Here is a 72,089-nt window from a genome sequence, read left to right on the forward strand (position 1 = left end):
ATTTTGGACTGAATCGGTTGCTCCGTTCGAGAGTTATCGTGCGCTCCAGGCAGACAGACGGACGGACATGGCTAAATCAACCCCAAATTGTCTGAAACATATTTGGTCCAAACAAACTTGGGGTCTAAAACCATTATTTCGATGAGACACATTTTGCCCGTATGAAAGTGTATATGAAGAAAAGACAAATTTTTTTTAGTTTTCCATAAAAAAAATTAAAAATTTTTTTTAAGCTACATGAATGATTTTTGATACATACATCGGGAAAAAACTCCCATTCTTCAATCTGTTCGAGATACTAATTTTGGTTGTTGCGCGCAAAAGTTATGGCGGTTTCAATTCTGATAAAAAGAAAAAAATCTTTAAAAGACTCTAATCATTATATTGAGAAACTCTCTTAATTAGGGGCTCCCTACATACTATATGGTTACTGAGGTCCCATAACTTTAGTGAAAAAGTTGTAAATTTTCGCGGAAATTAGGAAAGCATTCAAAACAATTGGTAGTTTACAACTTGTTCTAATAAAATTCAAGCTGTTTATGCATCTGAAAAATATATAAAAAATATGTACGTAATCTAAACATCGCGAAGATTCAAATGAAACCAAAACTATACAAATCCGCTTAGCGGTTTGCATATTATAGCAAAAAACAAAAAATATATTGAAGAAATTTATAAAATGTTTGTAAGAGAAAATATTTATTAAAATTTATTTTGTGAGTTAGTTGAACAAAATGTAAGAAAAATAGGTCGGAGTTTTTCTTCTATTTTAGTTAAATTCCACGCAATAAATCACATTTTTTATTCTAATCACTTCTCGAAAACACGCTAACATCTAGCAGAAGATATGGATATCTTTCAAATAAATGTTGGGTTCCTTTAAATGGGGTATAATCTTGAAATAAAATTGTATCGGGTAATGTTCATTTTGAAATGCGTGTAAATCGCGAAATCCTCAAAAACACTTGATGCGCATGCGGTTTACCGATACAGCGAATTCTTCTCTTTTAATTTGTACACATTTGCCAGGATTTACTTTGGCCGCTAAGATGTAGCATCGTCTGCAGTTTAGTGTGCAACAAACTGTATTGCGCTTAAATTTTGCACAAAGTGCATACACTTTTTATGCGCATCCGACTTCACTATCAACCGTGAAAAAATACATCGATCTAAACATATTTCAATAAAATCCATCAAGAACCGTGGATGTAGCATCACACAGTATTTTTTGGATAAATCGGATACAGCTCCCATGCCACTAAATTTTTCAAACCGCTGTTTTCGCACAAACGCGAGTGATGATTCACTTTCTTCATTGAAATGGAAACGATCCACATAAAACGCGAATTAGTCAGCGATATTTTGAAAAACATTTTTCGCAAATTTTTCAATTTTTGCAGTAGCCATTTCCGCAGTTCTAGTAGATCGATTTTTACGATCTGTGATTCATATGATCCGGATCGTCGAAAAACTAAAATATCGCGGGGTACCAGCACACTCAAAACGATATTGTAAATACTGTACCCAAAAAATAGGTTTTTTAGAAAAAATATCGCACTAAATTTTGGTCTTTGGCAGTAGATTACTCTGCTGCTGTGTGGGCTACATACTTAATATACATATCAGATTATGCGAAATCGCGAGTTCTTTAGTCCTATAATTGGTTTTTCGAAATATCCGAATGCGCGTCCCAGTTACATAAAAAATACAAAAAACACCTGAAATCCGGCTTCAAAATGTCAGCATCCATAAAAGGTTGATGCAGTGGAAATTTTGGAAAGTGATACATTAGAAGTGTAATTTTCATTTTGTATTCTCCAACTTTTACTTTGGACAGATGTCCGTCATTTGAATGGTTTAATCAGAAATCGAATAGCAATGTAAAAAACCTGTTTAGATTCAACGTGTTTTTACCTATGGTTTTTCCTTTACGCGGTCGTAACTACCACGTAAATTAAATTTTTTTGCTAAATTTTTGAGCTTTGTACAAAAACATCTAAGTTACTGGTAAACTACAATAGTTCGCGTATTATAATAGTGCAAACCTTGGCTTCATGGAAACTAAAAAATTTTGACTTTTCCTCATATACCCTCTTTAGCATAAATGCTGAGGGTATAAAAATCAACATCGTTTTAGGACAACCATTTTCTAGAGGACATAATTCTTAAGTATATTATTGTTAAATGACTTGCTTTTGAAAGGTTGGATTATTAACATTATAGTTATTTTATATATAAGCGGATTTAACAAACCCACTGGGTTTCAAACGTCAATTCCATTGAGTATATGTCAAGTAAGTCCTCGTAAAGAAGGTTAACCCCGCAAAAAGCTATAATATAAACAGACTATTACATTCATGTGTAACTTACCTTATTTCCGACAAAAAATTCCAGAAAAAATCACTCGGTGATGGTGTCACTAATATCGATATGAAAAGTGGCATCGTTTAAAGAGGAGATCTTTTGCTTTAAGAGAATTAGTAGGGGTAAATTCTGCATCGAAATTACTAAACTCTTCCAAGATATTAGAAACCGACTACGATATTTTTATTTGCGTTTTTGTCGCGCGTGGGCGCGAGAGGGTGATTTGTCTTTAAAATTATATCAGATTAAAAATATGTTAGTGGTGCATATCAGTGATACGTACTTTGTACATACCAATAATAAATTGCATAAGCGCAGTGATGCGTAAGATACATTCGATTATTTTTAAAAATAAAAAACAATTTATTTAAAGAATTTGGTAGTAATATAACAGATACGATGAGTTGGTTTGTAAAAGTGTATAATAATGAAATGCATTTATTATAAATAAAAATATGTATGTAATACTTAAAAATCATATGAATTATCATCATCATCTCCCTTGCGTACTTGGAAAAATATTCTGTATATAAATGCTGCAACCAAGCTTCCAATTATCGGTCCTACCCAGTACACCCAGTGATCAGTCCACAAGCCATGAACAACAGCAGGGCCAAATGAACGCGCTGGATTCATGCTGGCTCCAGTTAATTTTATCTAAAACAATATTATAAAAAGTAGTTAGCAATATTTTATGATTTATAGAGTTGTAATCTGTGTATATGCAATAGAGTGGTTTTAAAAAATCGATGTAGGAGTTTTTTATGCGGCACCCTCCTAAAATGTTTAGTTTTGTTAAAAAGTAAGATTGCCAAAGTTTGAGCTCAATCGGAATAGGTTAACACGTGCCACTGGGGCCTCAATGTTTCCACGGGCACTTTATATAGCTAATACTAAAATATGACCCGATTTCCAAAAATTTTTGCAGGATTACTTGTTTAGCCACTACAAAGAACTGGTAAACTGTTTTCATCGATTGGACTATAAATGTGATTTGTAGAGCGAGTTCTTTAAAATTTGTATGGGGCCAAGGTGAATTTTCACAAAATCACTCTGATTCCCCAAAAGGACAGGAGAAGAGACATGTCTATATCGATGTAGAATTTCACAATGATAAAAATATGCTGGGGATACCGTCATATAGAGAATCTCCAAAGCCACACGTTAAAACTTTCATACGAAACTTAAAGATGAAGGAACTTCAACTCTTCCGCTCTCACCCAAAACCTGTGAAGGTTTTCTATGAAAGTTTCAACGTGTGGCTTTAGAGAATATGTTTTGTTAGTTGGGCCCGACCTACTCTGAAGCCCAAATACTAATTGATTTTTTTTATCAACTTACCGCACATAAATGTCCTGCAGCAATAGACAGGCCCACAGCCAATGGAGCTGAACCTTTAATATCTTTTCGTTTTGGATCTGACACTGCCTTGACGACCAAAACTAATATCGATGTTATTATTGCCTCTATAAGTACACATTGCATGACATTGAGTGCGGGTGAACCAGCAGAAACGCCCAAGCCAACACCAGCTATCGACTGAGGAATTGCAATCTGTAATTAGTTTAAAATTATGAAATAAATTAATGATTATAATAGAAAGTTAAGCTTAACATACACTTAAAACTGCGGAACCAGCAATAGCTCCAATACATTGTACAACAATGTAAAAAGATCCCTTTAATAAACTCATTTCACCAACAACCATGAATCCAATTGTAACAGCAGGATTTATATGACATCCACTAATGTGCCCAAATGTCTGAAATTTAAAGAAACAATACATTTTTCAAGACAATAAAAATACAATTTTATAAGAACAGCCAAACCTGAGCTAGTGTTGCAACAGTCAATCCAAAGGTAAGAGCAATTTGAAGTACTGACGGCGACCAGTCATCGAATCCTACACAACTTCCAACGCCAATAACTATCAACAGGAATGTTCCAATCATTTCGCCAAATAGTATACGCCATATTTTCTTGTTGTCCGTAATATCAGAAATTCCGACAAATTTTGCCATTTCTGTAATAAACGCAAAATTTTTGGGATTATATCATTTTGTAGAAAAGAAGAAAAATTTATGTTATATAAAATCGCTTATTTCTTCATACTGCTATCTTGATTTTTATTTGAAGCTGGAGGTTCCATCATTCAAAACGAATTTATTTATTTTTTTTTTTTTTGATATTTTCTATTTATTGTGTTTATGAATTTTATTTAGAATTTTTGAAATTTAACTGAAGGCATGGAGTTGTCGTATTTAAGGTCATTCCTAAAGGTAACGCCTAAATTAGTGTGTGTTGCGTGTGCGTTATTCAAAACAAAATACAAGTATTTCACATACACTAATTTGGGTTTTGCCATAATAAACAAAAAAATATCACGTCACGTAACAGAGTGCTACATTTTTATATTTTTCTATCAGGTTTGTCATTCCGTTTGTAACTACTCGAAATAATAATTTTAGACCCTACAAACTATATATATTCTTGATCAGCGTGCAATTCTATATCGATATAGTCATGTCCGTCCGTCTGTCCCTCTATGGAAATCACTCTAGCATCCGATCGGTTTGAAGAAGGTGGATGAAATTTTGGTAAAATCTATTGTATGTACGTAAGACTTTGTGGTATTAAAAACGGGCTATGTAGGTCCACGTTTTGGTATAGCACCCATACAAAGCGACGTCGTTTTAAGGAATTTTTAAGATATTTGTACCATTTGACCACCGAATTAGTTGGAATTAAGAATTTTGTGTTTACTGAGGCTAAGAAACATTTCTAGCAAAAAATTTTTATATATCGCTCATTTACTCAAAGAGTGACACATCTCAAAAAATCGAGTTTCGAGAAAAACGCGTTTTAAGTTGGCGATTGAAATTTGACTTCCCAACTCAAAAAGATTATTACACAAAAACTAAAATAACTACTTCGACCATATTTTGTAAACAGGTAGCCAGATATCAGTGCTAAATTTCTATGCTTTATCAAGCATGAATTGAAGTGTTTTAGTGCTTCATAAACTCAAAAAACTTTTGTATTGAATTATGCGAAACTCGTAGTAAATGAGCTGTAACTCGTCGAGTTTTAGAGATATCAGCATAAAAATTTGACACAAGATAAAGTAGAAGTCGTAGAAAATATAGAAATTGATAACTCAGAAAACGCATTTTTTGAGTTATGCCACTCTTTGATTAAATGAGCGATATGTCCACATATTGGTATAGCCCGCATAGGTATCTCCCGAACTTCGGATTTTGAAAGTTTTAGCTATATTATCCTACCAAAAGCGGGTGACGTAGGGGATGGAAGATACCAAGCAACGGTCCTGACCGGTTTTAACATGGCCCAGGATTTATCTTGGTCCCTTCTTTCATCCCAAGTGGACACTGACCTCCCCGTGGTGTCACCTGGGGAACTGCCTTTAACACCCGTTAAAGGCAGTGAGCTAACATGTGCCGCGCGTTCACCCATAAGAACGTTAAAAACTTGGGTTTGGGCGTCGGGTTAGTAACCCTCCCCTAGAAAAAACAGCCTACTATGAAAAAACGAAAGAAAAGAAAAACAAACCCCTCTAAAGTTGACGAACCCCGCAAACGTTTTAAGGACCATGATCTGCGAATCTGCAACTGGAATGTTCGCACACTTTATAGAGAAGGTGCAGTCTTCGCATTGGCAGACGTACTTGAAAAGTACAAGACCGATATTACTGCCATACAGGAAATACGATGGATTGGGAAAGGCGTCACAACAACACCTAAAGGTGACGCACTGTATTATAGCTGACATGACATAAAGCATGAGTTTGGTTGTGGATTCGTAGTTAGTCGGAGACTAAAACATCTGGTATCCAGCTTCACCCCAGTGAATGAAAGCTAAATTCTTCAACATCAGCTTTATTTGCGTTCATGCCCCCACTGAAGAAAAGGACGAACAGACCAAAGATATATTTTACGAGCGCTTAGAAGAAACATATGACCGTTGCCCTGCCCATGACATTAAAATCATTCTGGGCGATTTTAATTCCAAAATTGGAAAGGAGAATATCTTTGTCCCAACAGTCGGGAAATTCAGTCTCCACAGTGAAACATCTGACAATGGTATGATGCTGATAGACTTTGCAGCTGCAAAAAACATGGTAGTTAGCAGTACCAGATTTAATCATCTCGATATTCATAAGGGCACCTGGCTGTCTCCAGATCAGAAAACAAGAAACCAAATTGATCATGTTGTGATAGATGGAAGACATTCGTACAGCGTGTTGGATGTACGATCGTTCCGAGGCGCAAACATTGATTCGGACCACTACCTTGTTGCAGCAAAGGTACGCACCCGCTTAAACGTAGCAAACAAAGTACGAACAGACACAACACGAAAGTTAGACATCGATAAGCTGCAATCACAACAGATAGCCACAGCATATTCCACTCAACTAGCCCAATTGCTTAATCAAAGCACTCCTCATCCCGATAACATATCAGCGCAATGGCAAAGCATTGTCCACTCCATGCAAACAGCCGCAAAATCCATACTTGGATACCAGAGACCTCCACCAAGAAATCCATGGTATGATCAGGAGTGTCGTGCTGCCACCGAAGAGAAAAATGCGACATATAGGGCTACTTTACAATCCGTAGCAACGCGTAGCGCACGAGAGAGATACAGGGAGAAAAGGAGAGAGGAGAAACGTCTTTTCCGCAGGAAAAAGAGAGAGATGGAAAAGCGGGAGTGTGAAAAAATCGAGATGTACAGGAGCCAGAATGAAGTCCGAAAATTCTACCAAAGAGTCAAGCATCAAACTGATGGCTTTGGTACAGGCACATCCTCCTGTAGAGACCAGCAAGGTAATTTGGTAACTGATACAGATAGTGTACTCAGGATATGGAAAGAACATTTTTCAAATCTGTTGGTATCCAATAGCAGCGAAGACGACGAAGATACCACAGTCCCAATCCCAGAAGATGGTATTGAATGTATACCGCCCAGCCAAGATGAGGTAAAGACAGCAATAAATCGGCTGAAGAATAATAAGGCAGCAGTGGCCGATGGCTTACCAGCCGAGCTGTTCAAAACCGGAGGCGACACGCTGATAAGGTGTATTCATCAGCTAGTTAGCACCATCTGGCAGGAAGAACGAATACCCGACGATTGGAACCTGAGTATCCTGTGCCCCGTCCACAAGAAGGGAGATAAGACTGTATGCTCTAACTATAGTGGCATAAGTCTACTCCCTATTGCCTACAAGATCGTGTCAGGGATATTGTGCGAACGACTAAAGCCTATGGTCAACGAGATAATTGGACCATACCAATGCGGCTTTAGACCTGGCAAGTCACCATTGACCAGATATTTGTCCTGCGGAAAATCCTGGAGAAGACCCAAGAGATGCAGATCGACACCTACCACCTTTTTGTCGATTATAAAGCAGCCTTCGACAGCCCGCTGCGTTCAAAGGTATTCCAAGCCATGTCTGAATTTGGTATCCCCGCAAAGCTCATCCGGCTTTGTAAAATGACTTTAACTGACACGAGGTCCTCAGTTAAAATAGGATAGAACCTCTCCGAAGAGTTTGGTACCAAAAGAGGTTTCATACAAGGAGACAGCCTTTCGTGTGACCTCTTCAACATCCTGCTAGAAAAGGTTATACGAGAAGCAAACGTCAAAAGAAGTGGCACAATCTACACCAATAGTCACATGTTACTTGCTTACCCTGCGTTTACAAATGCCAGTATTGGCAAGACAATAGCAAAAATACAAACCTTTTTCACAAATACATTTATAAATTTTTAAATATGTATAGAGAAAAATATGAATGTATTGGTGAAAATGGTTTGTAACTTTGCTATTGTCTTGCCAATACTGTCTGTGTGTAAACGCCTAGTTATGCTGATGATATAGACATCATGGGCCGATCAGTAAAAGAAGTAACTGATACCTTTATAAAGGTCGAAGGAGAATCTGCTAAAGTGGGTCTGGCGGTAAACGGTGAGAAGACCAAGTTGATGGTGTCGACGCGCAATGCGTCCATTGAGCTCGGACCGACTGTGGAAGTTGGTTCCTATAATATTGAGGTAGTAAAAGACTTCGTCTACCTCGGCACCTGCGTAAACACAACAAACGACATCAGTTGTGAAATAAAAAGAAGAATTGTATTGGTCAACAGATGCTACTTTGGTTTAAGTGAGCAGTTTAAAAACAAAGCCACATCTCGTCAAACAAAAATAACGCTGTACAAAACACTGATACTACCCGTGCTGATGTATGGCTCCGAAGCCTGGGTACTTGCGCAAGCAGACATGGCAGTGCTTGGTGTGTCTGAGAGAAAAATTCTTCGAAAGATCTACGGACCAATCTGCGTTGACGGTGAATATCGACGTCGCATGAACCACGAGCTGTATCTGCTATACAACGACATCAATATTGTTAAACGTATCGAGATGCAGCGATTGCGTTGGCTAGGCCATATCATAAGAATGAGCGATGATGAACCCGTACCCAACTTTAAATGGGTACGTTAAAATGTCAGATAATGTACATAAAATGCTTCATTCGGGCGGCCCTTTTGATACCCTCCACCATATGGAGGGTATAATTAAATTTGTCATTCCGTTTGTAACACATCGAAATATTCGTCGGAGACCCTATAAAGTATATATATTATTGATCAGCATAAAATTCTATGTCGATTTGACCATGTCCGTCTGTCCGTCCGTCCGTCCGTCCGTCTGTCTGTCTGTTGAAATCAAGATACAGCTCGCAATTTTAAAGATAGAGAGTCAAAAGTTGGTACAGAAGTTTTTATTACTTGCAGGATGGTTGGTATTGAAAATGGGATATATCGGTCCACGTTTTGATATAGCCCCCATAGAACGGTACCTCCCGATTTTCGGTATTTTTAAGGTTTTAGCTTCACTATCCTACCAAAATGGCTGAAATTTGGTACGTAGTCTTCTTTAGAGGTATAAAACTTTCTCCCAGAATTTTGTCGGTATCGGTCCAAACCTTCATATAGCGCCCATAGAACGGTACCTCCCGATTTTCGGTATTTTAAGGGTTTTAGCTTCATTATCCTACCAAAATGGCTGAAATTTGGTACGTAGTCTTCTTTAGGGGTATAAAACGTTCCCCCAGAATTTTGTCGGTATCGGTCCACACCTTCATATAGCCCCCATAGAACGGCACCTCCCGATTTTCGGTATTTTTAAGGTTTTAGCTTCATTATCCTACCAAAATTGCTGAAAGTTGGTACGTAGTCTTCTTTAGGGGTACAAAACTTCCCCCCAGAATTTTGTCGGTATCGGTCCACACCTTCATATAGCCCCCATAGAACGGTACCTCCCGATTTTCGGTATTTTTAAGATTTTAGCTTCATTATCCTACCAAAATGGCTGAAATTTGGTACGTAGTCTTCTTTAGGGGTATAAAACTTTTCCCCAGAATTTTGTCGGTATCGGTCCACATCTTTATATAGCCCCCATAGAACGGTACCTCCCGATTTTCGGTATTTTTAAGGTTTTAGCTTCATTATCCTACCAAAATGGCTGAAATTTGGTACGTAGTCTTCTTTAGGGGTACAAAACTTTCCACCAGAATTTTGTCGGTATCGGTCCACACCTTCATAAAGCGCCCATATAACGGTACCTCCCGATTTTCGGTATTTTGAAGGTTTTAGCTTCATTATCCTACCAAAATGGCTGAAATTTGGTACGTAGTCTTCTTTAGGGATATAAAACTTTCCCCCAGAATTTTGTCGGTATCGGTCCACACCTTCATATAGCCCCCATAGAACCGTACCTCCCGATTTTCGGTATCTTAAAGGTTTTTGCTTCATTATCACACCGAAATGGCTGAAATCGTCTTCCAAGAGTTATAAAATATTCTAGAAGAGTATTATCAGTATCGGTCCACGTCTTCCTACATCCCCATAGAAGCTTACTTCTTGATTTTCGGTATTTTTTTAGTTTTAGCCACATTCTCTTACCGAAATATAGGAAATTTGGTATTTAGTCTTCTTTGAGCCTAAAAACTATCCGCAAGAAATTTGTCGGTATAGATCGACGTTTTGAAATAGCCGCCATAGAATGGTGCATCAAATTGTTTTACCGAAATTGCTGAAATTTAGTATTAAGTCTTCTTCATACACGAAAGGAAACTTATTATTCCATTTTACTTCAATACAACTTGTGGTGGAGGGTATAACAAGTTCGGCCCGGCCGAACTTAACGCCGTTCTTACTTGTTTATGGTGCCTTTATCTAACTATGTATGTTGACAATTTTTGGTAGGCTAGAAATTGTGAGGTACCGTTATATAGGGGTTATAATAAAACATGGACCTATGTTGACAGTTTTTGATGGGAGCTTTTAATGTCAAATAACTCCTAATTCGGTTAAAAATTGTAGCTAGAATCCTCAAAATACCGAAAATCGGTACATAACGTGGAAACTTCAAATGTCATTAACAGCTAGTTCGGAGGTATGTGGGCTATACGAAAATATGAACTTAAATGAACAATTTTTGTTGGTTTTTAAATTTCAAATTATAGAAAGTTCGTCCAAAAAATAAAGCTAAGGTACGCAAAATCGGGAGGTTTGTTTTGGGGCTATACCAAAACATGGACCTGCGTTCGATTAAACATTTTAAGTAAAATCCTCAAAGTACCGAAAATCGGGAAGTATCGTTATATTGAGTCTATGTTGAAAATTGTTGATGCAGATGTGTGGTGACCACTACAACCTTCAAATGTCAAACTACAGTTAGTTCGGTTAAAAATTTTAGCTAAAATTGCCAAATTACTGAAAATTGGGAGGTACCGTTATATGGGGGCTATACCAACACGTGGACTTATGTCCACAAGTTTTGTTATATAAGTTTATTGACACTTAAGAACTCTAAATGTCAAAGTATAACTACATCGGTCTGAAAATATAGCTAAAAACGTCAAAATACCGTAAATCGGGGGTACCGTTAAATGTGGGCTATACCAAAACGTGGACCTATGTGCACAACGTTTGTTATAGAAGTTTATTGACACTTAAGAACCCTAAATGTCAAATTATAGCTAAATCGGTCTGAAAATGTAGCTAAAAACGTCAAAATACCGTAAATCGGGAGGTACCGTTATATTGGGGCTATACCAAAACGTGGACCTATGTCCACAAGTTTTGTTATATAAGTTTATTGACACCTAGGAACCCTAAATGTCAAATTATAGCTAAATCGGTCTGAAAATGTAGCTAAAAACGCCAAAATACCGTAAATCGGGGGGTACCGTTATAATGGGGCTAAACCAAAACGTGGACGTATGTCCACAACTTTTGTTATATAACTTTATTGACACTTAAGAACCCTAAATGTCAAATTATAGCTACATCGGTCTGAAAATGTAGCTAAAAACGTCAAAATACCGTAAATCGGGGGGTATCGTTATATGGGGGCTATACCAAAACGTGGACCTATGTCCACACGTTTTGTTATATAAGTTTATTGACACCTAGGAACCCTAAATGTCAAATTATAGCTAAATCGGTCTGAAAATGTAGCTAAAAACGTCAAAATACCGAAAATTGGGGGGTACCGTTATATGGGGGCTATACCAAAACGTGGACCTATGTCCACAACTTTTGTTATATATCTTTACTGACTCTTAAGAACCCTAAATGTCAAATTATAGCTACATCGGTCTGAAAATGAAGCTAAAAACGTCAAAATACCGTAAATCGGGGTGTACCGTTATATGGGGGCTATACCAAAACGTGAACCGATATAGCCCATCATCGAACTTGACCTGCCTGCAAACAAAAGACGCATTTTCCCAAAATTTCAGCATCCTATCTCCATTTTTGTGGATGCTAGAGTGATTACCACAGACGGACGGACGGACGGACGTGCTCAGATCGACTCAGAATTTTACCCTGATCAAGAATATATATACTTTATAGGGTCGCAAATGAGTATTTCAATGCGTTAGAAACGGAAAAACAAACTTAATATACCCTCCATACTATGGTGGAGGGTATAAAAATGTAAATGTAATATTAGATGTAGTCAACAATTTGTTGTGTCAGTAAGTGGTGTTTTTTGATGTAGTCTGTGGTATCGTCCTTGTGTTCTTTGGAGTAGAATTTTCGGTATCGGGGTGTATTCTCGTAAGTATATGTATCTGGTGAAAGGTGACAATGCCGGCTAACAGATTTTGAAAAGAAATTTTGCGTATACTTGCGAATAAAAAAATGATCAATTTCTAGATTTCGTAAAACTTAAAAATTTGGATATTTTTAATTTTTGGTTGGAAAATCAGCGAAAACCTAAACACGTCATAGACTGGATTTCTGCGAAATTTAATCGAGGTGTCAGGACAACTTCGTGACGGGAGTTAAAAAACAGGTTTATAACATTTGTGTACGCCTTACCCAAAGATGGATAAAAAATTGAAGGTTAAAAATTCGTGTATTACAATTTGAAAGCGTATGGTTAGCTAGCGACACAGTATTTACGCTAGAACAAGGTAAGAATAAAAAGAAGAGAGGGCGCCCTAATGTGGATTATAGTGAAGGAAGAAAACTTGTTTCGGAAGTCTGATATGAACGCGGCAACAATACCAAGCTCTTGATTCATGCCGCCTCTGTTTCGGCCAATTTGTCAAAAGACAATTTTTTAACTATGTTCTCAAGGAAGTTCGGTATCAACCAACTAAAATGAGAAAGCAATTAACTTCGACAGAGAAAATTTATGAACGATATATCCAAATCTGAACCGATTTCAATATCACGCCTCAATAATGTTTTCAAGACCAAATTCCGTCAGACACTTTAAATTTCATCACGAAATACCTAAAATCGGGTGAAAATATATGGGAGCTATATCCAAATCTGAACCGATTTTGATATAATTTGGAATACTTTTTTCTAGACCTAATTGCAAACACATTTTAAATTTCATCGAAATTGGACAGAATTTGCTTGTTTGTTGCACAAAATACATCAAATCGGGTGAAAATATATATGGGAGCCATATCCAAATCTGAACCAATTTCAATATAATTTTTTTTTTTTTATTTACTTAAGTCTATAGATTAATACAATCCTTACAGACTATAATACATACTAAGTACATGCATATATACAAAATATCAAATTTACAAAAAGTAAAAATAGAGAAAAACAGAAGCTATTCATTAAGGGATATTATAATTTTTCTTTTTACTGATTCTCGTGATTCACAAACATCTATTATACTACAAAATTTATTAAATTCCAAAAGCAGACGGCGTAAGGGATCATTATTTTCATAGTTTGACCGATAGTAATCTACATATAATAACTGATAGTTACGTGTTTGTCTGATTGGTCCGTTAAAGCAAAGTTTTTTTAGGATATAATCAGAAAATAGTTTTCCTTGCATAATGTTTAGTATGAAGGTCACATTCAACATAGTTCTTCGACTTTTCAAAGTGGGGAGTTTTATTTGGTTTAACCTGTATTTGTACGATGGTAGTGTATGTATTGTCCAACCGCGACCCCTAAGACAAAACAAAAGAAATTGCTTTTGAACAGATTCTATTGCTTTTATATGGATTAAATAAGTTGGATCCCAGATAATTGACCCATACTCTAATGTAGAACGAACAAATGATATATACAGTTGTTTTGTTACCAACGGGTCTGAAAATTCTCTACTCCATCTTTTGATAAATCCCAGATTTTTGTAGGCCTTATTTGTAATCGCAGAAATATGTTCCTTGAAATTTAAACGGTTGTCTAAAGGTAGAGTTACATTAGGCAAATATTTGCTCCAGCGACCGGCAATGTGCGCTTACTGAGAGAAAGTGAGCATAAATTCAATGTATTATTAACACTCAATTGGTCTCATTAAGCGCGCAATGCCGGTCGCTGGAGCAAATATTTGCCTAGTGTGACCTTACCTTAAGAATATTCCCAAATCGTCAATGAATACAACATTTTCAACAATCTGATCATTAAGATAATAAAACGTATCAATCTTCTTTAGTCTAAACAAGTAAGAACGGCGTTAAGTTCGGCCGGGCCGAACTTGTTATACCCTCCACCACAAGTTGTATTGAAGTAAAATGGAATAATAAGTTTCCTTTCGTGTATGAAGAAGACTTAATACTAAATTTCAGCAATTTCGGTAAAACAATTTGATGCACCATTCTATGGCGGCTATTTCAAAACGTCGATCTATACCGACAAATTTCTTGCGGATAGTTTTTAGGCTCAAAGAAGACTAAATACCAAATTTCCTATATTTCGGTAAGAGAATGTGGCTAAAACTAAAAAAATACCGATACTGGACCGATACTGATAATACTCTTCTAGAATATTTTATAACTCTTGGAAGACGATATCAGCCATTTCGGTGTGATAATGAAGCAAAAACCTTTAAGATACCGAAAATCGGGGGGTACGGTTCTATGGGGGCTATATGAAGGTGTGGACCGATACCGACAAAATTCTGGGGGAAAGTTTTATATCCCTAAAGAAGACTACGTACCAAATTTCAGCCATTTTGGTAGGATAATGAAGCTAAAACCTTCAAAATACCGAAAATCGGGAGGTACCGTTATATGGGCGCTTTATGAAGGTGTGGACCGATACCGACAAAATTCTGGTGGAAAGTTTTGTACCCCTAAAGAAGACTACGTACAAAATGTCAGCCATTTTGGTAGGATAATGAAGCTAAAACCTTAAAAATACCGAAAATCGGGAGGTACCGTTCTATGGGGGCTATATAAAGATGTGGACCGATACCGACAAAATTCTGGGGAAAAGTTTTATACCCCTAAAGAAGACTACGTACCAAATTTCAGCCATTTTGGTAGGATAATGAAGCTAAAATCTTAAAAATACCGAAAATCGGGAGGTACCGTTCTATGGGGGCTATATGAAGGTGTGGACCGATACCGACAAAATTCTGGGGGGAAGTTTTGTACCCCTAAAGAAGACTACGTACCAACTTTCAGCAATTTTGGTAGGATAATGAAGCTAAAACCTTAAAAATACCGAAAATCGGGAGGTGCCGTTCTATGGGGGCTATATGAAGGTGTGGACCGATACCGACAAAATTCTGGGGGAACGTTTTATACCCCTAAAGAAGACTACGTACCAAATTTCAGCCATTTTGGTAGGATAATGAAGCTAAAATCTTAAAAATACCGAAAATCGGGAGGTACCGTTCTATGGGGGCTATATGAAGGTGTGGACCGATACCGACAAAATTCTGGGGGGAAGTTTTATACCTCTAAAGAAGACTACGTACCAACTTTCAGCAATTTTGGTAGGATAATGAAGCTAAAACCTTAAAAATACCGAAAATCGGGAGGTGCCGTTCTATGGGGGCTATATGAAGGTGTGGACCGATACCGACAAAATTCTGGGGGAACGTTTTATACCCCTAAAGAAGACTACGTACCAAATTTCAGCCATTTTGGTAGGATAATGAAGCTAAAACCCTTAAAATACCGAAAATCGGGAGGTACCGTTCTATGGGCGCTATATGAAGGTTAGGACCGATACCGACAAAATTCTGGGAGAAAGTTTTACGGACATACGGACATGGTCAAATCGACATAGAATTTTATGCTGATCAATAATATATATACTTTATAGGGTCTCCGACGAATATTTCGATGTGTTACAAACGGAATGACAAATTTAATTATACCCTCCATATGGTGGAGGGTATAAAAATGACATGTGCTTACATTTAAGGACATTTAGCTCCAACATGTTTATATTGCACCAATGACAGAAACGGTCTAAATCGGATTGTAGAAGATGTTGGTTCGATGGGTCACTGAATGATTGGAATATTTTGACATCATCGGCAAACATGAGAATATTGGAGTTCTGTAAAACATTTGGCAGATCATTAATAAATAGTGTAAATAATACCGGTCCAAGATGGCTCCCCTGCGGAACCCCAGATGTAACATATATTTTATCGGATATAGCAGTGCCAAATTTAACTGTTTGCTCTCTATCGCTGAGATATGATTTTATCCATTTCAGTAATGAAGGCGAGAAGCCAATAGCGTTTAGTTTGAGTAATAATAGTTCATGATTTACTTTGTCAAAAGCCTTGCTGAAATCAGTGTAAATACAGTCCGTTTGGCAACGATTTCGAAAGCCCTCATTAACATTTGAAGTTAGTTCTAGTAAATTTGTAATGGTAGATCGACTTTTTCGAAACCCGTGTTGATGATTGGACAGTATAGGAGAAACATGAAAGGATACTAATTCAGTAACCATTTTCTCAAATAATTTTGGAATTGAATTCAATTTTGCAATACCTATATAATTGGTAGCCTCATTTCTACTACCTGATTTAAATAAGGGAACAATAAACGACTGTTTCCATTTTAAAGGGAAATGACCGGCACGAATAGATTCATTAAACATTATACTAAGAGGAAGTGCAAGATTTTCAGCACAGTTCTTTAATATGCAGGCAGGTATTCCATCTGGACCTGGGGATGTTATGTTTTTTAGAGATTTTAACTTTGTTAGCACATCAGAAACTGTTAATGAAGGAAGATTTATGGACGGAAATTCTGGCAAGGGATATGGATATTCGGTTGCATTGTTGTACGATTTATTTGAATAAGTTGTTTCAAAGAATGATGCAAATGTATTTGATATAGAGATGTCATCTTCCGCAACAATAGTTTTAAACTTTAAGATTTTTGGCAAAGTATGCGATTGACGCTTTGAATTTATAAAACCATAAAAGGATTTAGGATTTTTAACTAATTTTTGTTTGACTTCCGAAATATAACTTCTATACAGCCGATTATTTAGAATAGTAAATTTCGATCTGGCAACTACATAAACTGCAAAATCAGAAGGGGAACCACATTGCTTGTATTTTTTATAAAGTTTATTTTCTTGTTCTTTAACTTACTTAAAGTTGCGGTATTCCATGGTGGACCAGAACGTCTAATAGTTTTAGATATTGGCACAGTTTTCGACATGGCATTTTCAAGAGTAGTATAGAAACTTTGTAACATATCATCAAGTGTGTCAAAAGATTGGAGTATAGACCAGTTTGTTAAGCTCAAAAGAGCATTTAAGTTTGTATAATTTGTACGAGAGAAACAATATATAGGTTTAGTTAATTGCTTTATAACAGGAATAGAAATGGGAGGTAATTGAAGAATTAGTTTTATGGTTGGGTGAAATTTATCTTCCGGGTGCACCAAGGGATCACACCGAACAGGTTGAATATTAAAAGGATGGTTCACAAATATTAGGTCAAGCAATTTACCAAGGGAGTTATGAATGCCATTTATTTGTGATAAACCAAGACCAAATAATGGTTCAATAGATTGGATAATGTTATAGTTTGTGTTAGTAGGTAAAAGATCCATAGATTCGGAATTGTGGGTCCATTTAATGTTAGGTAAGTTAAAGTCTCCAAGGACTATTAAAATATCATTTGGTTTTGCGGTTTGAAAAGCTTCAGAAATGCATGAAATCCAGAGGGTATATATGAACAAGTTATATGTATAGCTAAATGGTTTAGACGAATTTTTACGGCAATTAATTCAATATCATCCTATAGGGATAATGGTATTTCATGTGATGGGTATTTAGACGATACAGCTATAAGAACCCCACCTCCTCTGCTTTTGGAACTATTAACTCGATCACGCCTAAAAATTTGGAACGTTAGACAAAGAATTTCAGCATCATATATATTTTTATTTAGCCAGGTTTCAGTAAATGCTATAATATCGTTATCAAAAGCAAAGCTATCAATAAAAAGTGATGATATTTTAGTGTTTAAACCTCTTACATTTTGATATATTATGCTGAAATCATCCACAGAAGAAGAAGAAGAATTAGAAATTAGTTTTTTGATTGAGTGTTATCTAACAGGACATTTGGTAAATAAGCTATATTAGATCTCTGAATATGTCTATAAATATATTCACGAACTATAGTGTACTCTGGCCAAAAAGATTCATGTAAAACAGTATCAAAGAATTCTGCAGGGATAGTAATTCTAAAAGAGGCCTTGCTACGTTGTTGTGTGTACTTAAATTTATAAACCATAATTTCAGCGTTAACATTAATGTTGCTCTTTATGTACGATAAGACATGTTCTTCAGAAGTTTCTGCAGCAAGACGAGCTATGAAGATTGATTTCATGGGAGTGACTGCCCTTAAATTCGGAATGGGGGGATTAGTTTTACGTAAAACGTTTGGTGGTGAAGGTGATGGCAACGGTGAATGAAATTCTGATGAACCCGATGGAGTTACATCTGCAGTTAGATTATTCTTTTCAGTTGTTTGATGTGGTGATGCTATCTTTGATGGAGAATTTTGAATAGAAATTAAGGGAATTGCAAGATTATTAGATTCGTTATTTAGTAAGTTTGTAGTGTTTTCCGATGGCTTCTTTCTTTTACGAAGGGAATCATTCGGAGATTGGATAAATTGGTCCAGTGAAGACGTATTATTAAATATTTCTTTATATTTAATAAATCTTTCCATTAAAGTATTGAATTCAATGCTCATTTGATTTAATTCCATAAAGGTGGATTTGAAGAACTTGAAAAATTCAGCATCATAGACACGACATTTTTTACAGCACCAACGTAACCCTTTATTCTCCTGTAGGTTGTCCGCTGTACGAGGCGTTAAATCAAGACATTTAATGTGATACGAATCCAGGCAAAGCCAACAAGATACCATTCTCTCCGTATCAGACTTCGCGAATGCACAATTGCGTAAAGGACAGCTCATTTTAAATAATATTTTAATTTAAACTTCAGTGGCAAAGTAAATGGTGTAAAAAAAAGTGAGGACAACGATAAGCAGCAACATAGGGTAACGTAAACAGGGTGATTTGGCAAACATATTTCTAGACCGAATCCTGTCACACGTTTTAAATTTTATGGAAATTGGACAGAAATTGCGTGTTTGTTGCACCAAATACCTCAAATCGGGCGAAAATATATATGGGAGCTAAATCCAAATCTGAACCGATTTCAAAATAACTTGGCAAACTTATTTCCAGTCCGAATTCCGTCACATATTCCAAATATCATAATTGGACAGAATTTTCGTGTTTGGTCCACCATTTACTCGAAATCGGGCGAACATATATATGAGAGCTATTTCGATATATGAACCGATATCAACCAAATTTGGCAGATTAGTTTCTAGGCCGATTATAAACATCTGCACGAAATTTGGAAGGTATATCTTTCACCTGTGATTTTTTGCCTCAAAAACCTGTCATCGGCCCCATCGTGCAACGTAGAGTTTCATTAAATAAATCAAAAGTTTCATTAAATAACAATAATGAGTTTCTTCATTATTCCAATGAAATTTCTTCAAGTATGCAATGATACTTCTTTATTATATTCAATAAACTACTAAAGGCCTGCGTACATAACCTGCCTTGCTTTCCTGCTACATTTCTGACATAATAAAAATAAAAGAATAAAGAAGGCCGAGCAAATTTCGAACTGGCTTCCCCTTTTCTTTTTTATTCTTTTATCAGAAGCAAGCAAGGTAAGCAGGCAAGGCAGTTTAGAAGTTACAATTCTATTATTGCTATGAAACTTTCACATTATTACTATGAAACAATAATGAAAGTTATTTTATGAAACTCGATGAACATCTTCATTAATACAACGAAAGTCTTACGTTGGTTCAAAATCAATGACAAATTTCATTGATACAACGTAATTTTCTTTCAGTGTAGTACACTTATTATTACACTTTAGAACTTTAGTATATAGTAGTAGAATAGAATTCCCACACGCAATATCAAAATGGTACCAAATTTAATATTTTCGTATTTTCAATCCTACTAGCAGACCCTGATCCGCGTTTCTGACCAGTCGTATGCTTTATAATTCCAAAATAGGTATTTTCTACCACATTTCTTCGGGTCTATTGTCAAGTTATTCATTGAGGATTTTAAATTTATCAAAAGCTTTTTTTCTGAAACCTTTCCTTTTTCTAACGAACTGAACATTGTCGCATTTATTCGCCCAATGATGATTTTTAGGATATATTGTTTAGCATTTATTGTTATAAATGAGCGTCCACCCTATCAAGCAACCGATTATTTGAGCAAAACGGTCAGTAAAAACTGATCGTGTGTAGCCCGCTTTACAGTGACAGTTAAAGATGGTTTCAAAGTTCGAGAGTAATTTATCATAAGCTGTTCCCAGGGTAATTTTATCGCGTTGAAAACTTAGATAAAGCATATTTATCTCTTTTATAGCCATAAATGTTTAATAAAGCTTAATTTCGTCATTTCTTATAAATCCAAGTTCGCTTCAGTAGTTGAAATGATGGAAAAATTCAACCCATTGTTCTAGTAAACTGTCAATTACCGAACCGCATGATAACACTTCAAAGCTGTTATAAATTATTACAACTGTGACCATTCAGTATATGACGCATGTTATTTGTGTGTTAAGCATGCGCTACTATCAATATATAATATATAACATATTTAAAAAAGTGGGCGTGTCGGAGACCCAACTCCATTGTCTCTTAAAAGTAATGCTGAAACCGATATGGTCATAAGTTTGGCATATACCACTGTGCAATTTTTTGAGTCATGTTTTATTAACTACATTCTAACACCGCTTCGTAGTAGAAGACCGTTTTCCCTGTCTTATCGACTTTCGCGGTTATAGGCCTCTACTTTGATGTCAAAAGGGATCACTTTGTCAGGATCATATCTTCCAAACCGTTAATAAATTTGATTTAATCTCAGAGGCAAAGTTGTAGCTCTTCCCAAAGAGAACAAAAACTGTGAAGACATAAAATCCACTAAACTTCATCTTCAAAATTGTCAAGGTAAAGTTTCTTTTACAATTTTTTCTCGAGTTTAGAACATATGAACCTCAAAGATGTCAATATTATAAGATAGGAAAAGTCAATTTTGAAAAATTAACTGTAGAGGGAGTTAACCTCTGTTGCTACGATATCATAACAACATTCTGTTAAACGAAAACTGTTACTCATTGGAATATTGACAAGAAAAACATTAAAACTCAAATTTTCGGGCGTTGACTTTTGTTCTTTTATTAAATAAAAAATAAGAAATAGTGAAGAAATAAATTTCAGCCACAAAACACGACGTTAATGTTTTCTCCCGCGAGAAATCGGAATCAAAAACGATTGGCATTGCTGTTATCAATTCCAGTGTGTTGTGTAGCCATCTGTAACCAAAATGTGGAACTATTAGCATATGTTTTTGGAAAATGCATTTGTTCGGGTCTTTATTGCTATACGTCTTTGTGAACCTTCTAGGAAGGATTCTTTAGGCTGAAACTCACAAAATATTAAATTATTTGTAACGTTTTCCATGCGATTCTCCAACTCATTTTTTGAGTTACCGACAATTGTCGGTAAAATTAAAATGCTTATAATTTCGGTAATTACCGATGTTTTTCGGTAAGTTAGCGAGGAATAAAAAGCAGTCGTAAAGTTCTACCGATAGCAAGTGCGTTGTCAACTTTTATTTTATCTTTTCATTCATAATTTTGCGTTTAGATGTTACCGATTTTTGTCGGTAACTCAAAAAATGTGTTAGAGAATCGCACTACTGGTCTGTAAATAACAAACTGTTTAAATTTCAAAGAATTTTGAAAGGTTTTGTGTTTCCGGACCTGGTCAGGAAAGAATGGGCAAAAATAATCGAATTTTAGTCCATATTTACATTAGGCAACTTTCCTTGCGACCATAGTCAATTTGATGGAGAGGGTAACTCCCGCAAGGAAAATCGCAAAATGTAAATATGGACATGAGCTTGAAGAACCGTTCCTGGAAAGTATATATGTTCTAGAAAGTTGTGTATTGAGATCTTATGAAAATTTTTGTAGTTGCTTGTATTCTTGAATTTTGAAGAATTTGTTATATGGACCAGAATCGCTGAAAAAATATAAAAATGGAATATATTCATTGAAATCTTAAGACGGTATCCTTAAATATGGGACGGTTTGGTATCTACACGCAGAAAAATATATGTTAGGAATATGTTTGGATCCAAACAAAGATTTGTTTGGGACTGATTGCAAACAAATATATGTTTGGATCGAAACATAATTTGTTTGTGTCCAAACAAATATATGTTTGCAACATTTTGTAGCATATCTCAATTTTATTTGTTTGCCTTTCAATAAACCACCACCAGTTATAAATGTGTGTATATATTTTTTATTGGGGGCCACCGTGGTGCAATGGTTAGCACGTCCGCCTTGCACTCAGAAGGTCTGCGGTTCAAATCCCAGGCCAAGCAACATCAAATTTTCAACGGTGGCAAAATTCCCCCTCAGTAATGCCGGCGACATTTCCTGAGTATTTAAGCCATGAAAAACTTCTCTACAAGTGGTGTCGTAAGGCACGCCGTTCGGACTCGGCAATAAAAAGTAGGTCCCATATCATTGAGCCAATATGAATCGGCGTGCACTCATTGATATGAGAGAAGTCTCCCTTGTCCCATCTGGGATGTTTGTGGAACAATTATATATTATATATTTGAGATAACGAGTGAGCGCTTACTGAGAGCAAGTAAGCAAACATTTCAAATTGTTTCACATTAAAAGTTACGCTCCCGTGCTCTCAGAAAGCGGCCATTGGTCCATGTGTTTGTTTTTTTCGTGGCTTTTGCGTTTGTATATATTTGTTTGCGCCCAAACATATAATTTGTTTGCACACAAACATATATTTGTTTGCAGGGCCCAAACATATGTTAAGTTTGCGACTGATTACAAACAAATATGTGTTTGCTGCAAAATATGTTTGGGACATATGTCAGAGAGGCCTTTTTTCCTCCGTGTATGGACCAGAATCGGAGAAAAACGTATAAAATACGAATATCGGGCCTAGCCAGCAGATGGTGATTGGGATGGCTCTCAGGGTAACACCCGAGCAAGTACAGCAACGAAAGCATCTCATTGTGTTGTTGTACTGGAAGAATCTTTGCCTCCTCATGAAGAAGGTCCACTGAAGACTTGAGGAGGCACCCTGTTGCTGCGTATGAACTAAGTTCGGGGACCAAACTTTTCTTTTTGGTTCTTTTTGAGGAGATTAAATCAGGTCTCTTAATAGTTTGGAAGATATAATCCTGACTAAGTGATGCCTTTTGAGGCCTAAAACCGCGAAAGTTGGTGAGATAGGGAAAACGGCAAGACACGTGTCTTCTCTTTTTTGGTCTTCTATCACTCTGCGGTATAAGAATGTAGTTAATAATGTACATGCGTTTAAAAGAAGGTCGGGGGGAAGGTACCCCACTTCCTTCGAAATTCATAAAATAGACGTTACCACGGCAAACCTTTAGTGCCCATAATAGTACGTTTATATATAACCGGATTTCGCAAACCCACTGGGTTTTAACTGTCAATTACATTGCTTATATTTCAAATAAATCCTCATAAAGAAGGTTAACCCTGCAAAAAGCTATAATATAAACATGGTCTAAGTACGAATTTTAAAAACTACCTCCATACCTCAATTCTAGACTCCAACAGTAATCTTATTTCCAAATATTAGGATTCCAGCTCTCTACTGTACCAAATGTAGTACCATGTAGTACTTTTCATACACATAAGTACAAATTTCCAAATCTATTTCAATCCCATACTCCAACAGTAGTCTTAATTCTAGATAGCCGATAGCCGTAGTCGCTTGTGCTTTTAGCTATAAGTTTATTATAGTTTTTATTTGTAATGTTAATTAATTAATTCTAGATTCCAGGATTGCATCTCTATCCGTTCACCCAAATCAAAATTGTATCTATATCTCAATCCTATACTCCAGCAGTTACCTGAAGTTTCTGTATTCCGTCTCTGTCCGTTCCCCCAAATCCAAATTGTACCATATTTAGTACTTTTCACACACGCAAGTACGGAATGTGGTCTAAAATAGCCTTGTCAAATTATATATGGAAATCGGTGCAGATTTGGATATAACTCCCATATATAATTTCGGCTGATTTCGTGTACTTAGTGCACCAATCACGATACCTATGTCCAATTTGAAAATTATATATGGTCTAAAATAGCCTTGTCAAATTATATATGGAAATCGGTTCAGATTTGGATATAGCTCCCACATTAATTTTCGTCCAAACTCGCTATATCTGTAAAATGTTGACCGAATTTGGATTAGAAAAAAGTTCACCAAATTATTTTGAAAACAGCTAAGATTTCAGGTTGTCATTTTGTAAATAGATTTAATGTGGGTAGACATAAGGGATAATAATACAATATAGCATTTCTGATTCATTATTTAAGGGAAAGATTTCGAAGTCAGTAGAAGTCATCATTGTAGTACGCATGTACTTATAGTCGGAAAGGAATATAATGTCATGTTCACACGAGCGTTTGAAGTACGTTGTTCGAGAGTCGAAATACGTACACGAATTAACTCGTTTCCACGACACCATTCGTTGTTCACCGTAACATATTTCAATTCTTCTCACTTTTTGTTTCCTGGCTTTTAAGGAAATTAGAACAAAAAACACACATGATACACATTAAATGAACAGGAAATACAATAGCCATTCCTTTGAATGTATGTTTTATATTTAATTACACGTTTTTCATCATATTTTCCATAAATTCTGTAAATTTAGCCATTTTCAATATATTTTTATGTATTCCTATTTTAAAAATTAAGGAGAGAGAGACATGTCAAAACAATATTTGTGTATACAGACTTTCAGGGAGGTATTTGATTTTTGTATCTAGATTTGTACGCGAAATTAAAACAATGGACCAAAAATGGAACTGCAATGAAAGAGAATAGCAAACTTGCTATGCTTTGAACGTATACTAATCGTTGAACCGTTTACTTTTAATTCATGTTTTTCAGTTTTTCTAAAAAAGGCCTACATTTTTAAATTTTATATTTTGTCTGTCATAATTAATTTATTTCGATAAATGCTCTCATTTGTTAGGGATGGGACTTATTTTATCGTTGTTCGGAGAGTATTTCTACTCGAACAACGTAGTAAAAAATAAAATATTAGGCTCATGTAGGCTCGATCTGTAGAAATTAGGAGTGCAAGAGTATATGCAATTTGTAAATGTTACATACGCGAAGTGGTTCAGAATCGTTTTTTCCTGGTCAAAACTCTGTAACATAAAAACATAATAAAGCTCTGTAACTTATGTTTGACTGATAACACTTTCAGCTTGCCGATTCATCAAAAACGACAAAATTTAGTATAGTTCTTGAAATCTGTTCAAAAATTAAAAAAAAAAAATACTTAAAACCCCTATAACTTATATAACATTTGGGGCCTATTTTCGTCTTTAATCTTTTTTCAATCAGCTGTTGGGGCCAATTTGTCTTCACAACAAGTAAATCGAAAATTTTAAAATCAAATTGGGGTCTAAATAATATTAGGGTGTAAATACATTTTTCATTGGGGCCTTTTTGCACATGTTTAGGGCCCAAATGCAATCCAGTGTTTAACAGAAACAACAAATTGGGGTGAATTTTCGAAAGTTATTAGGAAGACGAAGAAAAATTAGGGTGTAATTTCATAAATTTTATTAAGAACAAACAAAAAAACCGTGCCCGGACGTAACACCCACGGATATAACTCCCAATATTGGTTTTGAGTTTTTTCCGTGAAGCAAAACGGACATAACTACATAAAAACATAACTCCCAACGATTTTATTCTTAATTTCAAAGGTTTTTTTTTGCTTTTCAAAAATTTTCATTACTTTTTATATAAATATATACATTTTAGGGAAGAGGCTAGAATATAAACGGAATTGCACATTTGGGAAGGCTTAAGTGCCAAACAATAGCGAAGTCTCCACAAAATCTTCTAGATTTCATAGTATTATTTAAAAATGAAAATATATCTGAATTTGTCAGTAGTAGTTCGGAGAAATTTTACCAGACTACGGTATTCGACGAGGACATAGTCGAATATACGAGTATATTAATAAATTTAAATCGGGAAATTTTTTAAGTATTTGCATTTCTTTACAAAAACTCTGTATTTTTTCAATAGTAAAATATTTTTGTAAAATATTTCGCCTGTGCGCTTTTCAATTTTATACAAATATTTGCAATTTGTTAAAAAAAATTCTGTATTTCCTGAAATTGCGAAAATATTTTTGAAAAAAAATCGCGCGATTTTTATAATAGTATTGGCAATTTTTTTAGAAAAACTTTGAAATTCCAAAATTGTGAAAATATTTTTGTAAAAAATCGCGCTATTTTTTAGAGCTTCATTTAAGTTAATAAATTTTTTGGGGCGTAAATGGATAGTTTGGGGCCTAATTGTATTTTCGGTGCTTGGGGTGATATTGCATTTGCCAAGTGCACCTCAATTTATTCCACTAATGTTGGAGTTTCACTAAAATGTAGTACGCGAGAAAAAATAAATTAGCTCACTTCGTGAAAGCGTAGCGCTTCTTAAAGGCAAGAATCCTACCTACCTAACAAAGAAAAAAAAAAAAAACAATAAAGACAGCATTTTCCAATATTTTGACTTATTTTTCCTTAGTTTCAATATGTTTACTATCAAATCCCATATAGAAATTAACAATTGGTGACGACAAAATTAGGGGTTTTGAGGAATATCGAAATTTCTGAACAACTGTGCTACGTAGGAGACAACGTCTTCACATCTTCTTTAATTATGTATTTACATAGGAGACAACATCTTCACATCTTCTTTAATTATGTATTTATATATTTGAAAAACAAATTAATTTTAAATAAATTAAATTTAATTTATTTTAAAAAGTTTAAATGATGCCGTATGCCCATGATGGTGTCATAGTTTGAAATAACCCAAATTCAGATTTCCTAAAAAGCTTTTTTTACCAAGGAGGCCATCTTAAGGTGAGAACACAATGGATTTTTGTTGCTTATTTTTTCCGCCTCGCTTCAAAGCGCAAAAATGAAATTGTACTGTTTTCAAGAGGACATACCACAACGAAGCGAGGCTTCAGGCCACAAAGTTAAAAATTGTTGAACTTTTGAATTCTTCGCCTGGCTTCATTTTTGACATTTCGTTTTGGCATTCAATTTGATATAAACACGTGTTCAATCGGAAAAATAGAATTTGGTTGTAATTTGTATGTTCGGTACTAATTATTTACGAACAATTCATATTAAAAAATGGAATTTTCTTTGATATATTGAAATAATTATGTTTATAGCGGCCATGAATTTTACGCTTCGATGTGTGATACCAAGAAATAAGCGGCCTAGTGAAGAAATAAGCTAAGCAGAAAGATTAAGCTAAGAGCTGACTGTGTTCTCACCTTTATGGTTATTGTCTGGCGCGGAATTCAAGTTTTAAAATCTACACCACTATGATTATGGTATTAAATCAGGGATGCTCTTTTTTGCAAAGACAGTATACACAGCGATCCCATAGAGTTGTCTTTGCATTTGCTTTTCTCTCTCACGCATACTGTGAACAAAGGCAAACGATAAACATCATTTGGTTGTTGATTTTTTTTCACTCATACATTCACACATGTTTTCGTTTTGATTTTATTTTGTTGGTCTCCACCCAGCAAACACAATGTCGGACGTCCGACACGTCTGCTCAAAGTCGGAAGTTTTTTCCGACACGTCTGACCGAATTCGGTCCGATTAGTCTGACGAACTTTTTCCCTCTCTCTCTCTCTCTCTCTGAAGGGATTTTTCTTATTTTTTCTCTTGTGCTGCTTTGGCTATCTTCATTGTAAATAAGCAGAGCGAAAAGAATTGTACATGTTGCGCTCGCACATGTTGGGCAAATTGTGTGTATTTCTTCATGTGCCGATGAAGTGCGAACGAAAAAATTAGTGAAAAATGGAGAACAAATTTGGTTTATTTTTGTTATGCGTGTTGATGCATGATAGTGTTTAAAGATCATTCATAGTGAACCGTTGTATACAGATTTGTTTATTTTTATAAAGTTAATGAAAGTAAATATTTTTTCGTCAAACTTCAACGCTATTTCGTGGAAAGTCATATGTTTTATAAGTATTGCCAAAGTTAAGTTTCTTTATACTTTCATGTATATCAACTTTTGTATGGGAAGACATGTATTTTTTCATATATTAATAAAATGGTTTTACATATTTCACAGATCCTGTTGATAAATTTGTTGTTCCCACTGCTGGTGGGGAAGTACGGATTTAAGAAACCCACTGGGTTTCAAATATCAAGTCCGTAAGGTCAAATAAATCCTCATAAAGAAGGTTAACCCTGCAAAAATCTATAATATAAACAGGCTATAAGATGATATTAAACCCCTTCATATGTTTATAGTAGGTAAACAAACATTTAAATTTAAGGATTTTAAGTTTTCATGAATTAACTGTGTACATTTAACACTTTTAAATAATAAAAACAAATTCTGTGCGAACGACGGTAAATAAATCAGAAATTCATACGATAGTTCATCAGACTTCGTACCGTATTCGGTCCGAAAGTCGTCCAAAACTTCCGAATTTCATAAGATTTTTCTTCCGAATTCGGACCGATATCTGTCCGAACGTCGGTTAATAAATCAGAAATTCATATGATGGTTCATCAGAATTCGGACCGAATTCGGTCCGAAAGTCTGCAAAAACTTCCGATTTTCATCCGAATTTCGGTCAGAGAACACGTCAACCACGCCATATGACTTTCGGTCAGAGTTCGGACCGAATTCGCATCCGAACTCGGATGTTTCTTCCGACTTTCGTATCGAATTCGATCCGAATTCGGATGTTTATTCCGATTTTGGTTTGCTGGGCACTTAATTAAATGGTCGTCCCCGCCCGACTACAGCCCTTTCTTACTTGTTTTATTGTTGTTGTTAGGCGCATCCACTGAGGCACGACCACCGAAGCAGCCACATTCCTAGAACTGGAGATAGATCCAGAGTTAGATTAAGTAGAAAAGCGAACTTACAAACATACAGTATGCAAAGTTCATATTCGTAAATCCCTCAAATTATTATTAATTCTATATTTTATATGCAAATAAGAAACAATTGATTTGGATTACTATAACGAAGAAAGATTTAAAAATAACAAAATAAATTTTTAATTTATTACGTCATTTAGGTGTAGATGGCGCCTTTGTCGGTGGCAAAGTTCGTATTCGTACACCTAGATTTACTATAAATTTGAGGAGTGTATAGTTCTATCCGAACATAACCCCTGTTCGACATCTATGAATTAGAGCTCCAAAAAGAAGAATAACTTGAATACGCGGGTGCAGCTAGGAGTTCTATATCTAGATATTGTGTCGATAACGGAAGAATAAAATATTATTTTATGTCATAAAAACGTCAAATTTACTTCTTTACTAGAAGAGATAGAGTCTGTGCAAGACAATTAAAAACTTCAGAAATTTAAAATCAGTTCTTGAAACTAGAATTTAAATATTTCTTAAATTAAATGTGTTGCTTCAAATGTTACATAGTTTTGACAAATAACAATCGATCCTTAAAGAACCCCACGTAAATATTCTCTAATAATAACCAAGTTAATCAAGAAGCTCTCTACCCTTGTCGATTGACCATTAGTGTCCAAAAGAGTTTTATATTTGTCATAAGCTGTAATCGGTTGAAAACGAACTAAAAAAATCGTGAATTTTGATTTCTAAAAAATTAGTAAAAAGTATCAGTCGTCTTTGCCGAAAGATATGTGCCCTCAGCCTGTGTGAATTTGCGACTATAACAAAATCGAATACCGGCTACACAACAAAAATATTTTCCCCAACAATATGTATTCAGGGAATTTTAAGAAACTTTCCAATAAAAATATCGAAAATTTTGGGAAATTTATCTTAACGATTGTGGACGTTCCGAATAAATTCATATGTTTTACTAATAAATTTAATTTAGATAAAGGCGCAGAAGTGTTAAACTTTTGCGGAGACGGTACCTGTAGAAATGGAGCGACATAGTCAATTTTAGAAATGGATATTATCCTTTCAATAGTTACCGCGCCACAAACCATTTTAGTTGGTCACCGTAGTATTTTGAGCCTTTTCAGTAAGCATGGACTTGCCCACGAAAAATAGGATATCGTAGTAAACAAGACTACAAGCGTCAACAAAAAAATATCCAAAGGACCCTCGAACAGTCTTTAAACTTTTGTGAGGGATATAACTGATGATGTTGTCCAAACATATTCTCTTGGAACTTGATGTAGATTTGGAAGTAATTTTACGATATTTGGAGGAGTGGACCGATATAACCCATATTAGGTTCGATCTATGTCAAGGAAGAAATGTTGCGATGGGCAAGGTTTAGATAGAATCGATTACTCTAGTTAGAGATATAGCATACACCAATTTAGCGAAAAATTTGGAACTTTTATGGCAGAGGTGCCGATATGACTTAAATTAAATTTGGACAAAATATTACTAGATCCAAAACTTTGACCATCATGCGCTCCATCCTGCCAGACAAACAGAGATAAGCAATTCCAACTTGTGTGAAACGAATTTCGCCCAAACATATGTATGTGGAGTAGGGTGGGGCGATTTGTGTGGAAGGAAAAAACCTTAATGAGCCCTTTCCGTTTCTGATACCTGGGATTGAACTGAGCAAAAAAGTCCACTGGACCATATATCTACCGTGAAAATCGAGCCTCCCGATTTTGACTTTAAGTTTTTTATTGACGTTTTTTTGATATTTTGGCATATAGCAGCCAAACCATTGAGATTTTCGATCCAACACAAATAAAAACATTGTAGCCAAGACATTAATTGAAAACTCTCTAATACATCGCAAAAGCATTGGAACGCTCCTTCAGGCAGTTTTGGCCTTAAGAATGTGCAAAATTTTCGGATAATGTCGATAAATGACATTGTGCTACAAAATTTGACCCGAAAAATATTCAAGTGTTCTGATGCAAAATTATATCGTGTTGGGATCCATGGACAACGACAATGCCTTTAGTTTGTTTTGGTCACTTCTTTTTATTTTTTTATAACGGTAAAAGTAGTGAAAATCTGGGTTTCTTACATTTTCAAATTTAAACGGACATATCTTCTTTTTTTCACAACGGATTTCTAGTGATCCTTCTTCCTTTTAAAGGGATGAATAATATCTTTAGAACAAGTTATTATTTGTTTAAAGTGGTTTAAGTCTGAAAACCCCCTCAAAAAACTATAACTGAATTTCTCATAATTTTCAAAAATATAATGTTTTTTTGTTTTGTTCAATAATTATTTTCAAAATTATGAGAAATTCAGTTATAGTGTTTTTGAGGGGGTTTTCAGACTTAAACCACTATAACTTAGCCATTTGTTAACCGATTTAAACAAATAATAACTTGTTCTAAAGATATTATTCATCCCTTTAAGAGGTAGAAGGATCACTAGAAATCCGTTGTAAAAAAAAGAAGATATGTCCGTTTAAATTTGAAAATGTAAGAAACCCAGATTTTCCCTACTTTTACCGTTATAAAAAAATAAAACGAAGTGACCCAAACGAACTAAAGGCATTGTCGTTGTCCATGGATCCCAACACGATATAATTTTGCATCAGAACACTTGAATATTTTTCGGGTCAAATTTTATAGCACAATGTCATTTATCGACATTTTCCGAAAAGTTTGCACATTCTTAAGGTCAAAACTGCCTGAAGGAGCGTTCCAATGCTATTGCGATGTATTAGAGAGTTTTCAATTACAGTCTTGGCTACAATGTTTGGCTTCGTGTTGGATCGAAAATCTCAATGGTTTGGCTGTTATTTGCCAAAATATCCAAAAAACGGGAGGCTTCATTTTCACGGTAGATATATGGTCCAGTGGACTTTTTTGCTCAGTTCAATCCAAGGAATAAGAAACGCGAAGGGCCCATGAAGGTTTTCAAATCGCCCCTGCCTAATGTGGAGTCTAAAATCATTATCTCCATGAGGAATATTTGTATTATATCAATGTATAACCTCGTAACCCTAATTAGTGGTTCAATTATATAGACACTATTCGACTATTCATATCCGACCTTTTTCGCATTATATGTTTTCCACTTTTTAGCAATATTGTAGTCCGCACTCAGTCAGCTGAACTTATATGTCATACAAAAAATCGACCAAAAATAGAAAATTTTACATCATTTCTGAAATTTTAGTCAATTGCTGCTACACCATTGGGAACTGAACCATGTTACCTTTACAGGAAATCTTTCAAAAACAACAATTCTTTGGAACATTGTGAAGATTTAAAATGCTTCCTTCATGTTGTTTCAGCAGTATTTTATGTCACTCTTTTTACATCATGTACATCAAACACACAGATTTTTCTCATTTTTAGCAATTTGTGGTGAATTATTGATATATTTATTAAATCATCGTTAAAAATAGTGATTAAGGCATTACACAACAAAGGTATGTTCTGAAGAATTGAGTATTTTTTTTTTCAATGATATCATTACGACAAATTTGAAAGTTTAGAAGATATGGTGCAAACTATATCAAAACTGTGGCATTTTTAAATATTGCATACATTTTATAGCTCTATTGGCGTTTTTCGAGTTGATTTGTTGTAAAAATATTTTCTTTGTTTCCTTATCTATAAGTTTGCTAAAAAGGTCAAAACTAAATTTCTAATTGCCTTTCAAGATATCGTCCACTGAAAACCCTTCATACATTTTATCCAATACACATTTTTTATGCACTTCCATTGAGTAAAATGCTTCGAGACCTCTATAGAATATGACATAACAAACATGGAGTATATTCCATAATTCGTATTCAGTAGTGGAATGATACGACATGAAGAAGTAATTCAGATTTCATTAGAAGTTTCTCTCAAAAAGAAAAAAAGTTTCTCTCAAACAAAAAATTTAAAAACATTTCTTACAAAATTTATTAATGATGCACATTTTCTGAATAGAAACTTCAGAAAAATATAAGTTTTCATTTTTTCTCCAATAATAAAACAAGGTTTATGAGAAAGAAAATATTTAGTAATTTGTTACAGTAGCTTAACAAATTTTGGTCGACCAAACTGTCCCTGGTAGCTATCACATTTTCCTTAAGTATTTCGAATTTTCGTCCGACTTTTTATTCATGCAAAATTTTTAATTAAATTATAGTTATTTTTACATTTTTATAGCAGAGGCACTCTAAAGAAAAAAACACAAATTGGTGGTATTTCGCTTAAAAAATCCTTAAATACCTCAAATGTAGAGTACTTCTAGGTGTACTAATACGAACTTTGCCACCCACACAGGCGCCATCTATACCTAAATGACGGAATAAATTAAAAATTTGTTTTCATATTTTTAAATCTTTCTTTGTTATAGTAATCCCCATCAATTGTTTCATATTTCCATATAAAATATGGAATTAATACAGATTGTATTCATTTTTGAGGGGTGTACGAATATGAACTTTGCATACTGTATATGCTGTTTCAACAACGACATTGTGGTAGTAATCAGGGGAGCAGTCCATAGAATTTTTCTTATTTTCTTTAGCACAAGTCTAAAATTACAATGTACAAATGTACATCACACAGACACCATTCTATACTTCTTTAAATTAAGGTATCTGACTAATTCTTTTTATATGACCCAAAAACATCATATGTAAAGTGAGACATTATTCGTTGAAAAACGCATCATAACGTTGAACCATGTCATTGATATAACATCATTTTTCCACTTTCTAGAGTTTTATATTGGAATTAAAAGCCGACATAAATAATTTTTTCCTGTTTCTTACATTTCATATTTTCATTTTGGCAACAATACTATTGATTATACTTTCCATTGTTTTAAATATCGCAATGGATTTTTTTACTATGTCATCGAAAATGAAGAATTGTTTACAAAGTCATCAAAAACTTACCCGTTTTTTCTACCATTATTTATTAATTTAAATGGAGGTTTATGATAGAATTAAGATACATACATATGTATGTACAGACATACGAGTATATGTAAGTTTACAACAGTTGAAGTCACTTTTCAATATTTTATTTTTATTTTTTCTGTTTACAATGTTCACTTTTTAACACATATTCTCCCTCTTAAATTACTTGTTGCCGAATATTGAAAATTAATGGTTTCGAATTTCAGTGCGTGCGTACGTTTGCTAATGGACCGGTCGTTCAAACAATCTAAACAATCTGTTCACTCAGCTTGCCAAATTAACACAGATGAGATAGTGGCACTTTACACAGCCATGAATGAACAACGGGCAAAGGTGTTCGGACAATTGATTGACCATTGAATATGGCAAAACCAAAATCGAGTCATAAATGAGATTTTAATTTCTCTTTTTGATCAAATTTGATTGATAGGATGAACAATTGACAATTATTTAATATAACTAAACAAAACGCACAAAAACGATGTTGGTGGTGGCGTTGGTGACGACGATGATGACTATGCGGTCGACATTGATTGGAGCAGAAAACGAAAGTACATCTCGCGTAACATTTTGCAGCTTTAGTTGTTCATAAATACATTTTCTTCTAATATTGAATTTTTATTATTTATTTAAATCTCTTGAATGACTCCCAATATGAAACTATTATTTTTTTTCGTTTGTTTGTTTCAAGTACAACGACAACAACAACTATAACACTAAGCTATAAAGTAATAGCGAATGCCTTCATTATTTGCATTGAGTATCGATGATGAATAGCAGCTCTGCACTTGAATAAAAATACCCGAAAAACAAACATGAAATCGAACTTTAATAGTTTTGCACTTGTATAGGCTGTCCGTCCATCTGCGGTTTTTGTCTCTACCGTTAAATTGTTTACGATTGATATAATTTGTTTGAGTTGTTTATCCGAACACAGCTGAGTTGCGAATAGATGTTCAAAATGGTTTGCGAATAGTAAAAATGTTACTTTGTCTTTTACGAGTTCAATATTTGTACACATGTATGTATGTGTGCAACTCTACATAATACAGGATAATATTGATTTGTTTAAGTATTGATTTGTAACATATAAATTTGTGGTTTTCGTAGATTTAGTAGTTTTTTTTTATATATTTTGATGACAATCAGAAATGTATTCCACTAATAAAACGATTGTGTTATTACTTTTATACCCTCCACCATAATATGGAGGGTATAATTAATTTTGTTACTCCGTGTGTAACACATCGAAATATTCGTCGGTTTTTCATAAAACTCATGTAAAACTCATTTACTTAAAAAAAGTTCATATGTGAAAAAAAGCTTTAGTTCTTATATGAAAAACGGTACATGTAGTTTAAAAAATTAAAAAAAAAAAAACTGTTAAACGGACGCATCGGGACTGGTGCAGAAGTATATACTAGGGTGGTTTTAAAAAATCGATGTTGGATTTTTTATGCCCCTAAAGTGTTTAGCTTTGTTAGATTGCTAATGTTTGATCGGAATATTTTAACACGTGCTACTAGGGGGTCTCAATACTTGAAAATGGTCCCGCACAAATAACTTTTAATTGATGTGATTCACATATCATTATATATGATATACGAGGAAAACGAAAGCTTCCTGGGCATCATCGCGTATTGCCAGGCGCCATTTGAATTTTTTTGGAAAGCTTGACAGTTTTTAGCATAGACTTACTCAGGACAGTTTGTCGTACGACCATGTTATGTATAGACAGCGGAATTTTATGCAACCCCTATTTTTGGTCCGATTCATGTCAAATTTTGAGACGGCATATTTTTGGCTTCTGATTACATTGCAATCGAAACATATGTCATATGCAAAATTATGCAATTTTGAATATGCAAAAATTTATGCATTTTACATATTTTCTTATGCAACAAATGTTTCAATAATAGGTACAAAAGTGTTTGTGTGTACAATTTTCCTGTTTAAAATTCTCTTCAGACAAGACAATAAAATAGAGAAATGTATAATCACAACCACAACCTTCAAAATACCGAAAATCGGAAGGTATCGCTCTATGGGGGCTACATAAAGGCCTGAACCTCAACCGAAAAATTTTAGGTGGAAAGTTTTTTACCCCCAAGGAAGACTTAATACCAAATTTCAGCCATTTCGGAGGGATATTGAGGCCACAACCTTCAAAATACAGCAAATCGGGAGGTACCGTTCTATGGGGGCTATATGAAGACGTGGACCTAAACCGACAAATTTCAGGTGGAAAGTTTTATACCAACATCGAAGAAAAAATGCCAAATTTCAGTCATTTCGGTGGGATATTGGGGCCACAACCTTCAAAATATCGAAAATCGGGAGGTACCATTCTATGGGGACTATATGAAGACGCGGACCTATACCGACAAATTTCAGGTGGAAAGTTTTATACCAACATCGAAGACAAAATGCCATATTTCAGTCATTTCGGTGGGATATTGGGGCCACAACCTTCAAAATACCGAAAATCGGGAGGTACCATTCTATGGGGGCTATATGAAGACGCGGACCTATACCGACAAATTTCTGGTGGAAAGTTTTATACCAACAGCGAAGACAAAAAGCCAAATTTCAGTCATTTCGGTGGGATATTGAGGCAACAACCTTCAAAATACCGAAAATCGGGAGGTACCATTCTATGGGGGCTATATGAAGACGCGGACCTATACCGACAAATTTCTGGTGGAAAGTTTTATACCCACAGCGAAGACAAAAAGCCATATTTCAGTCATTTCGGTGGGATATTGAGGCCACAACCTTCAAAATACCGAAAATCGGGAGGTACCATTCTATGAGGGCTATATGAAGACGTGGACCTAAACCGACAAATTTCAGGTGGAAAGTTTTATACCAACATCGAAGAAAAAATGCCAAATTTCAGTCATTTCGGTGGGATATTGGGGCCACAACCTTCAAAATATCGAAAATCGGGAGGTACCATTCTATGGGGACTATATGAAGACGCGGACCTATACCGACAAATTTCAGGTGGAAAGTTTTATACCAACATCGAAGACAAAATACCAAATTTCAGTCATTTCGGTGGGATATTGAGACCACAACCTTCAAAATACCGAAAATCGGGTCTATGGGGGCTATATGAAGACGTGGACCTATGCCAACAAATTTCAGGTGGAGTGTCTTATACCCGTAACTAAATACCCGTAAGACTAAATACCAATTTTCAGTCATTTCGGTGTGATATTGAGGCTGCAACTTTCAAAATACCGAATATCGGTAGGTACCGTTCTATCGGGGCTATATGAAGACGTGGACCTATGCGGACAGATTTCAGTTGTAAAGTTGCATACCCCTAACGAAGACTTAATACCAAATTTCAGCCATTTCGGTGGGATATTTAGACCACAAATCCTTGTATATATTTTTGCATATGCTCGTTTTATGCAAATATGTAAAAATATGTCAAAATATGCACGATATGCAGAATATGCAAAATATGCGAAAATTTCTGGGCATAATTCGTTTTATTCTAGTTTCTGTCTAATCAGATTTTCTCTACGACCATCCTAACCATATATGCATTTGCATAGGATTCCGCTGTCTAGTTATGTGTTGTTTACAGTGACATGAGACAATCATTTTGCAAAAAAAAAAAAAAAAAAAAACAAGTAAAAAAGTATAAGTCGGAGTTGCCGACAGAGATATACCCTCAGCCTGTGTATATTGAAACAATTTTTTCCCAAAATACGTATGTATTTAAAGGGTTTTAAAAAATTTGAACTTTTGTTGGGGGGTACCTGAAGGAGTGGACCGATATGGCTTATCTCCAAACTTAAAACTTAACTTAAAACTAAACTTTTCCGAAATTTTGTGTGGGAGGTACCCGAAGGGGTGGACCGATTGAGTCCATTATGAAACCTTATCTAAGCCTGGCACACATTTGACGATGGGCAAAGTATGGACCAACTCGGTTACTCCCTTCAACAGTTATCGTGCGCACAAATTTTCCGAACATTTTCGAACTTTTGTGGGGGAGGTACCGGAAGGAGTGGACCGATATAGCCCATCTTCGAACTTAAACTAAGTTTGGGTAAAATATTACGAAAGCCAAAATTTGAACCGAATCGGTTTATCCATTCGAGAGTTATCGTGCACTCCAGCCAGCCAGACAGACAGACGGACGGACATTGCTCAACCGGCTCCAAATTGTCTGAAACACATTTCGTCCAAACATACTTCGGGTCTAAATACATTATTTCGATCAGGCACAATTTGCCCGTATGAAAGTGTATATACCCTCGTTAGCATAAATGCTGAGGGTATAAAAAATGGAATTTACTTGTGAATATTTTCGTCCAAGAATTTTTCACAACTTTCGACGGGGATAATCACCGCAAAAGGACCATCCTATAGGACTATGAAAAAAGGGTTTAATGAAATCAAACGTGGCCGGCACTCGTCAAAAACGAAGGTCGTGAGGGTCGCCAAAAATCGGTCGTTGTGCCAGAAAAAAATATGCCGTGCATGAACCGATAATCCGAGATCGCCAGGTTAAATACCGTGAGATAGAGGCATCCTTGGGCATTTCTTCCACCAACTAACATTGGACAATCGCTCAAAAAAGGCCCCTGTGAATTGGTTCAAAGAAATTGTGCATAAAATCGATCGCGGTGCTTCAAACGACGTTTATAAGGTTATCACAGACGACGAATCTAGGATATATGGTAACATGGGGCGGCTTCGCCACTGGGGCGCCTTCGCCAGCACCGATTTTCTTGATAATTATAACTGCTACAGAAATGCCGTTAAAGAAAAAATTGTGAGTTTAACGAAGATCTTTCATCTCCCAAAAATTGGCATTTCTATAAAATATATGATTGCTGATGCACGCGGTTTCATGTTTTTGGGGTATTGCGAAAAATATACACGGTAGGTATATTTTGTGATATCTTGTATACCTTTTGTGATATCAAAATTATATTTTATACCGTTAATAGACAACTACTGAAGAATATAAATCCAAATCATTTGCATGATAAAAGTAATTATAAATGTCAATATATTCATATTATGAACTAGGTAGGGGGTGGGGTGGCTACGCCATGATAGGGGTGTTGTGGGTTAATGTGAGAAATATGTCAGGTTTAACTTAAATTGTTTATGCTATTGATATACCACGCTATAATGTGAAGTTGAAATTAAATATTGTGCTAAACCTATCTAATTTGGCAAAAATTTCATTTTTATACCCTCCACCATAGGATGGGGGTATATTAAGTTTGTCACTACGTTTGTAACTACTCGAAATAATCATTGTAGACCCCACAAAGTATATATATTCTTGATCAGCGTGCAATTCTACATCGATATAGCCATGTCCGTCCGTCTGTCCGTCTGTCTGTCTGTCCGTCTGTCCGTCTGTGGAAATCACTCTAGCGTCCGAACGGATTGACGTAGGTTGATGAAATTTTGAGAAAATATGTTATATTTACGTAGGACTTTTGGTATTGAAAGCGGGCTATGTAGGTCCACGCTTTCGTATAGCCCCCATACAAAATGACGCATGACGCGTCGTCGTTTTAAGGAACTTTTAAGATATTTGGCCCATTTTACCACCGAATTGGTTGTAATTTGGTACTTTGTGTCTCCAGAGGCCAAAAATATTCCTACCAAAGTTGGGATATATAGGTCCACGTTTTGGTATAGCCCCCATATAAGGCCCCATATAAAGTACGCGTCATTTTAATATATTTTGAATGTATTAGACCCATTTGACCACAGAATTGGTTGTAATTTGGTATTTTGTGTCTTCAGAGGCCAGAAAACATTCCTACCAAAGTTGGGTTATATAGGTCCACGTTTTGGTATAGTCCCCACATAAGACCCCTTATAAAGTACGCGTCATTTTAATATATTTTGAATGTATTAGACCCATTTGACCACAGAATCGGTTGTAACTTTGTATTTTGTGTTTCCAGAGGCTAAGAAACATTTCTACCATAAAATGTTTATATAGGTCCACGTGTTGATATAGCCGCCAAAATACAAAATCTCCCGATTTTCGATATTTTGAACGTTTTAGCCTCAATATCACACCGATATGGCTGAAATTTGGTATTTAGTCTTCTTTAGGCGTATAAAACTTTCCCCCAGAAATTTGTAGGTATAGGTCCACACCTTCATATAGCCCCCATAGAACGGTACCTTCCGAATTTCGGTATTTTATAGGTAGTGGCCACATTAATCCACCGAAATGGCTTAAATTTGTGGTGGAGGGTATAAAAAGTTCGGCCCGACCGAACTTAACGCTTTTCTTACTTGTTATGCCTAAATTCAAGGTACCTACTTCAATTAACGGCTAGAATATGTTTTTTTTTTGTAAATTTTAGAATCATTTTTGGAAGGAAGTATGGTAAATGCCAGTTTTAGAGTCCGTTGATAAATGTCCTATGTCGATGGCGAAGCTACCCCATGGGTGGGGAGGCTTTGCCACTTTTTAGACATTTTGTAAATTCTCAAAAATAATGTTTTAAAAACAAAATTATTATCATTTATATATCAAAACTTATAGTCAAGACATTCTAATATTCTTACCAAAAATAATATTTGGAAAAACTTTAATGATGTCGATATGAGAACATTTTGAACAAAAACGTGGCGAAGGCGCCCCATGTTACCATATGCTTAGGAGCCTGAAACAAAACAGGAATCGGACGTTTGGGTCTTCGAAAGCAAACCAAATCAAACGAAAGTTGTTCATGTAAGAAGCACTTCGAAGCAAAAGGTTGCCTGTTTCCTCAGAAAAGCTGACCGTGTGGCGACTATACGGCTTGAGAAATATAGGACGGTTAATTCTGAGTGTTACACTACAATTTGTTTGCCTGAAGTCTCCTGAGAAATTCGAAAACCGAAGAAGTGAAAACAACCCATTCTGCATCATGACAATGCACTGTGGTCTCAATTCGAAATTTTCTGGCCAAAACTATTTCAGCATCCATTTTGTATTGAAATTTATCATAATTTATAATAAATGTTTAAAAACAGCAATTCTTTAGTTTTTTCGCCAAAAATTACCAAAAATTGTCAAAATTCGTTGAACAGGGTGGTCCCGTTGTGTGGGGTCTAAACCAAAACATTGACATATTTTAATAATTTTTGGTATGACGGATTCTTATCTCCCAAGGAGTCGAAATACCAATTTACAGCCAAATCGGTCATAAAGTGCCGCTAAAACCCCCAACATATCGAAAATCGGTGGTACTGTTATATGGGAGCTATTACAAAAGGTGGACCTAATATCAACAAAATTTTACAGCATTATTTTCTACGGTCTCAAACCCCTAAATATGAGTTTTAAGGGAAATCGCTCCATAAATGTAGGTATTACCGTTATATTTCAATTGGATGTTATATACAGTCACAACAGGAATTTATAAAAAATCACCCATATTAAAATACAAAATTCCACTTTATTTTAACTGTGGCAAATTTGAGCAAGAAATTACTTCTTAATTTATTAGTGCAGACCCCCTACTAGCTCCCAGAATCGATTTGGAGGTGGACAAATTTGGACATTTTTTTAAAAGTTTAAATATATTTAAAAATTATTTGTAAAAAAATAATTTCCAATATACATACAAATATTGATTTTATTACGCTAATTTTACACATTTTTTAGTTACTTTTTTATACCCTCAGCCTTTAGGCTAAAGACACTTTGATACGACCAAAAATGTGCCTCATAGAAATAATGGTTTTAGACCCCAAGTATGTTTGTACGATATCCGTTTCAGACAATTTTGAGTAGATCTAGCAATGTCCGTCCGTCTGTCTGTCTGTCTGGCAGGCTGGTGCGCACGATAACTCTCGAACGGATCAATCGATTCGGTTAAAATTGTGGGTATCGAAATATTTTGTCCAGATTCGATTTAAGTTCGAAGATGGACCATATAGGTCCACTCCTTCAGGTACCTCCCCCACAAATGTTCAAAAATTGTCGCAAAACTTGTGCGCACGATAACTCTTGTAGGGAATAACCGATTTGGTCCATACTTTGCACATCGTGTAATTTCTACCAAACTTAGATGAGGTTCCAATATGGACTCAATCGGTCCACTTCTTCGGGTACCTCCCACACAAAATTTCGGAAAAGTTCAGTTTAGGATCTGCTCTCGAATCGCCTTGGTTTTTGTTATAACATCTTGTATTCACTGTCCCCTATACGAAGGTACAAGTTTCCTCAGGGGCAAGTCCATCCTTCTTGAAAAATAGTCTGAAAGTTGAAAAACAAACCATAAGCCATATCTGTCCACTCCTTCAGGTACCTACCCCACAAAAGTTCAAAAATGTTCGGCAAAATTGGGCCACGATAACTCTTGATGGGAGTGACCGATTTGGTCCATACTTTACACATTCTCATAATTGGTCTGTTCCTTTACTTTTGAAAATAGTAAAACCGGCAAAAGTAGTGAAAGTTTCAAACTACTCCCATATGAATTGTATGGTGTCTAAAGTAAAGGAACGCTTTTCGAGTAAAAAGTGGCAAAACTTGAAGATTCTTGCACGTAAAGGAACAGGGCTAATATCTACCAGATATAGATCAGGTTCGAATATGGACTATATTTGTCCACTCTATCCCGTACCTCCCACACAAAATTTTGGATAAGTTCACTTTAAGACCTGCTATTGAATTACTTTGGATTTGGTTGAAGCAACTTACATTCGCTGTCTCAATTACGATGGTAAAAGTTGTTTCAGGGGCAAGTCCATACTTCTTGAGAAAACAGCCCGAAGTGTGTAAAAACCCCCTATGGCACTCCCCATGGTCTATGTCGGTCCATTCCTTTAAGTACCTTTTCCGCACAATTTTTGAACTTTAATCCTAATCAACATTTTTGTCGGTTCATACGACCAAAATTTTGAAACCCCCTAAATACATAAGTTTTTTTTGTGAAAAAAGTGTTTCAATTTGCACAGGCTGAGGGTATATCTCTGTCGGCAGAGCCGACTGATACTTTTTTACTTGTTAAATATTATGAAAATACTCACCTATAGCTTCCTGATTCATTATAAATTTGGTCCCATTTCTCTATATTTATGCTGCGACACAACACAACAAAAAGGGTATATTTTACTACACAAAATCTTTTCTATTTTTATACAAAAAAGTGCCAACTTTGACACTGCGCCAACTAACTGCATGTATCGGTATTACCAAAATCTATATATTGTCGCATGATCTGAGGTGTTTTTTATTATTCAGCGCAAAAAACAGTTAAAATTTTAAAACTTCAAAAAAGTAGTCTTGGCCAAAAACTTCCTGATTGAAACCTATGTGCAATGTCGGCTCTCACACATCGATTCAATCCAGCGCCTGTTTGACTGGACAAAACGTGGAATTGATGGGTTATTCGCCGTACAGCCCTGACTGGGGATCCAATGACTTAATTTGATTCCAGCACTTGAAGAAAAAAAGGCGTGGTCAACGAAGATGCTGTAAAAGCGTTAAAAAACCATGTGTCTCATTCGGATTGGAAAAAGTGCTACGCCAATAGGTTTGAGCGCACGAAAAAGTGTATAAATCATGCTGGAGACTACTTAAGAAAACAATAAAATCGTTGGTAGATATTTGCATTTCTATTGTTAGGTCAGATAGTTATCGTTCAGCCCTCGTAAAATGATATATATGTAATGATATGATGATAAATTTAGAGAGAAACAAAAGGTTATGCCGTGTGGCTCCAAAGCTTACTTCCAGTTATATATCTGTTTATAGTGACTTCAAATTTTTTAAAAAGCTCATACAGAAAAAATTTCAAATGATTTTTCTGTGAGCTTTTTTTTATCGAATCACCTTATAATTAAAATTTTATTTAATCTAAGGTAAAAATTCATCAAAATATGATACGAAGTTGGCTACCCCATGTCACATAGTGTGTACAAATCCAACATTTTGTGTCAAAAATGCTAAAATATTTTTCAAAAATATCCAAAAATTTTACATAAATTGATAGAAAACTACCTAGCTAAGAGAGAAAAATGAAAAATTCGTTGGTTGTACCATTATATTCGCATGGTTGAGTGTAATTGTATTTGTATAGAGCAGCAAGATTTATTTCGGTAGCTTTTTAGTATAAATTTTAATTAGTCTTTTTATACCCTCAGCATTTATGCTAATGGTTTTAGACCCGACTCGGTCTAAAATTTGGTCTTCATAATATTTACACCAAACTTAGTACTCGTATAAGTTCTAAGATGAGCCATATCGGTCCACTCCTTCGTGTACCTCACCCACAACAGTTTCTAACTTTTCGCTAAAATGGTACGTGCTGTTGAACAGAGCAACCGATTTGGTCCAAACTTGGAATCTTCTAATATTTAGTCCAAATGTAGTTTAACTTCAAAAATTTCGGTCTTCTCCCCAAAAAAGTTCAACATTTATGTTTAAGTGCAGTTTACGAATATCTTTTGGCATTTTATTCCGATGCTACTCCTTGTGGTCCTGTTAGCTGTATGTTTATTTTTTTTTTTTTTTTTTTGGGCAAGTCCAAGCTTCCAGAATTAGAGATCCAAATCTGTCCTGTCCTAGGGACCCCAGTCGTTGAAGCAAGAAAAACGTTCACCGCAGGCTTTAGTTCAGTCTATGGGGCCGCAGTTCTTGCTGGTGAAAACTGACAGGGTGGACAAAAAAAAAAACACTATTGACAGCTGGATGGTATGAACGAAGCACAAATCTTCTGCATACTTTCATACTTTCTGTCGTTCGATATTGATTGGTTAATTTGTCACTAATTCGGTGTCATTTGTGCTGTCATTTATAACAGCGATTTTCTTCTCGTTCTCTTTCTTTCTCTTTACACTAACAACGACTTGACAAATGATGATGGCTGCTGGCTTTTGTATGGTGGCTCTTCCCAATATGTAAGTATGAACATATTGTACTAGCGTACAACATTAACAAGGCGAGCAAAGTGAAATGGTGTAACCTAACCCTGAAATAAGCTCAGTTCGAAGTTGGGGTACGGGTACCCAACGTAAGGTAAATAAATCTTGGCCATGCCATAAACTCGTTTGTGGTCAGACATTGACAAAAAAACTGCCATTGAAGTTGGAATATGTTTATCTCACTTTATAGATATGAATAGAATATGTTTTTGACACAAGTGGAGTCCTTTAATGTGGTGCGAAAAAAGAATAATAATAACAAGATACATGAATAAATATATATAATACATATTACTATACAACGACCAAACTTTGTAAGTATGTATTCAGACTTTCTCATGGTAGAGTATATTAAATATTCGACTCGTGCGAACCTTTTGTGAAATTTCTTAAACAAGTGTCTTTAATGGTATCATAAAGGCAACGAAGTATATAATACATTTTCATAAGTATAAGTATCAAAGTATATTTACTTCATCATATTAGAGTGGTGGTTTAACGTCGTAACTTTTATTGTTGAGAGCACATTTCTACATGCAAACATACATATCGCAACTGTTCAACAAAAGCGTAGTAACTCAAACTTTTGATTAAAAAACGATACATAATGCTCAAAATCTCACATTATTTTGTCTTCTATTTCGTGAAAAAAATGCAGCTTTTAGTCTCTACTGAAAAATAAGAAATTTTGAGTTATTACCCTTTTGTTGAAAAGGTGCGATATGTGCTGTCAAGGTAAATATGTATACACGAATCCCTTTAAGGTTATAACAAAACACTAAACTCCACATAGACATGATATCGATGTAGTGATAACAACAAATTAATAACAAATAGTTTAACGAAGGAAACTTATTTTTATACAAATGGGTGTTGTTTTCGGTATGATGGGCATTAATTGGGTGCCTAAGTTTTAGCTCCTCAAACTTTATCCAAATCTCCCGAGTTTTGGAGGTTTGGAACTTCTGTAGAGTTGTTCGTCTGTCGGACACGCAGAATGTGACGAAGGGTTCTGGCTTTTTTATCAGTTTCCATCAGTACAAATTTCTATATTCGGTTATTAATTGAAATTAAATTTAATGCAAAACTTTCGTTTCGTTTAAATAAATTGAGTGGAAAAGTAAGCCGGGCATTGTTTTTCGTAACGTTTTATGAGACAATTGTTACATTCGCCTTTAAAAAATTTCGTTAAAAAATGTATACCAAAACTGGGATCTATGTTGATAAGAAGAATATCATCAATAACAATTCCGCACCGACTAAAATTTACTAGAGTTGGGCAATCTCGTTCAATTGAACGATTCGGATCACTGTCCTCGTTCAAAGACGAATGAGTAACATCATAAATTAAGTATACGCAGTTTTGTCAAGAAATTACAGGTGTCAATTGAACGAGATAGTGATCCGGATCGTTCAATTGAATAAGATTGTCCAACTCTTAAATTTACTAGACTAAATTTATTACTTATTACTGGACCAAATTCCGTCACATATTCCAAATTTCATCAGAATTGGACAGATATAGGTTGTTTGGTGTAGCAAATACATGAAATCGGCTGAAAATATATATGGGAGCTATATCCAAATCTGAACCAATTTCGATATAATTTGGCACATTTATTTCTAGACCGAAGTCAGTCACACATTCCAAATTTCATCAAAATCGTACGTATATAGCCTGTTTGGTGCAGCAAATACCTGAAATCGGCCGAAAATATATATGGGAGCTATATCCAAATCTGAACTGATATCGGTGAAATTTAGGTTGAGATATGGAGGTATTTTTGAAAGTTCGTACATATGGGTACGAAAAGTACTAAAATGTACCAAATTTGATGCAATTTCGTTAGGTGACCAGATAGAGTTGGAATTCAGAATTTTGGAATTGTAGGTTTGAGGTAGTTTTGGGAAATTCGTACTTATGGATACGAAAAGTACAAAATGGTAGTAATTTATGTCAAATTTGGGTTTGGACGAACGGGTGGAGCTGGAATCGTGAGATTTGGAATTGAGATTAATGGTGCATTGTAGGTTTTAGGTACTTTTGGAAATTTCGTTAAAGGGATGGAGCTGGAATTTTGAAAATTGGAATTAAGATTTGGAAACTCGTACTAAATGGTTCCAAATTTGGTGCAATTTGAATGAATGGATGGAGCTAAAATCCTGAAATTAGGATGAGGAGGAAGATATGGAGGAAGTTTTGGAAGTTCTAAGTTATGTGCACTAAATGGTACTGAATTTTGTAAAATTTGAATGGAACTAAATCCTGAAATTTGGAATTAAGATTAATGTTGGAGTTTGGGGTTGAAATATAGTGGTAACTTTGGAAATTCGTGCTTATGTGTACGGAAAGTACTAAAGGGTACTAAATTTGATATTGGTGGCAAGGAACTGCATTTTGCGTAGGGTAGAGAATGGAGGTGGTTTTGGAAATACGTGCAGATAATACACGAAAAGTAATATCTGATACTAATTTTCGTATAGGTTGTAGGGACAGAGTTGTAATTCTGATATTTGGAATGAAGATCGCTTGCGTGGGGTTGATACGAGTATGTAGAGATTGTTCTACGAAAAGTACTAAACGGTACTAACGGTATTGGGTTTACGTATATAAGAGATTTTCTGAACTTTGACATTAAGGTCACTGTTTGTCTGTGGTTCTGTGATATGAAGTCGGTTTTGGTATCACATTCTATAAGAGCACGTAAGGTATCAAATAGAGTTAAAATTCTTAGTTTTTGTATTAGGGTTTTTTGATATTGAATTTTAGAAATACGTACTACGAGGGCGGTTCGGAAACTTCTTAGCCTATCAATGAAAGAGAATAATTAGTTTTTAAAAATATTTTTATTTTTCAATATAATTTCCTGAAATTTCAATAAACTTAGTCCAACGCTTTTCTAGCAATTCTATCCCTTGATTAAAATAGTTTTTCTCAAGGTCTTCAAAATAGTGGTTTACAACTGTAATTGCATCTTCATTTGAGGTAAAACGCTTGCCAGCAAGGAATTTTTTTAGATTTGGGAACAAGTAAATGTCACTGGGAGCTAAATCAGGAAAATAAGGTGGGTGGTCAAGCAAATCGTTCGTTAATTTTAGCCATTGTTAAAACACTCTTGTGCGCTGGTGCGTTGTCTTGATGAAAAATGTTATTTTTTGTGTTGTAAGCCAGGACGTTTTTCTCGAATTTGTACATTTAATTGATCCAAAAGGTTGCAATAGTACTCTGAATTTATTATTTTACCCTTTTGCAGATAGTCAATCAATAAAAACCTTTGAAGTCCCAAAAAGCCGTTGCCATAAACTTACCAGCCGATTGAATTGTTTTCGTCTTCTTTGGGACACTTCCTCCAGCTTCAGTCCATTGTTTGGATTGTTCTTTTGTCTCTGGTATAGTGATGGATCCATGTCTCATCAACAGTTATGAAACGAGGCTTAAAATCCATTTTATTTCGCTTAAAACGATCCAAACAAGCTTGAGAAATGTTCATTCTTATGCCTTTTTGATCGACTGTTAACAAATGCGGCAACCATCTTGCAGAAAGCTTTTTCATCTGTAGTTCTTCATGCAAAATTAAATGGACTCGATCATTTGATATGCCCATGATATTAGCAATTTCACGCACTTTTATTCGTCGATCATTTAATACCATATCATGCACTTTGGCTCCGCCTTCGGGGAGCATAGCTGAGTGCTGCCGGACGCGTCCACAGGTTGCGGATAGTGGGACGCCCAGTAGATATATTGGGTAGCTGCGAATCAAATAAGCAGTCGCGGACAGCTCAGCGGAGCTGGGGGAGAGTCTCGGAGTAAATGTCCGAGTGCCTAAGATCCCTGGTTTGACGATGCCAGAATTTGGCGCCCCTAAAATAACCAATACAACGCATATAGGGACATTAGTTTCCTGCGAGCGGGCGTCTGCTTGTATCAAACGGCTCGCTATATAAACGTGTATACATATAGCCGGGATGGTGGCTACAAACTGGCAGCCCCAGTACCATCATAGGATACGATGGACCAATCACTCATCTATCTGAAACATAAACCGATTACTGAAACTAATGCAAGAGAAACAGAAACTAAATCAACCGGAACGATGACGACCTTTAGCAAACGAAACCGGATAAGAGTAGGACAATGGAACGTTCGCACATTAAGGGAACCTTCAAGGCTTGCCCAACTAGAAGAGCAGACAAAAAAATACAACATTGCCGTACTGGGTGTAAGCGAAATGCGATGGCCTGGAAAGGGCGAGATAATATCCGCAAATGAAAACCATATATTGTTCAGTGGACATGAAACAAGGAGCGAATACGGTGTTGGCTTTATAATAAGCAAAGATTTGCGTAAAACTCTTTATTCATTTCCAATTTCCGAACGTATCATAATGGCCCGTTTCTACAGTGATGTCAAAAAATATGTTACGATTGTGCAATGTTATGCACCTACTGAGGACACCGAAGAAGAAATCAAGGACCAATTTTACAATCAGTTAACTGCCACTATCCATAAGGTAGCAAAGCGTGACATACTTCTACTGACAGGGGACTTTAATGCAAAAATTGGCAGTAACAATCATGGCATATCCGAAATCATGGGAAAACACGGCTTGGGAATAAAAAACAACAATGGGGAACGATTAATTGAATTTTGTCAAACATTTCAGCTGGTTATAGGCGGTTCGTTATTTCCACACAGGGATATCCATAAATATAGATGGACGTCACCAAATGCTTACACAAAAAATCAAATTGACCACATTTGTATAGGCCGTAAATGGAGAGGATTAATGGACGTGCGCACCAACAGAGGTGCTGATATTGACAGCGACCATGAGCTAGTGGTTGCGACTAAAGCTGAGGAGAATATACAAGAAGAGTCAGAACAAAATACCAAAAGGCTTTAATGTATCAAAATTGAAAATCAGCCAGAAGAGAGATGATGTCGGAAACGCGCTAAGAGATTGCGTACCGCAAACAAACACAACATGGGATGACACGTATAAAGCAATTGTAAATATAGCGAAGGATAAAATTGGTTACAATGAGAAAACAGAAAGAAAAGTATGGATATCAGAAAACACGTCGAACTTAATTAATGAGCGTAATAATATGAAAATTCAAAAAAATACCAACCCCTTTTTCAAACAAGATATTCCAAAAAAGTCAAAAGAGCTGCGAGGAAGGACAAAAGGAAATACTTGGATGCAATGGCCAGCGATGCGGAAGCAGCGGCAGGGGCAAATAACATGAAAGAATTGCATCAAATTATCAACCAACTATCAAATAAAAATGGAAACCAAAGCCATGTCGTAAAAGACAAAAATGGTAATCTCTTGACAGGCACTGCTGATCAAACACGTAGATGGAGACAGCACTTCATGGAAATAAGCAATTGTGGAAACGCAAATAGTTCAGAAACCCCTGCGTCACCAAATAAGGATTATATAGTGGACCACCGAATATCATCAGAACATCCAAGCGTAGAAGAAATCGCAAGTGTAATTAAAAAAAACTAAAAACAAATAAATCGCCAGGAGAAGATGGTATACCCCCTGAGCTTTTACAGTCAAACCCAATCCCAATGGCCAAAAAACGGGTTTAGAAATAAACATAGAAAAGACAAAAGCAATGCGGATAAACAACACTACAAATATGCACATACATATAGAGAATCAACAGATATAATACGTATCGTCCTTCTGCTACCTGGGTAGCGTAATGTCAGAAGATGGAGGAATTGATAATGATGTTAATAACCGACTCAGTAAAGCACGCGCAGCTTTCGGTCGACTGAATAAAATATGGCGAGGCACACAAATTTCATTGAAGACGAAACTACGAATCTTCAACGCTTGTGTAAAATCCACCCTACTTTATGGTTGCGAAAATTGGAAAACTACGACAAATGTGATCCATAGACTACAGGCATTCGTGAACAAATGCCTCCGTATAATATGTCGTATATTTTGGCCAAACCGAATCATAAATTCTGATCTGTGGATAATGATAAGTGAAGAACCCATAATCCGCCAAATAACAAGAAGGAAGTGGAAATGGTATATAATAGTATTGCTAGAATGGCCCTAGAATGGAACCCTCAAGGTAGCAGACGTCCTGGACGACCAAGAAGCACATGGCGAAGAACGATATTGCATGAAATGGAAAAGCAAAACACAAACTTTGAAAATTTAAAAAATATTTGTTACGATAAAGTAAGATGGAATTCTCTTGTAGAAGCCCTATGTTCCCAAGCGGAATAAATAAAGGAATAAAAAAAATTCACTTTGGCTACAATTTCTGTTGTTGTTGCTGTTTTTGAACGTCCACTACGTGGTTCATCTTCAATGCTTTATTCATTCATTATGAATTTCTTGTCCCGATAAACCTTTTTTATGTAAATATTTAATGACAGCACGCATTTCTAATTTTTCCATTGTAAAAAAATTGCGGATGCGTCTTTTTTGAACACCTGTTTCTATATGAAGGAGTTGCCAGATCGAAACAAAATTTAACATGTGTTCATAACAGAGATGGAAGTTTCCAAAACACTTAACTTTTTTCTGCTTATACCGCGCTTTTTGTGCTAGGCGAAGAAGTTTCCGAACTTATTAAATATGATGTGGATATGTTTTTGGAAGTACCTGCTTTAAGTATACGAAGAATACTAAATGCTACTTAATTTCGTATTCGGCGTAGAGGTATTCCGAAATTTGGTATTATGTGAACTTTTGTTTGTAGTTGGTTTTTTAAATACTTTAGTACGTTCAAAAGGTACTAAATATTGACTTGGGTCTAGGCATAGATCGGAAGTTTAAAACTGAGGTCAGTGTTGCTGTGTAAGGAATAGCTTTGCACATACGTTCCTTAGTTAAACGAAAGATACAAGAACTTGGTAAATGGTACTCCTTTTGGTGTTAGGGACAGTGTTGGTGTGTACGATTGAGATGTGGAGGTGGTTTTGGAAATGCGTAGTATGAGAGTACGAAAGGTACTAAATTTAGAATTGGAAAAAAGTTTAGTTTTATATAACGGAATATTATTGGAGTTAGGGTTGAGATATAAAGGCGGGAGGTTAGGGTTGAGATATAGAAGCGGTCTTGGAAAATAGAGTTATAAGCTTACGAAAAGTAGTTAATGGTACTAAATTTAGGATAAGGGTGATGGCATAGATCTGTAAAATGCGTACCATATGTGCAAAAAGTAATAAATTTGAAGGCCATTGACTCTAAGCGTAATAGGTTAACATGAAAATATGATTCTTGAAATTCAAACTACTCAAATGGCCTGTTTCACTAAAATCATTTTAATTCATTCTCATTTCAAACCCATTTTTGTTTTCAAAAAAACAAAAATTCTAATTCGAACGAATTTGAATTCGAATCGTCTTACATAAACCGGCCAAAGGGGTGCTGAAAGTAGTAATGTTGTACCGTTGCCATTGCACAATGGTCCCAAATCCAAATTTTGTGGCCAAAACTATTTCAACGTCCATTTTGTATTGAAATTAATTATTATTTATAATAAATGTGTACAAACAGCAATTCTTACGTTTTATCGACCAAAACCTGCCAAAATTTGTTGAACAGGGTGGCCCCGTTTTGTGGGGTCTAAACCAAAACATTGACCTATGTTAATAATTTTTGGTACGAAGGATTCATATCTTCCGAGAGTTCAAAGTACCAAATTTCAGCCGAATCGGTCATAAAGTGTCGCTAAAATCCACAAAATATCTTAAACCGGACGGTACTTTTATGTGGGGGCTATGACAAAAAATTGACCTATTTTCAAAAAAATTATACATACTTGTTTTCTACACTCTAAAACCCTTAAATATGAATTTTAAGGAAAATCGGTTGATAGATGTGGGTATTACCGTTCTATTTCAATTGGATACTACGTACAGTCACAACAGGTATTTACAAAAATTTCTCCCATCATAAAATAGAAAAATCCACTTTATTTTAACTGTGGCAAATTTTAGCACGATTTGACTTCTGAATTTATTAGTACAGACCCCCTGCTATCTTTCAAATTCGATTTGGAGGTGGACATATTTAGAATTTTTTTTAAAGTTTAAGTATATTTAAAAAATATTTGTAAAAAATAATTTTTAATATATATAAAAACATTGATTTTATTACGCTAATTTTACAAATTTCATCGTTCTTTTTGTAAATATTATGAAAGTACTCATTAACAGCTCCCAATTCATAATAACTTTGGTCTCACTTCTGTATATTTATGCAGCGACGCAATACAACAAAAATTGTATATTGTACAGCACAAAGTCTGTTTTATTTTTAGATAAAAATGTGTCAACTTTGATACTGCGCCAATCAACGAATACTAACGTTATTTACAAAAACTAATTATTTTCAGATGACTTGATGTGTCTTTTATTATTCTGTGTAAAAAATATTAAAATTTCGAAACTTCAAAAATAGGGGTTTGGCCAAAAATTTCCTGATTGAAACCTATGTGCATTGGAAAGGTTATGAAACGAATTTTGTAATTTAAAATCATTTTTTAATTTAATTTTATTAATTCTGGAGTAAATAAAACGGCTGTCTGTTTGCATCCTCTTTTCTATAAATGGCAACTTTTCGCTAACGAAGTAGCGAAATTTGCAGCAAAATCAGTTGAAAATCTAAAACTGTAAGTAATCTTTGCCTTTCACTTTAAAATTTTGTTTAAAAATCAACTAAATTGTCCATATTTCGCACTGTGCGTAAACTAAATAATTTCCATAGCATGTCCATATTTACATTAGACGATTTTCCTTGCGGCAATTGTCAGTTTGTAGGTGAGAGATGGTGTTGAGGGTATTACAAATACCTCACACCTCTCTCATCAAACTGGCAATCAATGAACGGAAACAAACAAAACGATTCCCGTACCAATCACACAAAGCCACAAACTTTTCAGCTTCTCTGAATCGTTTCATTCTCACAACCAAAACAAAAACACAAACTTTTCAATGTAAAAAGATGGAAACCGTACGATTGCGGAAATGTAACTTCGGTTATGCTTTGCCGAGTTGTTTCATTCACCACCGAAACAAGAAGTATTTTTGGGAAACGTTTGCCGTGCGTATTGTCAATGACACACTCAGACACACACACATGTCATTGCTTAACAACCCTATAAAATAGCATCAGCATACCAAGGTGAATTTTATCAACCACCAATCAGCGTACCACAGTGAATTTTATCAACCACCAAACGTTTTTGATTTATTCACATGTGTTTAGTACTATTCCGTTTTCTATCTGCTCTTGTGGAGTTGAGTACTTTTCGCTTTTCGTTTTGTTCGCACTCACGAATATAAACAAAACAAAACTAAACAGCGAGCTCGGCCAACGAGGGTTATGTTTCGTTTTGTATTGTTCCTATGGAAAATAGGAAATGAAACGATTGGAAATGTTATTTAAAGTATTTTTACGTACTCTGCTGACAATTGCCTAATGTGCCTAATGTAAATATGGACTACAATTCTACTACCACATGTCTTAAAGAAATTATTTTAATTTTCAGTTTTGATTGGTTCCAAAAATCTATCACGCAAAATATTTCCAGTGTATATGGAGTAGAACAAATGTCTTGCATTTCTTCAAGGCATTTTCGGTTACCATTAGCATTATGAAAGCAATCAACAGTTGTGAATTATCGATTAAACAACAATTATGATTTAATCGTCTGATTAGACAAAAAGTTTCGCGTTTTATTAACAATATACGCGGAACACATTTTTCATTGAAAATTTATTTAATTCAGCAATACAATTTTCTACAAGAGAAATTAAATAATCTTGACAAAGTGTGAGTCTGTTCCCATACACAAAGAAATATGTATTTTTATTTCACTTTATTTGTTACATAAGTCTATTTTCTTACTCTCAGCTTATATCTAAATTAGTTAGCAATTTTTCTAGAATTATAACATTTTAAATTATGTATTTAGTATGCATTGTAGTAAGACAGCCCGATGCTTCGTATTATCATTTAAAATCAATTTTCATTTATAATCTTGTGAAAGGAAAGAAAAACACAAGTTGTAATTATTACTTAAATATAATTGCAACTACGATAAAAAAAACAAACCTTTATCAAAGTATTTACTTACTTACTTACTTATGGGTACTTTACACGATATGTATTTTACATATGGGTTGTCACTTTGCGTATATATTTTGTATATAAAAAGTGACAACCCATATGTAAAATACATATCGTGTAAAGTACCCATTAGCTGGCCTTTTACAGAACATTTGTTCCATAAGCCGAACTAAGAAAAAATCTCCAATCCTCTCTGTTTGCTGCTGTATTTTCCCAATCTGGGATATGTAGCTTACTGATATCTCGTTCCACTTGTTCGCTCCAACGAAGCTTTGGCCTTCCAGATCTGCGAGAACCTCCACGCGTCCCGTATTTATACGCCTTTTTAGCGGGTTCATCATTGGCCCGTAGATCTTTCGAAGAATTTTTCTCTCGAACATACCAAGCACTGCCTTATCTGCTTGAGCAAGTTCCCATGCTTCGGAACCATATATTAGCACGGGTAGTATCAGTGTTTTGTAAAGTGTTACTTTTGTTTGACGAGAGGTGGCTTTATGCCTAAACTGCTTACTCAGCCCAAAGTAGCATCTTGGCCTGTTCCCGTACTTTATAAAGTGGTAAAAGTCGTAAAAGTTGTAAAAGTCGTAAACGATTTTCATATAAATTTTGTGTACGGGAACGCAAAATGTGTAAAAGTGGTAAAAATTGTAAAAACTTTTTAGTTCTGGAACAGAGCTCTGTTTGCCAACACTATTCTTCTTCGTATTTCACAACTGATGTTATTTGTTGTGTTTATGGCGGTGCCGAGGTAGACGAAGTCCTTTACTACCTCAAAATTGTAGGTACCAACATTCACAAATGGTGCGGGGTTTGTGGTAATATTACGCGTCGATACCATCAACTTGGTTTTTTCGCCGTTTACTGCCAGACCAACTTTAGCAGATTCTCTTTCGACTTTTGTAAAGGTGTCAGTTATTTCCTTTACCGATCGACCCAAGATGTCAATGTCGTCGGCATAAGCCAGTAACATATGGCTGTTTGTGTATATCGTTCCATTTCTTTTGACCTTCGCGTCTCGTATGGCCTTTTCCAGCAGGATGTTGAATAGATGTCTGAAACCTCTTTTCGTAATAAACTCTTCGGAGAGGTTCTTTCCTATTTTAACTGAGGCCGAATGAGCTTTGCAGGAATACCAAAATCAGACATGGCTTGGAACACCTTTGAACGTATAGGGCTGTCGAATGGTGCTTTATAATCGACGAAAAGATGGAAGGTGTCGATCTGCATTTCTTGGGTCTTTTCCAGGATTTGTCTCAAGGTAAATATCTGGTCAATGCACAATGGTCCCAAATCCAAATTTTCTGGCCAAAACTATTTCAACGTCCATTTTGTGTTGAAATTAATTATTATTTATAATAAATGTGTACAAACAGCAATTCTTACGATTTATCAACCAAAATGACCAAAAACTGCAAAATTTGTTGAACAGGGTGGTCCCGTTGTGTGGGGACTAAACCAAAACATTGACCTATGTTAATAATTTTTGGTACGAAGGACTCATGTCTTCCAAGAGGTCAAAATACCAAATTTCAGCCGAATCGGTCATAAAGTGTCGCTAAAATCCACAAAATGTCTAAAATCGGACGGTACTTTTATGTGGGGGCTATGACAAAAAATTGACATATTTTCAAAAAAATTATACATACTTGTTTTCTAAACTCTGAAACCCTTAAATATGAATTTTAAGGAAAATCGGTTGATAGATGTGGGTATTACCGTTCTATTTCAATTGTATAATACGTACAGTCACAACAGATATTTACAGAAAATTCTCCCATCTCAAAATAGAAAAATCCACTTTATTTTAACTGTGGCAAATTTGAGCACGATTTTACTTCTGAATTTATTAGTACAGACCCCCTGCTATCTTTCAAATTCGATTTGGAGGTGGACATATTTGGACGTTTTTTTAAAAGTTTAAGTATATTTAAAAAATATTTGTAAAAAAATAATTTTTAATATATATAAAAACATTGATTTTATTACGCTAATTTTACAAATTTCATCGTTCTTTTTGTAAATATTATGAAAGCACTCATTAACAGCGTCCCGATTCATAATAACTTTGGTCTCACTTATGTATATTTATGCTTATATATTTTACAGCACAAAGTTTGTTTTATTTTTACATAAAAAAATTTCAACTTTGGTACTGCGCCAATCAACGAATACTAACGTTATTTACAAAAACTAATTATTTTCAGATGACTTGACTTATTTTTTATTATTCTGTGCAAAAAAAAATTAAAATTTCGATACTTCAAAAATAGGGTTTTGGCCAAAAATTTCCTGATTGAAACCTATGTGCAATGGTGGATTTGCCAGGTCTAAAGCCGCACTGATAGGGTCCAATAATTTCATTTACCATAGGCTTTAGTCTCTCACACAATGTGCCAGATACTATCTTATATGCAATAGGGAGCAGACTTATGCCCCTGTAATTGGAGCACACAGTCTTATCACCCTTCTTGTGGACTGGACATAGGATGCTCACGTTCCAATCGTCGGGTACGCGTTCTTCCTGCCAGATGGTGCTAACTAGCTGATGCATACACCTTATCAGCGTGTCGCCTCCGGTTTTGAACAGCTCGGCTGGTAGGCCATCTGCTCCTGCCGCCTTATTATTCTTAAGCCGGTTTATTGCTGTCCTTACCTCATCTTGGCTGGGCGGTATACATTCAGTACCATCTTCTGTGATTGGATCTGTGATATCTTCGCCGTCTTCACTGCTATCGGATACCAACAGTTTGGAAAGATGTTCTTTCCATATCCTGAGCACACTATCTGTATCAGTTACCAAATTACCTTGTTGGTCTCTACAGGAGGATATGCCTGTACCAAAGCCATCAGTTTGATGCTTCACTCTTTGGTAGAATTTTCGGACTTCGTTCTGTCTCCTGTACATCTCTATTTGTTCACACTCCCTCTTTTCCATCTCTCTCTTTTTCTTGCGGAAAAGACGTTTCTCCTCTCTCCTTTTTTCCCGATACCTCTCTCGTGCGCTACGCGTTGCTACTGATTGTAAAGTAGCCCTATGTGCCGCATTTTTTTCTTCGGTAGCAGCACGGCACTCCTGGTCATACCATGGATTCTTTGGTGGAGATCTCTGGTATCCAAGTACTGATTTTGCGGCTGTTTGCATGGAGTGGGCAATATTTTGTCATTGTGCTGATATGTTATCGGGACGAGAAGCGCTTTCATTAAGCAATTGGGTCAGTTGAGTGGAATATGCTGTGGCTATCTGTTGTGTTTGCAGCTTAGCGATGTCCAACTTTCGTGTTGTGTCTGTCCGTGCTTTATTTGCAACGTTAAGACGGGTACGTACCTTTGCTGCAACGAGGTAATGGTCCGAATCTATGTTTGCTCCTCGGAACGATCGTACATCCAACACGCTCGATGAATGTCTTCCATCTATCACAACGTGATCAATTTGATTTATTGTTCTTTGGTCTGAAGACAGCCAAGTGCCCTTATGAATATCGAGATGCTTAAATCTGGTACTGCTAACTACCATGTTTTTTGCCGCTGCGAAGTCTATCAGCCTCATTCCATTGTCTGATGTTTCACTATGTAGACTGAATTTCCCGACTGTTTGTCCAAAGATATTCTCCTTTCCAATTTTGGCATTAAAATCGCCTAGAACAATTTTAATGTCATGGGCAGGACAACGGTCATATCAAAGTATTTAAGTATTATAATTACTTGGCATCACTCACAAATTATTGAATTCTTATTGAACAGTTCTATAAACTAGATCATTGAAATTAAATAATTTATATCTTCTATGGTAAATATTTAGTTTACCTGCGGGTCAAGTACATGTGTAAACCACATTTCCATCATATTATTAAATACCCCAGAAATATATGTAAGAACAAGTGAACTTTATGCAACTAACAGTAAAACGAGCCTGAAGTTTAAAATCGCAGTTAGAATATATGACATAAAAAGATTATTTTATATTTATTTAATTTTTTAATTAATTTAGTTAATCGAGCTATATGACCTAGGGAGATTATATTGAAAAACAAGTAAGAAAAGCGTTAAGTTCGGTCGGGCCGAACTTTTTATACCCTCCACCACAAATTTCAGCCATTTCGGTGGATTAATGTGGCCACAACCTTCAAAATACCGAAATTCGAAATGTTTCTTAGCCTCTGGAAACACAAAATACAAAGTTACAACCGATTCTTTGGTCAAATGGGTCTAATACATTCAAAATATATTAAAATGACGCGTACTTTATAAGGGGCCTTATGTGGGGGCTATACCAAAACGTGGGCCTATATAACCCAACATTTTCTGGCCTCTGAAGACACAAAATACCAAATTACAACCAATTCTGTGGTCAAATGGGTCTAATACATTCAAAATGTATTAAAATGACGCGTACTTTATATGGGGCCTTATATGGTGGCTATACCAAAACGTGGACCTATATAACCCAACTTTGGTAGGAATATTTTTTGGCCTCTGGAGACACAAAGTACCAAATTACAACCAATTCGGTGGTAAAATGGGCCAAATATCTTAAAAATTCCTTAAAACAACGACGCGTCACGCGTCATTTTGTATGGGGGCTATACGAAAGCGTGGAGCTACATAGCCCGCTTTCAATACCAAAAGTCCTACGTAAATATAACATATTTTCCCAAAATTTCATCAACCTACGTCAATCCGTTCGGACGCTAGAGTGATTTCCACAGACGGACTGACGGACAGACGGACGGACATGGCTATATCGTTGTAGAATTGCACGCTGATCAAGAATATATATACTTTGTGGGGTCTACAATGATTATTTCGAGTAGTTACAAACGTAGTGACAAACTTAATATACCCCCATCCTATGGTGGAGGGTATAAAAAAATATATATATATCTAGCGAAGTCCTACCCATCAACCACTATGCGACGATCATTTCCTTAGCTGGTTAGGTTAACATCATCAGGCATATTCGATATTTTTCTTGCTAGACAATTTTCGTCATTTGGAGCCCCATTTGTAAGTACACCATTTCAAATTTGCATTTGTGAATTTTAAATTGAAACTTTTTGTTTCCAAAGACGAGTCATTTGTCCCGCTTCTTGACTAGAAAAAAAAATGATTTCAATATTGCGTCATATTACAATCGACAGCTTTTTTAATATTTTCGATTAATTAAATTAATTGAAAAATCTCACAAATAATGGCCTTCGCCCTAAAAAGGCAAGAACTTAAAAAATGTAATTTTAATTTTTATATTAAAGATTCTGGAGACAAAGTGATAATGAGTTGAAATAGGTTTAGTAAAAATGAGTTTTTTATTTCATTAAAGAATTTTTTGAATAAAAGTGCGTTAAGTTCATAAAATTTTGCATCACGAAATATTTTCAAAATATAGTCTTTTGCTCAATCTACATATCGTCTGCCTCGTCGGAAAAGGTCGTAAGTCCACTTTTTTGGAAAACGCGTTTTTGTTACAAAATGATAGTACAAGTCAGAATACGTCGTATGATACAAAGAAAATTGTAGTATGTGTTTCGCCCTTGTCGGAAAAGGTCGTAAGTCCACAAAATGTAGAAATTTTAGTACAAAAAGGACGTAAGTCCACAGGAAATTTTATATTTTAAAATAATACTACGGCTAATGTAGTTCTGACACAATGTTTAACGTCATCCGTGGTTGGAGTACATTGCAAAGAACTATCCAACACATTTTGATGATAATCAGATGATATTTGGCAGAGCCAATGGAACAAATTTTTGAAAAAACAAATCCAATAATTTCTATTTTGCAACAAAAATTTACACTTGACAGCTAAAGGGAACTGATTATGAAAGATGGACTTCTGGCATTTTCATTGATACTAATTGGGATGATGTATGTGTCCAATAACACAAATATTGCAAAATTTTTAAAAAATCATTTTTTTTTGTTTTTTGTTGATATCTTACTTACATTTTTAAAAAAATCAAAGATATGTCTTTGAAAAAAATCAAGTATTTTATGCTTTGCAAAATAAAAAGGTTGATGTTTCGGCTGATTATAATGGCATTTGCAAGCCGAGCCGTATGTATTCGGAGTATGTATTCGGATCATAATTTTTTTTAAAAGTTTTAAGAACGCTTCATTTTTTTAAAACTATTCGATCTGGCTGATGACGCAAATGTGACGGATCTGTGTAGTTTTAAATACACGCCAAATGGAGATCAATTATCAATGTTAATCTCATACAATTAATAATGGAATAACTGCATTGGAATTCTCGCCCACATATATATTAAGCAGTTCCGTTATTTAACAGCTACTTTATTGTAATTTGCACCAAGAATAATGTCAACAGTTTTTCCTATACATTTATAAGCTATTTTACCGAAAATTGTCCTGCATAAATTAAAATATTCACCAAAAATTAAATTTGCAAATTTTTAACACCATATGGTCATTTTCACCCGCAAATACTATCCGATCATCATCCACAATTTTATCTATATATAAAAGAGCTTAGTGAGTGAGTGACTGACTGACATATCATCGCCCAGACGAAACCGCTGAAGCTAGAAAGCTGAAATTTTGACTGTGGGTTGCTGTCGGTGTTTAGGGGTGAGGCTGGGTTTTTGGAAATTCGACCTAGAAGATTACGAGAAGTACTAAAAGGTACTAAATATGGTACCCTTTGTATTAGGCAAACGGGAAGAGCTAGAATTCTGAAATTTGGATTGAGGGTAACTGATGGAGAGTTAGAAAGATGTACCAAAGGGTTTTTGGAAATTCGACCTATAAGTGTACGAAAAGTTACTAAATTTGGTACCAATTGTATATTTTGAGCGGATATAGCTACAACCTTCATATTTGGTATGGGAATCAAGGTTGGGAAGTGGTGTTGTTATAAGGAAATGATTTTGGAAGTTCGTACTTATGTGTACGAGTAGTACTAAATGGTACTAAATTTGGTACAATTTGGATTTGGGTGAACGGATAGAGCTGAAAACCTGAAATTTGGAATTTAGATTACCGTTGAAGTGTACGATTGAGATATGGGGGTAGTTTTGGAAATTAGTACTTATGTGTACGAAAAGTACTAAATGGTACCAAATTTGGTACAATTTGGATTTAGATAGTCATGGAAACCTGAAATTTGGAATTAAGATTACTGATGGAGAGAAGGATTGAGGTAGTTTTGGAAATTCTTACTTATGGGTAAGAAAAGTAGTAAACGGTACTAAATTTGGTACAAATTGGATTTGGAACGGATAGAGCTGGAATCCTGAAATTGGAAGTTAATTACTTTTAGAGTGTAGGATTGAGTTAGTCTTGGAAATTCGTACTTACGGGTACGGAAAGTACTAAATGGTACTAAATTTGGTACAATTTAAATTTGGTTGAACGGATAGAGTTAGAATCCTGAAATTTCGAATTAAGGTTACTGATGTAGTGTAGGATTGAGGTAGTTTTGGAAATTCATGCTTATGGGTACGGTACAATTTATATTTGGGTGATAGGATAGAGTTGGAATCCTCAAATTTGGAATTAAAATTACTGATGGAGTGTAGGATTGAGGTAGTTTTGGAAATTCATACTTATGGGTACGGAAAGTACTAAATGTACTAAATTTGGTACAATTTATATTTGGGTGAGCGGATACAGCTGGAATCCTGAAATTTCGAGCTAAGAGTACTGTTGGAGTGTAAGATTGAAGAAGTTTTGGAAATTCGTACTTATGGGTACGATAAATACTAAATTTTGTACAATTTGGATTTTGGGGAACGAATACTATAGCTGTAATCTTGAAATTTGGAATTAAGATTACTGTTGGACTGTAGGATTGACTTAGTCTTGGAAATTCGTACTTATGGGTACGAAAAGTACTAAATGGTACAAAATATGATACAATTAAAATTTAGGTGGACGGATAGTGCTGGAATCCTGAAATTTGGAATTAAGATTACTTATGGAGTGTAGGATTGAGGTAGTTTCGGAAATTCGTACTTATGGGTAATGAAAGTACTAAATGGTACTAAGTTTGGTACATTTTGGATTTGGGTGAACAGATAGAGCTGGAATCCTGAAATTTATAATTAAGATTACTTAAGGAGTGTAGCATGAGGTAGTTTTGGAAATTCGTACTTATGGGTACGAAATGTAATAAATGGTACTAAATTTGGTACAATTTAGATTTGGGTGGACGGATAGAGGTGGAGTCCTGAAATTCGCAATTACTGTTGGAGATAGTTATTGAAATTCGTATTTTCATACAAAAAGTATTATGGTGGAATTCGGAAATTTGGTATTATAGCCGCTGTTGGTGTGTAGGGTTGAGATATGGATGTGGATATATGTACGTACAATAAGTGTACGAAAATTACTAAATGGCATAGAATTTGGTCCAAATTGTTATTGTGTAAAGGGGTAGAGCTGAAATTGTGAAATTCGGTGTTAGTATAGCAGTTGAAATTTTGGAAATTCGTACTAATGTATACGAAAAATACTAAATCGCTGTTGGGATATAGTTTTGGATAAAATTAAGTAATTTTTGAAACTTATACATACTATAAGTACTAAATTTGGTAACAGTTTGGTGTTGCATGATTGGATATAGGTGGAATTTCGAAATGTTGTATTAGGGATTGTGTTGGTGTTTAGATAGGGATTTTTTTAAATGCTTACAAATTCTAAAATTAGGCTGAGGGCTGGATGATTTATTGAGAAATACAAAATGTACTAAATGCTGTTAAATTTTACGTTGGTGTAGCAATGAAGATGGAATTATATCATTAGTGCGTGAAAAGTACAAAATTGCAATAAATTTGGTATTGAGCTAAGGAATAGAATTGAAATTCTGATATATTATTGATTTGTCAGGTTCATTGTTAGAGATGGTCGTACAATAAGTGTACTAGAAGTATTAAATAATACTAAATATTGAAGAATCGATAAATCAAATTTGTTATGAGGATAATTGTTGAGATTGGATCAGAAAGTTTATTTAAATCCGCCTTTAAATGTATAAAAGGTTTCAACATGTAAAAGCATTGACATTGGGTGAACAAGTAGAGCTAAAACTGTAACATTTGAGCAAAGGTCCTGGATTTTAAAAATTGTGCTGAATAATGTACTATTCGGTCGAATTCGGTTTCTAAATAATGTACTGAAATCAAAAAGTCAAACGTACCTTTTCAACTAAATTGGTAACATCTTCTGAATAATGGTTTTCTACATTTTCATATCACAAATTCCAAAATTCGATTGGAAAATGTGGATACAATTTTCAAAATACCCATACCGTTCTAATAAAAACATGGAGTGGAATTTAAAATGTAGGCCGCTGCTAAAGTGTAGAGGTATTTTTTCGAAATTCGAACAAAACGTGTACGAGCAGTACTTGAAAGAAATTAAATATCTATTCAAATAGGTATTAGTACATCAAAATGTTCAGTGTTCTCCATAATGAAAATTGTTTATTTGTATATTATTCCTTTTCCGCTTACGAAGTAGCGGGCATTTTGCTAGTAATATTATAAATAAGGTCCTCTAGCGTGATTATGGGTACACAGCAAACAAATTAAACTGTGGGACCACGGTATATATTAGGCTAAAACTCTGTTATCTGACCATGTTCATCAATATAATTGGCATCAGTGGAAAGACCAAGAATTCCTCTTCTTAATATTACTTACGTGAGTGGAAAATTAATTAAATTAATTTAAAAAATTACCAATTTTCACCCAAAAGTTTTGGTATATTAAACCCGCTAATTACTATCTGATCACCATGTTAAATTGCAAGCTTCTTCTTTGTCTTAAACTCAAATCATTCTTCAAATTTCGCGCCGATCGGAATATTATTGCCATCTACTGGACAGCTACAAAATCGGGTAACAATTTTGGGTTTAGTCCATTTCACACGCTTTATCTCGTCAATATATGACAAAATGGCAAGGGGAATATTGGACAAAACAAACTTATAATACGCTTTCCACATTGTTGTGTAAAGTATAAATATTTTACATCTTTGTGTTTATTTCAGCTTTAGTCCATATTTTGTTGTATTCAAGTATTTGAATAACAACAAAATGTTTTACAGTGGATATGAAATTGATTAGTTGCGGGCGGAGGGTCGGGAATACTATAGTTTCAGTTGTCACCAAACAACTTCATCAGTTCCCTTTTCCGCCGACTCTGTATCGATAAACAGGTCAATAAGCCACTGTAAAACATTTTGTTGTTATTCAAATACTTGAATACAACAAAATATGGACTAAAGCTGAAATAAACACAAAGATGTAAAATTCTGCAGTCCAACAATAAAAAACGCCAACAACAATAATAGGCATCAGCACGGCCTTGTTGATCAATGCGTAATGCAAAAACAACAACTTTCTCGTTGTTTTACCCCCGCTTATTGAAGCAACACACTATGTTCGTATTCTTTGCAATGCAAAGACGACATAAAAACAGTGGTGGATATAAAATTCTTTAGTTCGACTCAAATTGTAGGGTAATCAGTTTTAGGGCCATATAGCAAATTTCTCATTTTGTTTAATTTGCTGGATGGGCTTATTGACCTGTTTATCGATACAGAGTCGGCGGAAAAGGGAACTGATGAAGTTGTTTGGTGACAACTGAAACTATAGTATTCCCGACCCTCCGCCCGCAACTAATCAATTTCATATCCACTGTAAAACATTTTGTTGTTATTCAAATACTTGAATACAACAAAATATGGACTAAAGCTGAAATAAACACAAAGATGTAAAATTCTGCAGTCCAACAATAAAAAACGCCAACAACAATAATAGGCATCAGCACGGCCTTGTTGATCAATGCGTAATGCAAAAACAACAACTTTCTCGTTGTTTTACCCCCGCTTATTGAAGCAACACACTATGTTCGTATTCTTTGCAATGCAAAGACGACATAAAAACAGTGGTGGATATAAAATTCTTTAGTTCGACTCAAATTGTAGGGTAATCAGTTTTAGGGCCATATAGCAAATTTCTCATTTTGTTTAATTTGCTGGATGGGCTTATTGACCTGTTTATCGATACAGAGTCGGCGGAAAAGGGAACTGATGAAGTTGTTTGGTGACAACTGAAACTATAGTATTCCCGACCCTCCGCCCGCAACTAATCAATTTCATATCCACTGTAAAACATTTTGTTGTTATTCAAATACTTGAATACAACAAAATATGGACTAAAGCTGAAATAAACACAAAGATGTAAAATTCTGCAGTCCAACAATAAAAAACGCCAACAACAATAATAGGCATCAGCACGGCCTTGTTGATCAATGCGTAATGCAAAAACAACAACTTTCTCGTTGTTTTACCCCCGCTTATTGAAGCAACACACTATGTTCGTATTCTTTGCAATGCAAAGACGACATAAAAACAGTGGTGGATATAAAATTCTTTAGTTCGACTCAAATTGTAGGGTAATCAGTTTTAGGGCCATATAGCAAATTTCTCATTTTGTTTAATTTGCTGGATGGGCTTATTGACCTGTTTATCGATACAGAGTCGGCGGAAAAGGGAACTGATGAAGTTGTTTGGTGACAACTGAAACTATAGTATTCCCGACCCTCCGCCCGCAACTAATCAATTTCATATCCACTGTAAAACATTTTGTTGTTATTCAAATACTTGAATACAACAAAATATGGACTAAAGCTGAAATAAACACAAAGATGTAAAATTCTGCAGTCCAACAATAAAAAACGCCAACAACTATAAATATTTTATTTAAAAAAAATCCGTGAATTGTAGAAAAAGGTCATAAGTCCCTGCAAAAGTACAAAACTGTACAAGGAAAGTCGTAAGTCTAAAGACATCCAATTATCTCCCAAACGCGATGTAATTTTATTAAACAACATACCTGTATTGAAGCGGAATAAATAAGCGAAGAATACTGCCTTCACCACCATAAGAAGTCTGTAATACAGAAAGCGCTGGAATGTTTTTTCTTCCTCCTGAAATATGTATGAAAAAGGACTTACGACTTTTTTCCGACGAGGCGGCCGATATATAAATATAAAACTGAAAACTGTATGTCAGTTTGTGCCTTAAAACTCAAAAGCCGCTGAACATAACTTCTGAAGTATCATCTATTTGAATCAGTATAATCTTGCAAGGCTTTAAAGCAGGGTCGTGCTTCTTTGCTTAGACCGTATAGTGAGGGCGCCCACTGAGTTGTTTTTGCATTTGCTTCTCTCTCTCACGTACAGTGTAAATGAATGAAAACAAACAAAAACATAATGTGGTTGTTGCTTTTTTCACTCATACGTTTATACATGTCTTCGCTTTGGCTGTATTTCTGTGGTCGTCGCTGCTTTAAAGTCATAAGACGTTAAAGTCAAACCAATCTAATGTGTCACGAGCAAAAAAATTATGGTAGGAATTGGCGGGGGTAGTAACCTCATAAGATCAAACTTAAAGTCAAAAGTCATCATTAAGGTAAGAGAGTAGTCACATGCGGAAGGTTACCAATAATGCATGAAAATAAAAAATATATCTTATATCAGACTCACTATAAGTATAAAAATATCAACCTCGGTATGAGTCAATCTTATAGCAATAAATGAAGTCGCGAAAAAAATAAGACGGTACTTTTGATTTAACGCCGTATTAAGTTTGATAAACTTAATATCATATTTGTTAATCACTATTTCCGCAGAATTATTCAAAGTTGTAAGAGGCAAATCTAATATGGGAGAAATAGGAACAACTCTCCCTTGAACTGCTGATATCGAATATACACTAGCGATCATCTGAATACTATGCCAACATTCCCAAGAAAAAACTTGGCGGTGTTGCCATATTTTCGGAAAATATCCCAATTATAATAAAAAATTTACAAAAAAGTGTCCAATTTTTGCGATCATCGGAATAGGTATGAATCAAATACAATTGGAACGTGGGTGCACGAATTTTTTTATTATAATTGGGATATTTTCCGAAAATATGGCAACACCGTCAAGTTTTATCTTGGAAATGTTGGCATAGTATAGGACTCTCAAAATGTAAATAGCATGGATCTGCAATACGAACACATCAGAAGATACCTTAACATATAAAAAGAAAAAAATTCAAACCTATTCAGATGATCGCTAGTGTATATTTGAATCATTATTAACTTTAGAGTTTTTAAACTTATTAGAAGCAACAAGTAAGAACGGTGTTTATGCAACACTCGAAACGCAAACAACTTCTAGTATGCATTTTTTGAAAGTATATATTGAGACTATAAAAACCCAAGTTGGGTTTTGTCAGATTTTATGACTTTATCTAAACCAAAGTGAATCTAAATATAAACCGGGCCTAGCCTTAAACTAGTAGAACGTATCTGATTAACAGACTACATAAGAAAAATCCATCTAGGCCATCAGAATCGATAAAATATAGAAAATTTTACATAAATTGTGGAATTCTGGTCGGTATCAGTTAAACTATTCGGAGTTGAACCAAGTAATCTGTTGCAGAAATCTTCCAAATAATGTTCTCAGCAATTCTTCTGAACATTCTGAAACTCTAGAATCACCTGATGCTAAATATATGGCTGAAAATTTCACGAATTGAAAAAGGGAAGAAAAAATATCACAACATACACAGTCTTACATAAGTTTACGTACGCCCCATAAATCTCGGGTTTTAGAAAAAGTAATGATATTTTTGAAATTCCTAGTACACAGTTTTATTTCGTCTCACTAATAAACAATATTTAATAGAACAAAATATAAGACTGCCAAAAAGCATGAAATTTATAGAGTTGTGTCATTCATGAACGGACCGGTTCCAAGGAATGATTCCGTGAAAAGAACCAATGGATCCGTATCCAGCACATTCGTTTATGTCGTTTATTTAGATCCCTGATGGCCAAGACGTTGCTGCTTACAAAACTAGCAGCAGAACCGCCATAATTAATTTTACACACAAAATCTACTTACACAAGCTGCGTTGACGCAAGCATCATAAACTGACACACATAAAACAATCAATGTAGAGAAGAGGAACCATGAACGATATTCAAAAAAAAGATGGACTAAAATGTTTTATTGAATGAAAAAGAGCCAACGAACGAAGTGAACGACCCGGATCTTTTTAGTGAACGGAATGAAAACGATCGATCCGCTCAATGAACGAGATTGCCCAACACTAGAAATTTACACTGTGAACAACGTAGTTTTCGTATTATGATCATTACCGCCAATATAGGGGCGGAACGTTTCGGATAATTGTACATTTCTGATTCAATTGATGCCCAGGGATTGCATCTTGTAATTTGAGCGAAGAATTCCGTGGAAGCTATTAACTTCCTGGGATATCCCAGGAAAAATGTGAATTTTTCGACACCCAGGAAGGTATATTATGCACCAGGACAACTTAAAAGCTTTCTATGATCTCAAGATCTGCAATCTGACACTAATATTGTGACTTTTACAAACTCAAATACCTTAAGAAGGTAAGAAATCAGCAAGGGTTCGCTTTAACGAGCTATACAAGAAGTTTGGCATTAAATAACGGCATTTAACACCCAAAAATTACACTGCACCCCGGTTAACTACCTTTCATAAAATTCCAAAAAATTGAGGCAGATATGCGGAAAAAGCAGTTAGGAAAATCCCGCATAACTACCTCATGTGGGTAGTTACAAACATCTCATCTCAGCCTTACAAAAATGACAACAATTAGAACATAATCGCCAAAAAAAACAAAAATTGTCTATAGTAAAAAATGTCTAAAATTATATAAATTATTTAATCAATAAGAAATTTAGTCATCAGTGAGCATAACACCATAACATAACACTGGACATCTTCATTACAATTCACGTAGTCGTCGAAATTGATTTTCTCATAAATACACCAGTGCGGGTAATAAACCGAGAAAACATTATTAAATGTTCTTTTTTTGGGGGAAATATTTGACGGGAAAATATCCGAATTGGGTACTTATAGAAAAGTTGTTAAGCGGGACAGTTTGAACTCATTTATATGAAAATAACTTTGGGGATTCTGATTGTGAGGCAATTAAACGAGAAAGGCAGTTAAGCAGAGAGGTAAATAACCGGGGTGCATTGTATTTTTTTTAAATATGTCTCAGACACCCAGAGACATTCGCCAAAACAAAAAAATATAGAAAATTTCGCTGCTAATTCCATAAATTGTACGATAATACTCATATTTCCTTGGGACGTACGTAAACTTTTGTAACTTTCATTTTTGGTTTTTGTAAAATTTACCGTTATTTATATTATAGATTATACATTTGTTGTATTAAATATTGTTTATTAGTGAGAAGAAATAAAACTGTGTACTTGGAATTTCATAAATATAATTACTTCTTCTAAAACCCGATATTTATGGGGCGTACGAAAACCTATGTAATACTGTGTAAATACTGAGATACTCAATAACCCATCAACCAGGAATGATGTGAAGGTGTAAATTAATAACAAACTTGAAGTTATCGATACAAATGATGTAGAAAATATATTGAGTAATATCAAGGACACGATGTACGAAATAACAAAAAATTATCTTGGAAAACGTACGAGAAGCACACAACAAGAATAGATGAACGATGAAATTATGGAGCTTCGTGTGGAACGAAAGAAATATAAAAACGTTGACTACGAACGTTACTGGGAAATCAACAAGGAAATCCGTACCGCTACCTGCAAAAAATGATCTACTAAATCAAAAATGTAGAGAAATTCTATATCTGAAAAACATTCATGACGATTATAATCTACATAAAAAACAAAAAGAATCCGCAGGAGTGTATATGAAGGCATCACCAGCAGTACTAATGGATGACAACAACCGTTACATCACACATAAAGGATCAATGGAAAAACTATATTGAACAATTATTCACTGACGACCAACGATCAAGATATGATCAGAACATAAATACTTTTATAACAGGAAATCCAATCACTAAATCCGAAGTGGAATATGGGATTCAATCACTAAAAGACAAGAAATCAACCGGACCTGATAAAATTCCTTCTGAAATATTAAAACTTATAGATAAAGACAACATCTCACTCATTGTAAAACTTTTCAATCATGTGTATGAAACTGGCCAATATCCAAAAGATTGCTTGAAATCAACTTTCATTGCGATACCGAAGAAATCTAATGCAAAAAAGTGTTGTGAATAAAGGCTTATTAGCCTTATGTGCCACATATTAAAAATGTTTCTGAGAATTATTCACAGAAGAATATACACCAAATACGATAGTGCTATGGGGGAGTCACGGTTCGGCTTCAAGGAAGGTATGGGTACCAGAGAAGCCCTATTATCCCTGCAAATACTGGTACAGAAATGCCGGGTAGTCCAAAAAGATGTTTATATATTTTTCATCGATTACACTGTGCAACAAAGTGGAGGTGAAAGTCTGGGGCACGGAAAATGCCTCTTGGGGAAGAAAGGCCTTGGTGAGTATATTAAGAACCCCGAAGGACAGATCCGCCGTGAGTCGAACTTCCGCGTTATGGCGTGATGAAGTTTTTGCTAGAGACCCTGTAAGCCATCAGGAATTAGTGTTATATCTTTGTACACTGTTGATTAAGCTTATTTTTGAGATGACATGTCTTCAGTCAAATCGAATGAGGATTATTTGCGTAGAGCACTTCGACCTTCTAATTCGCTTCCTTCAATGTCCTTTTCGTCGTTTATTTTAAGAGCCGCAATTAGAGTACCACAAGTTGACGTTTTCCAGCTTCGAAATGTTTTGCAAAAATGTCGCTCAGAAAATTGTAGGTCGGCTCTCATTGACAACTAATCGATTTTGTCCCGTTTTCGTGGTCGTTTTGAGTTTATGGGCGAGGGAGTAGAGAGGAATAAGAGGGGGTACA

At 35.2% G+C, this 72,089-nt stretch overlaps 1 protein-coding gene across 3 annotated transcripts; it reads right to left on the minus strand.

Moving 5' to 3' along the window:
• Positions 1-2,703: 2,703 nt before the first annotated feature.
• Positions 2,704-35,178, minus strand: LOC141394150 (aquaporin-like). 3 transcript variants are annotated; one of them, XM_073968090.1, is made up of 5 exons: positions 34,181-35,178; positions 4,194-4,387; positions 3,983-4,126; positions 3,706-3,918; positions 2,704-3,021 (listed from the first exon to the last, which is right to left on the minus strand). In XM_073968090.1, exons 1-5 carry the CDS (start codon positions 34,194-34,196, stop codon positions 2,833-2,835), a joined length of 756 nt encoding a protein of 251 aa, XP_073824191.1. In that variant the 5' UTR covers positions 34,197-35,178; the 3' UTR covers positions 2,704-2,832. The 3 variants fall into 3 exon arrangements, with proteins under 3 accessions (XP_073824191.1, XP_073824192.1, XP_073824190.1); XM_073968091.1 differs by having other exon boundaries at positions 4,194-4,461; positions 34,162-35,178; XM_073968089.1 differs by lacking the exon at positions 34,181-35,178 and adding an exon at positions 4,477-4,645.
• Between the last annotated feature and the right edge of the window lie 36,911 nt (positions 35,179-72,089).

This window comes from Musca autumnalis, unplaced genomic scaffold (genome assembly GCF_047663935.1).
Source record: "Musca autumnalis isolate F117 unplaced genomic scaffold, ASM4766393v1 scaffold_2, whole genome shotgun sequence".
NCBI classification, from domain to species: domain Eukaryota; kingdom Metazoa; phylum Arthropoda; class Insecta; order Diptera; family Muscidae; genus Musca; species Musca autumnalis.

Excerpts from the sequence above, each read along its gene's own strand:
- LOC141394150 (XM_073968089.1), bottom strand. The coding sequence starts at position 4,516 with ATGATGGAACCTCCAGCTTCAAATAAAAATCAAGATAGCA. Across the intron at positions 4,127-4,193 it reads CTGTTGCAACACTAGCTCAG|ACATTTGGGCACATTAGTGG; the intron begins GTTTGGCTGTTC and ends TTTAAATTTCAG. Across the intron at positions 3,919-3,982 it reads CTGGTTCCGCAGTTTTAAGT|ATTGCAATTCCTCAGTCGAT; the intron begins GTATGTTAAGCT and ends AACTAATTACAG.